This window comes from Chanos chanos, chromosome 2, assembly GCF_902362185.1.
Source record: "Chanos chanos chromosome 2, fChaCha1.1, whole genome shotgun sequence".
NCBI classification, from domain to species: Eukaryota; Metazoa; Chordata; class Actinopteri; order Gonorynchiformes; family Chanidae; genus Chanos; species Chanos chanos.
The window spans coordinates 46,356,353-46,428,441 of NC_044496.1; the positions used below are offsets into that span (position 1 = coordinate 46,356,353).

Here is a 72,089-nt window from a genome sequence, read left to right on the forward strand (position 1 = left end):
GACCCTTATCCACTGTAGAGTGGTTAAAAATGACAGAAATGAGTGTAATCACAGGTGTAATTGTGTTTCTTTCAACTGAATGAAAGCTCATTTTCCTCTCAGGATCATTATTACATAAACAGACACACCCTCACACATACATGAGGCCAGACACATGTTCTGTGAGACTGGGATGACCAAAGCCCCTGTGTAATTTTATATATGACTGCTAAATCACAATCTGTTCCTTTTCATCTTTTTTTTAAAAATGTAGATAGAAAAGAAACATCGCCAGTGTTAAAAGAGTGTTTATGTAAGAGAGGCTGCCCACATATGAGTGTGTGTGTGTGTGTGTGTGTGTGTGTGTGTGTGTGTGTGTGTGTGGACTTGGGTGTGCGTCTGTGTTTTTGCGTACAAGTGGATTTGTGTACTTGTGTATAACTGTACATTTGTGAATGTATATGTACCTTAGACTAACAGAGAAAGAGGGAGAGAGAGAGAGAGAGAGAGAGAGAGTGAGACAGCAGCTGTGTACTGTCTTTAACCCCTGCCTAGAACACCCTGTCTTCGTTTTACAGCCTGTGTTTAGTTCCACACTAGCATAGACTGAATTTCAAAACAAAAGATTGGCTTTCAGAAAGATGATTTCTTTTCAGGTCATTCTGTGATCTGGAAAGAATCACATTCTATCCAGAATCACTGTCTACTTTATTGTATTTTATTATATTGCATTATATTATTTTATTCTATTGTTGTGTTTGATTTGTGCTGAAGGGTGCTGTTGTGGCACTCAAACTTCCCTCGGAATTAATAAAGTATTCCGTTGTCATATTTGTATTCGTATTCTTATTCGTATTCTTATGCTCTCTGTGACCTAATTTGTGTCACTTATAAAATATACTTTGAAAATAACAGCCAGCTAATTCATTTTCTGCAAAGTTTGGTATTGAATATAAGTTTTGAAGACATTGCATGACAACATCTCAGTGTTTTCAACCTTAGAACCATTACAAGTAGAAAGCAGTCGTTTGTCAAGGAAAGCTATTTGAGCTTTTAAGTGATGTAATCAGAGTGGACTGTCAGGTATTTGAATGGCCACTGGCTGTCTCTGTTTGTATGTGTGTTATGTGCAGACAGCTGTCCAGGTAAATCTAGCTTTGACTTGTGTGTCTGTCTCCTTAGATCCATGGCTCAGCTACTTCAACAAAACACACTACTCCTGATAGAGTGACACAAATAGAATGTTCCAGAACCCAACACCTGCACAGCACAGATTGCTCTCTGAGAGAAATAGTGCATGGTTGTCATGGCAATAAGATGTCAACTATCCCAATGAGCACACAGTGAGGGAACAAGACAGCACAGGAGTGCTGCACATCTTTCATTCTCCTGTTCTCTCTCAGTCACTCTCTGATTGAATGATTTTTCTCAGTCTCCCTTTTACACACACACACACACACACACACACATGCGCGCCATGCTGTGATGTGACAGGAGTAGGTGAGCGTGACTCAGGATTTGGGGAGCTGTGTGTGGAGCACTGCTCTGTTGCTGACTGCTGTGGAAATCTCATCTTCATAGCAGTTGGGGACCATCGGTAATGCTTGAGAAAGAGATTTAAAGTGTCAGTCTTCAATACTCCTGAGCAGAATACACCACGCACTTACAACAGACCAAACCCAATAGGGTTAGGGAGATATATTTTCAAAAATATTTAACTTTGCAAAACATTTCTTGTAAGTAATAGGATGAACCGAGTGTGCTCAAACCTCAGCTTAGATATCTTCTCTGACCCTGAATATTGAAGTGAAACCTGGTCTGTGAACCAGGTTCAACACCACCAATGACTTTGGTTTATTTCTTACAAGAGCTACACATAATTCAACATGTTGCATTATGTTGTTCTATCATTAAGCTATAGGAAAACATGCAGTTGTTGCAATGCTTAATTTAGAGTCAACTCACAATCAACAGATTAAAAAAAAAAAAAAGTATTTATGAATTCTTTTGACAGAAAGAAATCTCATCTAAGTGAAGTGCTGAGTTTGTAATAATTGCACAAACATGTGCTGATGTGATTCAGTGCGTGTACACTTTAATTCTTAACCTGAATGTGTTGAACTGTTTTACAACAGCATGAAAGAACTGAGCCTCTTGGATGAACAGAACTTCTGTACATACAGCAAACGGCAGATGTCTAGTGTTTTTTGTTGTTGTTGTTTTCTTTTCTTTTCTTTTTTGAGAATCCTAAAGTCTTATTAAAAGAATCTGATACTCATGACTTCTGTGATAATCAAATATTTGGATTTGGTACTTGCATAAAACAAGTGTTGTTATCAGCACTCTCTTGTCATTTGTCAACAACTGTGCTGGCTTTTGTTTCTTAGTTCCAGTTTCACACATGTTTGTTGGAAAAGTCATTGGAGAAGGAATGTTTTCTTGTATCAAACATTCCTTAATACTTAAAACACAGCCGAAGAGCTTGGTAAAATCAGGGGTGGACAGTAAGGAAGTACATTTACTTGAGTACTGTACTTAAGTACATTTTTCGAGTATCTGTACTTTACTTGACTGTTTTTGTTCTTTTTTTGCTTGTTTGTTTTGTTTTGTTTTTTACTTATGACTTTTACTCCACCACCTTTGAAAGACAAATATTGTACTTTTCACACCACTACGTTTCTATGTAGGTTCTCGTTACTCATTACTTTGAAGCACAACCTTGAAGTCAGGGGATAAATTTTCTTTTCTAAAATGCGATAGGCCATATTGAGTTCGTCAACAGGAGAAAAACCAATCACACTTAACTACTCCAACGTCAGGCCAGTGCGTGCTTTTACTTTTTTTTAAACTTGGCTGTTTTATTGATGGCTGCTACTACGGCAGATAAAGATGATAAAGATAAAGGTCCCTCACCAGAGCACCGATGGCCATATCTTAAGTCCATTTTTGAGATGAATAGCTTTTCAAGCGCAGTGGGTAACGCTGTCGCCTCACAGCAAGAAGGTCGGGTTCGATTCCAGGGTCCTTTCTGTGTGGAGTTGGCGTGTTCTCCCCGTGTCTGGCCGGGAGCTCCGGTTCCCTCCCACAGTCCAGACATGCAGGTTAGGCGAATTGGAGATACTAAATTGCCCCTAGTTATGAATATGTGTGCGAGTGTGTTTGCCCTGCGATGGACTGGCGACCTGTCGAGGGTGTTTACCCGCCTTTCGCCCTATGAGCACTGGGATAGGCTCCAGCAACCCCCCGCGACCCTAATTAGGATAAGCGGCTTAGATAGTGATTGAGTGGTTTTTAAGCTAACTGCTTCCCGTACGCGTGCTGTGTTCGCCTAACTTTTTTCGTAGGTGGCTGTGATGCAGTGCTCACTGCCCACTCACAGTCATATTTGCCGCAGTATATATGAAATGCGACTTGAAAATCGCGATTAATATGTTTGTGAATGTGTGACGAATCTGGTGACAGAGGCAGACCACAACTGCTACTGAACACACATCGTGTGAACACGTACAGAAGCCACTTAGCTTGGAAAACATCTGGGACATAACAGCGGGTCCTGTGTGAATCCACTGCTGACGCATACTAATGGTTAGCTAGCGATAATGCCGAGTTAACGTTGCTGACAAAAGTCCTTTCAGAAATATATGTTTTAATCTTGTCAGATAAACACAGTAATATTAGTAAGGTGGTCACGTGAAGGCAGTGGATTGACGTAGGACCCGGTCCCAGTAAGACGAGGGGGGCAGGAATCAAGTGGTGATGATGGTCATCCAGCTGCTTCACATTTCAGGCAATGCTATGTAGTAAAAGTAAAATTAACCTAGCCTACAACATGATGGCCCATTTAACTGAAGCTATACACTGTCTTTTATAGAGGAAGCATTCGATTCAACTGCTTTTCTATAGGCTTTGTTGTATATTCCATAAGCTTTTTATTCTACAGGTTCTACAAGCAAGTCAGTGCATTAAGTAGGTTGTTTCAGTCATTAGTCTCTGTAAATGCATTGCGGCAACAATACAACAATGTGTTGACATTAATAAGAAAATGTACTTTTGAATGCTTAAGTATTTGTAAAAGCAAGTACTCCAATACTTTAACTCAAGTAAAAATTTAACTGAACAACTTTTACTTGTATTGGAGTGATATTTGACCAGGAATATCTATAGTTTTACTCAAGTAATGGGGTTGTGTACTTTGTCCACCTCTGGGTAAAAACACTCTCTCTCTCACGCACACACACACACACTGTAACCTCACCCAGCCTCCATCCATCCACCCCTTTCCAAAAACACACAGGTTCCTCTCACAGCATGATCACACACTGTGTAAAGCTACAGTAACAACATAGGAGAATGGTACACACACATGCCCAGTTGCACACACAAATATACGGGCACGCATGCGCACCACACACACCAGTACACACACTACACACACATACACATGCACATAGACATACACGTACACACAACACACACACATACACACACACACACATACACACCATCAGGATGACTCAGGTGCTGGTTGACCCATTGTTCCTCAGTAGACGAGTGTGTTTACATTACGGCAGCTGATTTGTGTGCCGCCTGGGCAACGACATGGGTCACTCACTGTCTGTGTTTGTTGTCACAGCAGAACCCCCTCCCTCTAACCACCCACTGAATCCCACATACACACACCCATGGCTTTTCTTTTCATCTGGGTGGGCTTCAGACCACAGGGCTGTCACATTTTAGTCACACTATTTTTGTTCTTTCTCTTGCTTTCTCCTCCTTTCTCTTCATCCTTTTGAAGAGACTAGGCCTTTTGCTTCCAAGTTCAGAACTTCTCTGGAATGAAAGAGCTGTGAGACACCCCACCCCCAACCCGTCATTTTCACACATGTACACAAACTAAAACAGTGCCCAACAATGCACTTACACATGCATATGGCTGATCACAAGCTCACACAAACATACACAGGGGCATCCTCAGATACAAATGACTCATATTTATTGAAGAACCAGTATACAAACCTGCTTGTCAAAAATGCTGTACTTGTTGAAATATCTTAAAGAGGGCATCTTTAAGTTTCAGGGATTCTGAAAACTGGTCTTTTTAGATGTAAATAGTGCTATAATGTATTACATGCTCTTAGATGAACTTAAGATCAGATCTATGGACAAATTAATTATGAAATTATGCAGCTCCTCACTAGACACAGCAATGGGATTTGAAGGGCAACTATAGATTGTTTTTGCTCAAAATTGAATAGAACAAACTAAGCAACAAGAATTAGAGAAGAGTATGTCTGAGTAACTTACTCTTCAGACTCGCATGTGTATACCAAAGAATATCTGATAGTGTTCAAGTTATCAGTGACTGCATTAACTCTCTGTGAAAAAAAAAAGTGTAAAGTTGTCTTATAACGTCAGGCAACCTCTTATTTAGCTTTTTTTAAATTCAGGTTGTTTTGTTCAACGAATCAAATTATACCATTTATTTTATTTATTTATTTAGTTAGTTATTTATTTATTTATTGACAGATCATGTGAGGCTTTGTAATATTTCTGTCTCTTCACCAGTCCAATTTGCTTCTACACCCACTTTAAGCATTGTTAAAAAGTGTTTGTGCTCTCATAGATGTGTTTGTAAATGATAACTCAGTTATCAGGCATGCTTGGCGTGCTTGTGTGATGTAGCACGTAGATGGAGAGGATGGGCTTGATTTGTTTGGCTTGAATACTCAAGCCACGCTGCACTGGTCATCCAGTCCACCATGACCTCTGACCTGTCTCTTTACTGCATGCATGTAGCACATTGTTGGCAACTGGTCATGACGTAAGTTGATATGTAATTTGGTGTTTGTGTGTGTGTGTGTGTGTGTGTCTTTTGATGTGGGGATGGGGGAGCATGAGATGTCAAGAGAAAAAGTTCTTTGTTTCAAACTTTAGCCAACTTTTTGCTGGAAAGAGAGAGAGACAGAGAGAGCGAAAGAGAGAGAGAATAAATGAATAAACTGTTTGTGTATGCGTTAGCCTCTGTGGACTCAACTGTACTGTGTGTATGGTCTCTGTGGCCCTACAGTAGATGAAAGAGAAGTATTGTAAGTATGGTGATGGGGGGCTGCTGGAGAAGAATGTAAATGAGTTTATATCTGCCGCAATGCAAATCAACACCTGGATTAACAACTGAATGAGGCCATAGGAAAACACATTTAAAGACACAGGAATGTAGCTCAGACAAAACATTTTAATACAAATAAATTCGCATTAATTTTGTCCAACTGTAAACAGTGATTGAAAGTTGTTTGTTTTCTGTCAGTGACTAAATTTTGAAACTATTTCCGCATAGCTTGGCTAACATACAATTGCTTCTTACAGTAAACTACTTCATTAAATTAAACACCCCCCACCCAGCACCATCGCCCAAATTACAGGGGTTTAGAGTTTAGTTTTGTGTTTTTTGTTTGTATTATTGACTTTTGTTTGACAGAGATGCAGCACAGGCAGCAGCTGTTAGAATATAAACTGTCGCACAGGCCCAGTTGGGAAGCTGAAAGAAATGACATCCCCAGGATGTGAAAATAACAATCTAACTTACATGTGATGTAGTCGTTCTTCTTTTAAGCAATGCGTTAGCTATGAAGGTTGTCTGTGAAGATGGTGAGAATACTTACTATATTGCTAAACCAGCCTTCATAGTCATACAACAAAGCATTTACATGATAGTAATACTTTAAATACAATGTGGTTTATGCATATTTTTGTATGCACTGCATGTTTATTAAGGCCTATTGTTTATTGTACATGAGGTGTATTGTATATAATGTTTACACCTGTTTATATATTCATATACATACCTCTTCTCATCAAACAACTCACTGTTATGTTAGAGCAGATATCTCATCTAAATGACCTGTGGAATTATATAGGCCAACGTGAAGGCTGCATAATATAAAAGTGGTACTGCAGGGCAAAGAAATCGGTGTAAATAGTGTGTGATTAGCAATAAAACAATAAGAGTGGGAATAACAAAAGTGTTTGTTTGTTTGTTTGTTCTCAATTTCCCCTACCACTGACCAACCAGTTTCTTCCTATAACTTTGACCTGTGCTTCCTCCAGCAGTAGTCATTAAAACATTCCATATTCTCTCTCTCTCTCTCTCTCTCTCTCTCTCTCTCTCTCTCTCTCTTTGTGTGTGTGTGTGTGTGTGTGTGTTTATGTATAGGGGTTAATTTGAGAATGCATGAGGGTTGGTTGGCAGGCACGAGCCTAGTGTTTTATATAATAGAGTCATTTGTGAACACAAGGATCAGTGTGACACATTCATTACAGATAGAGTCCATCAGCTAGAGACTTGGCATGAGACTATGCAACAAATAAATCCAATCAAAACCACACACCACCCCCAAAACTACCAACAACCACACACATACACACACTCTACTTGCAAAGATCCTAGCATCAGCATAAGGTATTAGGATGTCACCAGACTTGGTCAGTCCCGGAGAATGCTCTGAGAGTATCTATTAGCGTGAACCATGTCTAATGGACTTTACAACCAGGGTAAAACAGAGAGACAGAAGCCCATATTAAACACTTCAGCTGCAGAGAGGAGTGTGTCACGTCATCGCCATGTGGACATCATCACGAGGTCCCTCAGAGAAGGGAGGAGGAGGAGGCGGAGGAGGAGGGAGAACCATGATGGTGGAAGCCTTTTTTCTGGTTTAAAAATGGAAAGGGGGGAGGGTATTCATTTTTTTCATTGATATTGTTTTTCAACCAGTATTCAATTTCTAGTCCTCAAACTATCCCTGCATAATCCTTTCCTTTTACCTCTTTTATTTCTTTGTGTACTTTTACTCCTCTTTTCCCTCTTTTTTGTATTCATCTCTTGCTCCTCTTCCCAGAGCTACCTCTTTCTTTTGTCTCTGTACTGCATCATCATCTTAATGATCATTACTTTCAGTCTTATGCCCAGCTTTCATCTCACTGAGAGCCTGTTGACTGTGCCATTTAGATAACTGAGAGTTTGTACAAGCACACCCTTGGACCCTGGCCCATGTTCCACTAGCACTGGATAACCGGACATAACAGCATGTAATAGTCCAACATTTAATACATCAACTCTAGTCACAAACTTCAGCCCCTCCCCAGAGTTGGACAGACCAGCATTACTATCCACAAACAATAGTGACATGGTACAGCAAGGCAGCACAAACAGAGAACATCACTACCTGCTGTGTCAAGATTTATACTTCTTTGACAATGGTTCAGTTTTTGCACAACACATCTTTCATTGTCATATAAGCTATAGTGAACAGGGGCTTAAAACAAAGTTTATTTTTTGCAGACATACACTTTTAACATAATACAATGTTGGTAGTTCAGTTTCAAGTGATCCAAACGGTTTAAATAGAGGGGTGGTAGGTGACTGCTGTAGATTTTTATTATGTTAAGAAAGGCTGTAATATGCTCTTTTGGTGCAACACTTAGTGTTGTTCTTGTGATTATTCCTTTCTGCCTTATTGTATATTTTAAATTATAAATATAAATTCTAAAAATTATTTAGAAATTATCTTAATTTTTGGAAATGTCCCTGCAACTGCCTAGTCCTCTACATTTTTTTTTCAATGGTCTCGAAATTTCTTAGTAAGGGGGAAAAAATAATATATTTCTTGTAATATTGAAGTGTTTGGTTTCTCAAATTCACTGCTGAATTGTTTAAACCATGACAGAATATACACCGAAAGTTATTTGAGGATTCACGCTTTACTTGTTTGTCAGAATGTCTAACAACACTGGATGTTTCATCAGTTCAGCTGCCATACCTGTTGAGTTGTTCAAGCATTTTCTCTCAAATATATGAATGGGGAAAGTCTGATAAAAAGCCATCCAGACTGAATTTGCCAGCTATGGGTGACATAGTTATATAAGCTTTTGAAATTGGTGGTTGTTCATAAAAGCAAATCTTCCAAGAGGAGCACAGTCAGACATCAGAAAATCCCCTTAGAGTTCTGAGAAGTCAGGGGGCCCATCAGTAGCTCTTTGATTTGACAGAGACCTACTGAATAATTTAAAACTGAATTGTTTTACAATACCCAGGGTTCCTCTCTCATGTCCCAGATATCACTGGAAGACACGTTATCATTTGATACTTTCCTCTGTTATTTTAGAATTAATTATTTACTTTTGCAGGCTTATAAATATACAATAGGTGTAGCACAGACCTATAGGCTTTGAAACACTTCTTTTTTTTTTAACTTGAATCTCAAAACAACTGAAAATAGCATATTTTTCATTAGCAGCTCAACTGTTCCCATTAAAACATTATCTGTGTTTTAGTTTATTGTGCTATGTATCCTTAAACAACTTAAGTAATGTTAACCATGGTGAAATTCTGTAAAATATTTGCACTGATTTGTTTCCACTGAACAGGTGAAATTAACATTACAGAATCTTCAAGATCACTTAATGTAATAGCCCCAAATGTATCACACACTCACCGAGAGAGTGTGTCCGAATTCTTGGAGATACATTTAACAGTATTGCTCACTTGATTTGAAAAGTCCCAGAAGCATGTACTGCATATATAGATTTATTTTAAAGATCATAAAGAAAAAACAAACAAAAAAATTTTTACATTTGTAACATTTACACTCATGTTGTCAAAATCATGAATCAGGCATTAAAATGTGTTTTGTCTTTGTGGTCCACGAATTTTCAACAAATCCTCCAACTTACAAGGCACAGTTACTCAGCATATTTTTTTTTTTGAACATTGAAAGTTACAGATAGCAATGAGAGAGCTCACAGACAATCTCCAGACATCAGTATCACAGCAGTGCGGTTGGAGATTAAGTTCTGTGCTGTGGTGATGTGGTTGGAGATGAATCGAAGGCCTTTGACAGTGGAGGAAGAGACCAAGTATTTCTGTCAGTCTCCAAAAAAATCACACATGTTCATCCTGATCACGGCTCCAGCTCTCCACCGTGCCAGACGACACCCTTTTGCTGTCCCATTGTATGAATATTTCAGAGGTGAGCAGTTAGTCATGGTCTACCAGACATCACTGACTCCTAGAACTCACTTCACTTATCCATGTGACTGAACACAGGGTGGGAGTCCGGGTAATAAAACCCCAATTTCATCTAATAAAACCAAACCTTAATGGAGTGATGGGCTTTCGTCTTGCTGTGCTGTTCATTTGAGATGCCATTTAGATCATCCGAAAAATGACAGGGTAAAACGTCCCCTCTAAAAGGATTGACTGATAACTCCACTTTTGCAATACTTATGCTGCTCTCCCCTTAAATGACATTCAGTTTGATAAACGAGTGGAAGAACTATTTGTTGTTTTTTTTATTCTGAGAAAAATATGTCTGTGAGGGGTTTGTAATGCATCATTCAGAGTTCATATACATCTCCTGGAGCAGCTCACAGAAGAGTGAAATGGACAAGATGACTATTGTCTGATTCATGGTATGCTTGTTTTTTTTTTGTGTTGTTCCAGACTTTTCTTTAAAGACATCCTGATGTTTTTGCTGGCTTCACTGAAAAGGAAATCAATCATTTTATTCTCATTCTCCCATTCTTCATCTCCATCTGTTGCCCATGACCTCTCATGTCAACAAACTGTATTACGTCATTCATATGTGGGCATTCAATGCTTATTAACAGCACTTGTTTGTGAAGTAGGGTTGGGTCAGTGCAGATGATAATGTTTGATTGGTCCTGTTTGCTGGTGTGTACCAGAGAGGGCAATGCTGTAGCAGTCACACTAGCTGAGAAACGCCGGACACATGGCAGCATGCCAGCACCTACTCAATGCATAGTAAAAACACTAGAAAGTGAGTCATTTATTAATATGAAAATGACGTGTTGAAAACATTGGTAGTAGGATGAATTTGGTAAAAACAAAAAAAAAAGCAAAGTTGAGAAAAGAAAGAAACAAACAATAACAACAACAAAAACTTCATCTGTCCCACTGACCTGGTTTGTTAAAATGTCAGCCACTATGTCCTTATATTTGACTTAATATTCTTTGCCTATCTGAGAAACTGAAAGGACAAACCATGTTCCCTAGACCGACCAGCCACTGGGCTTAGCTGTGCTTAGCTTCACTCAGGAGTCTGCCACATCTTTGCCAACAAGTTCTGCTCAATTATTATACATTAACAAATTGGAATGTTATTATCAGATTCTCTATAATTGCATCAAAACTCACTTTTAGCTTTATCAGAAAAATATCCTCTTCAGAAAACCTGATATACCTCATTGTAGCATCTCCATCTCCAAAACAAACTTCTGACGTTTCACTTTTGAGACAGATGTCCAGCATCAGTGAATCCTCTAAACCCTGTTCCAGTCTCTCCACTAGAAACAGCACAGTCAGTGCCCAATCTAATCAGCATAATCACGCATCCTAAACTAGTGATTGCATGCTATTGCTCAGCCTCAGCCACTAAAGGGCTGCTTGATTGGCAATTATTGCTCATTCAGACACTGTTTGCTCAAAAATTCAAGAGCTGTAGAGTAGAATTCGCACACAATAGGCTGAGCCATTCTTCTCCCTACTCTTACTGCATTATTGTTTCACTCTCTGACATCTTCATTTATTTGGGAGGCTTTGTGAGGATACCTAATGCTGTATTGTTTACAAAAATTCCCCTGTTATGATGCACAAAAACCAGTTGGAACAAAGTATATGAGGAACTGATAGCAGTTTAAAAGGAATATAAATAGTGCTCATTGCTGAAGTAAAACAAGGAAAAACTACCTTAGAGCCCAAATGCTAGCATTTTTGTTGCTTCTGCTGTCAGTATGCCAGGTACAATATTATCACAAGACAATGTGAAGGTTACCCTTATTTTTCCTCCTAAATTCAAACCCAACAAACTGGGGAGTATGATTCAGTGCCAGTAGCTGCCTATTAACACACATAGTTAACCCCTGGGGTGGTAGTACCGTGTATTTTTCTAGACACCCACATGTGCGACCTCATTCTTTGGAGAAGCAATCAGAAAGTGCATTTAAAAATACCTCACAGACAAATGGTAAAATTTGCTTAAAGCCTGGAAAATCTTTTTTTTTTTTATTCCTTTTTTTCTTTTCAAAAGCTAAAAACAAGCAAGACCAGAACATTTGTTTAATACAGTATTTGTGAGGATGCCAGCTTAGGCTTGCTGACATTGCACATGATAATGGTATTGACCAATAGCCACTAAGGATATTACAATGGACAACAAAAAAACAAACAAACAAACAAAATAACATCAACATCAGAACTTGGTGATTGCATTTCAGCTGCCAAAATTGGACTCACAGACATTTTACATACCTACAAAGCCACACGATTACCAATTCTCAAACTGATTTTATGGGGGCAGATCTTTTGGCTGAATTTTTTGGCAGTTGGGATTTAACAGGCACACAGAGGGAAAATTGCTGCGATTATCCAAATTCCCTTGATTTGTTTGGCTGGCAGGATATGTGTTGAATAGGTTTTTTACATGCTCCCAACAGCATAGTGCTTTAAAGAGAAGCCGAAAGAGATTAGGACATAGTTGATGGCAGAATGACAGTAATATGTCATGGCATTCATTTTTATTTTGTTACAAATATTTCAAGAGTTCAAGACAAGTCTTCTTTGTTCTAATACCAAAAGAGTCCAGAAATACAGAAAAGTACCCAAAGTGTCATAGAAAATAAAACAGTATATATGAAAAATGTCAATATTTTTGTTCAGACTGAACAAATGAAAGATATAGTAATGATACAGTAATAAACTTTGTGTCTTTAATGCTGTTCATATTGACATTTGCAACTTAAAATAATGCCTTGACAAAGATGAGGAAATAGATAAAAATCTGTGCAGTAAAACAAGATTAAACAAAGTACTTAAAATGTTTAAAAAGCTTATGGATCATTACCCCATGCTCTCACATATATAGCTAAGAGATGTCAAGAGATGCCAAAATTCATACCCACAACAGCCCCACAGAGGTACACTGAGTTCTGAAAATACAGAACTCATAAAGACTATCGAATATTGTCATGGAAACAGTTGCGATTGCTATCAGTAATTACCTTAGAACAGCCAGACTCAGTAAACGAATGTTGTTGATCTCTCTTAAGTATCCAACAAGGATATCTTATTTTGTTTGCTCTGCCAAAGACCTGAAAGGCAAGTGCAAAGCAAAATGCATTTCCCTCAGGGACACCACATAATAAGGCTTTTAATTCAATAAATTGTTAATTATTTTAATCAGCAACTATTTTTGTAATGATTTCAAAGGAGTAAGACATTCAGTCATTTCACCAGAGCGGTTTGTGGTAAAATGAATGATCAGGATTATTATGTTATTTGCTGTATTTTACATAACTGGCTAGGTGTCCTTACACTATTGTGGTGCAGAAAAAAATGGTAATGTTCCTTGTTGTTTATTTTATGAAGACAGTTTCAGTCTGTTGCTAAATAAAGGGCTCTAATCAGTTCAGAAATCTCATACAATGAAACAAGAATCCTAACCTTTTTGAGTCCCTTGTACTGTTACAATAGACCCGCAACTCGTAATCAGATATAATGACTCATAATCAAATATGTCCTTCGTGTAGCCAGAATGCAACATAACTGTGCTTTTTTTTTGCTCTAAACCCATTACTTCCACAAATAAATTCCATTAAAAGTGAGACATTGCCATATATGATTCATGCCTATTTGCATTTAATATTTCAGTAAAACAGTATCGTTCAAAAACTGTCAAATCCGAATATATTCTGATGTTTAGCCTACATATGGATTACGTCGGCGTCAGTGGTGACTGCGGGGTTGACAGAACGCCAATTCCCAGCACACTTTGCGCCCTTCTCTGTGCGAGCGTGTTCAGTATGCGAGGGGTAGAGTTTTAGAGTGTTTGGAGGCGGAGTAAGCACCCCAGTGCTGGGCTACGTTGGATGGCTGGAGGAGCACTATTGCTGTTTAAAGAAAGAAATGTAAAGACTGAGATGAATCGAGTTGAAAATGTAAGGCGATATCGGACTCCGGAGTAACTAGGTGGAGCAATTACAGTATTGCATGAAGACTGAGCCGAACGATCACGAAATTAAAGCCTTAGTTTCACGAAGGTACTGAAAAGGAGACCGTCAAAGGTGAGAGAAACCATATGCGATAGCCTATATTTGAGTCGCTTAAAAGCAGTGGAAAATAGTTTACTTCCAAATGTGGCCTTTCAACTCTTTTCTGCATGTGTATGATGGATCTACTCGTAGTGCATTGCTTGATTGTAAGATATTCCGCTTTAATTTGAGTCAAACTTAAGTCTTCATCATGTCCTAAGCCGCTTTGGGTGAGGTTATTGTCCTGCATTAAAAACTGGGATCGATTTGATGGTATTATGACTGTAAGCGCGTAATATTTTAGTAAAGGTTAAACGTTTAAACTGTGCAGCTGATTTACACGGATCTGAGCTTTCAAGGTTTATCACCAAGGTAAGAAGCTCAAATGATCCCGAAAGTCAGCCCTTTTGTCATATTTTTCACCCAGCGCTGGTGAAGGGTGTTTCGTTAAGCGTGGTTTAAATTAACATATTATGGTCAGTTGCATATGCGAGCAGAAAAAAGCGTTTTTGTATTATTCAGTTAGTGATCTTTACGTCCAACTACAGGCCACCCTTTCCACCCGTTCAACGCCTCCCTCTGAGAATGTTTTTTTTTTTTTTTGTAGTTTTTGCTTTCATTCATAATTGCTCAGTAAGGAAAGAGCACATCAATTACGCAGTAGCTAGAGGATGACAAGGATCTTCTTATTTTGAGGTTTGCATTTTCACCGGACGGATGAGAATTGTTTGCGATTTAAAGCCACATTGGACGGAAGGGGACTAGGGCTGAGAAACTGGGCGAAGCCATGACAAGAATCAAAGAATGCGGTGACTAACTAGTCGGGAATATCTGTTAGAAGTAGCCTAAACAAATAATTACTATTCTTAATGCGAGTAAATAGTTTTGTTAATTTCAACGATTATTTCTAATGCACGTTGTTTGGTTTTCTGGAACTCTTCGTCGCAATTCTTATTTTTCACGTCAAGTCTTTGTCTCTTCCAGGGAAGTGGCTAACAAAAGTGCTCAGTGTTGTCGGGTGAAGGAACGCAACACTGGTGGAGCTTCAAACATTAATTCTGCTAATATAATGGAAACGACACCAGTGTGTCAACAGAAGCAAACGACGAGGCTTTTGAGGTTGTTCGATGTAGTCTTGGCCATTTAACTGCAGCATTGCGTTGTGGATAGGCTAAACGCAACGCTTCCTGTCGCGCACGGCGCTATGTCCCATCCACTGACTTGGAATATCAGCGAAAGCGAGTATCAATACAGCCACGACGAAAACCATGGAAAAAAGTTGGCTGAAGATTCACGGATTAGGCTATAGTGAAGACGATTTAATTCTCTAGATTCAAACACCTAATCAGACTTAATTTCGCTGTCCTTGGTTTAACCACATTTTCTTGTGAGAGGAGCTACATCATTAAGACGCATCTGACGAACCCTTACACTGCTGTGATCTAGCCTCGTAGTATATGTGGACCCGTCAAGATGGATAACCATGGTCACAGCTGGCTAGTCTGGCTTCTGTGATGAGTTGGGCATACGGAGCCCTATGAGAACCAGCCCGTAAACTCAAAATTTCCAAAATGGCTCAAACCAGTTTGCTGCAGGGGAAGCGTTTTTACTGCCGTGAATGGGTCTTCCACAAGATCCAGCACTGCCTTCAGGAGAAGACTAACAACATCAGCAATGCAACCGGCACCCCCAGCAAACAGGCAGGCCCCATGGCCGGGGCACCTGCCCCAGGCAGCGGCCCCGCATCCGTTCAGGGGAAAGGGACCTCCTGGGGGGTGTTGTTGGTGGGGGGTCCTGGAAGTGGGAAGACAGCATTGTGTACGGAGCTGCTTTGGCCCAGTTCTCCTCAGGGTGTTCACAGAGGTCTGCACCAGCAAAGCCTTGCCTTCCATTTCTGCCGGGCAGAAGACTCAGACACATTGTGTGTGAGTGGGTTTATACGTGGGTTGGTGGCACAAATTTGCCGTGGGGGGCTAGTGCCCGGGTATGAGGAGAAGGTGAGAGAACCTGCTGTGCAGAGTGCCCTGCAGCCAGGGGAGTGTGAGAGAAACCCCACAGAGGCTTTTAAGAGGTAAGACACACACATGCACATGCACATACCTAATTACAGCATCATGCACACCCATACCTTTTATAGAGGCATAAATATACATCCACATATACATCCACATATGCACTGACACAAATTCAATTTTACTGCTCACACATGCTGCTTTCTCTCACCTTGCCGTGCTTCTGTTTTTGTTGTTATTTTCCCTCTGTGTTGCGTACTGGGAGCTCTCCACAGTAGGTCCTCTGATGGGCTAAAGGTCAGTTATTTTAAGTGGCATTCATATTCAGGTGTTCTAAGGGAGGCCTCTCTTCTGTATCTGACTGCTCTCTGTACTTACACAAGCTGTCCTGTTATTTGATTCAGAATTCAGACAGTTGTGTTCAATTTTTTAAAGGGCTTTAACCTAGTTTTGGTGGCATAATCTTACGTGTATAGCTTACTAACATGACTTTTTTGGGCTTTTGGGTCAGTTGGCCTGCATTGGCAGGAATGCAGAGCTGAAACACACTTTGCCTCTGTTTCACCATCTGGTGTCGCTTAACACACCATTTCAACATTACACACACGCACAGACACACAAATGCACAAGGAGGGAGGGGGAAGTAGGTCAAATGTTCATTAAGGTAAATCTTTCTATCAAATGGTCAGTAGAGTTATTAATTTCCTTGCTATTTTTTCCTAAAGTGATGTTTAGGGATTTGACCAAGTGTCAATTAGCAATGATGCCTCCAGTCGTGAAAAGAACTTATTTGTGAATTTTTGAAGGTGTGTAATCACAGATGGTGTCTGCCACAAAGGAGCCTGATTTGACTCATGTAACATGAACAATTCACTCATGTCTCACAGATAACATCTTCTCATCAACTTTGCTAAACAAACAAAGTTTGAACCTCGTAGCAGGCTCTCAGACAGTTTCAGCAGAACAGACAAAATGAGTATCTTCCACAGATCTTTGTCTTTTTTTTTTTCACCGGGGGAAAAGCATGCACCATGAAAGAATGCCTTATCAGCATCTAAGGTGTAAAGATATCTGATACATTGTAGTCTACAAATAATCTCATAACTCTTTGATATTCGGCGATGGTATCAAATTTTTAAAGCTGTGGAATTTAGAAGGTTTGTGTTCCAACCGACACGTTTCATTGTGCTTTGGAGTCCAGAATAAAAAAAAAAGCTTTCATCTGGTCTTCATATGTTTGTTTCATAAGCAGTGTGTGTTCGCTCCTCAGTCTATGTTAATATTCTTGGTAGCCATAGATATAGAAGCTAGTCAGTCTCACTGAAAGCATCCTACATTGCTTGCATGTTAAGCATTCTTCAATCAGGCTACCCTGTCAGGTATTTATGGCTGTATAGGTTAGTGCTATGCTTAAGGGCAGCTGACCTTATGGAGAACTATGTCACCAAAGGCCTTTCCTGAATATGAAAACACTGCAAAACTTTGTCTTCAAAAATGCATTGAAAAAATATGGAAATGAAAATCAAATTATTTATAAAGGGAATGAATCACTGATAAAACAGAGGTAATTTCTGGCTCACAAGCTTTCTTTGTAACTGTAAAAAAAAAAAGGCTGAGAGATGTCTTTCCAGGCTAAAGTGTGTTTGATTTGGGTTATCATCAGTGATGTGCTAGTTTGTTGAATGTTGCTCTCTAGATGTTTGGTGTAGAAGTCCTTCAGATGTGGTGAGTGGGTTGACACTGCTACCTCTCTGTTTTATTGTGTATTTGTTTGTTTTTCCTTTTTCCTCAGGTCTGTTCAGAAGTACTCAAAGTACTTTTAGGCTTCAAAAACGATTCTGTTGAAAACCAGAAAACAGTGTTGTTGTGTGGAATTAGAGTTACAGCGCTGTGCTTTGTCATGCTGCTCCATTTAGAAATGTTTCAACTGTTGTGCTGATGGTGCAGAATGAGTCTTAATTTGGCCTTGGCATGTTAAGTTAGTCTGTTACCTTAGGACAAATATGTGCACACTCGCTTAACAAACACAGGGAGAAAGGTTTGTCCTGTGGGTTGTCTGAGGGGAGTGGGCGAGGGGATAGTGGGGGAGTGTTCTGTTATGTTTAGGTGAGTGTTTTAAGTATTCAGCTCCTTTAGAAATAGCTTTGAAGTAGAATATTTTCATTTATAGCACAATGTTCCATTTCTCTGGCAAAACTGACCAATGCTTCCAAAGACCTAATTATTTTTCTTGCCTTTTTTGTGTAATGCGTAATCTCTTATTCAGCTGTCATGCCGTTACATCTTTTCAAAAAAGAAAATTTGTACTCTGTGGAGCCCTATCTTTGTACTGTGACTCATTCATAGAGAGACGACAACACAAAGACTGTACAGCCCGTGTTTTCTGCTGTTGTCAGATTGGGACAATGCCACTATCCATTAAACCAGCTGTGACTACTGGAGCCTTTGTTGAACTGAGAGAGACACAGGTTGAAGCTGGGAAAGCCTAACTCAGTAAAACAGTCCAGGGCACTGTTGTTGGAATGAATATGCTCCAGCGTGTTTGTGTCTGTCTGCGCGTCTCTCTTCTGTGTGTGTGTGTGTGTGTGTGTGTGTGTGTCTGTGTCTGTGTCTGCTTATGTGTGTTTTTAAGCTTGGTTGGACCTGTGAGCTTACGGCCAGTGCCGTAACCTAATGAAGCATTAACATGATCAGAGGCAGGGTGGAAGAATGTGTCTGGCATCTGGAGAATGCTTGGGTCTATGACCTATTAAGATCACAACCCTACCAACTTCACACAGACGCAAAGATCTGCTTAAATCAGTCTCAAATGCTATTTTAAAGAACACAAGCATCTGCTATGTTAGTTAAAAAGAGGAAAAATGAGTTTTGCTTGATTCAGATCAGGGCAAAAAGGACAGAGGTGGAGGAGGTGGGCTCATGGAGGATGGAGTGAAGTCTCAGTCTCAGTCTCAGTCTCTCTCTCTCTCTCTCTCTCTCTCGCTCTCGCTCTCGCTCTCGCTCTCTCTCTCTCTCTCTCACTTCTTGAAACGCGAGGGAGCAGGTACAGAATGCTTGGCCGGTCTGTCTGTATTTTTTAGCAATGCCGTTGTGTTATGCTTGATGGGGAGGCAGCTAAGCAAATCATGATTCAGCAGTGAGGAGCATCTGCCTGTGTGGCTCTGTGTAGGCCTGAACACAGCCTGCCAGTGACGGAGGAGGTTCTGTGCAGGCCTGAAGTAACACAGGCCGTCAGTGAGGCTGGGAAGTTCTGTGTAGCCCTGCACAGAACTTGTTAGCGACTGAGAAGGCTCTGTAAGTTTGAACGCAGGTTGTTAGTGAGCCACGAGGGGAAAGGGCACAAGGGGCCCACAGAGCTAAAATAACTTCTATCTATGTAACAGAACCATTCCTATAGTATACATTAGTGAGATATTAGTGACGTATTAGTGATGAGAGGGCGAATTTGATGATAAAGCTGTCCTAATGAAATAAAACATGGGCCGTGGGGGTGGGGGGAACATGTGTGGCGGGGTCAGGGCACAGAGAATGAGAGAGCAAGCTGCTCTGGTTTAAGTGAGAGATGAGAGAAGCAGGGACAGAGTTGTAATGGGAGGAAAATAAGCAGAGGGGAGTGAAGGAGAGAGCAAGAGCGTGTTCTAAAATAAGACGAGATGAGGAAAGAGTGCGAACGGGCGTGAGACGGTAAGAGCGGTAGAGAGCAAGAGGATGAGAATGTAAAGTAATGATTTTACATTCAATGAAAGGGGAGATGGGACTAAAGAGAGAAAAGGTCATTCTAACAAAAGAAAAAGAGAGCGTCGGCTCTGGAACTAACAAAAAAAGGAACGAGTGAACGTATGGGGGGGAAAAAAAAGGGAAATTGAAGGAGGTAAGTAGGAATGAGAGAGGCTGTTAGGAGAAAAAGATTGGAACAGGCTGACTTTAATGTGAGAAAAGAGAGAATGAGGAGAGCGAGAGAGAGAGAGAGAAGAGGCTAGTGGTTATTATTAATGTAAGTAAAGGAGAAATGAGAAAAGCATAAATATTTACTGAAAGCAGAAGTGAGAATTAGTGTTAGTAACGACAGTAGCTGTTGATGGATTTAAAAACAAGAGAAAGAATGAGATTATACATTTGTGTGTACTCGTGTGTGTGTGTGTGTGTGTGAGGGAGTGAGCGTTTAGGAGATATCTAACTGTGCTGTGCTAATATGCCATTCTAAAGTGCCATGCTGTGCCCATTTTCTTCGATCTCCAGTTGCCATGGTGAAGGACTTTGCCATCCTTCTGACACAGCTGTGTGTTCTAAAGGGTTTTCCATGCTTCCACCACCGCATCTATTTCCTGCACTAAATGGAAACTCCAGTCAGAATTGAGACAGCGAGAGAATGTGAGTGAGTTGTGAGTGAGGGAGAGAGAGATAAAGATGGAGAGGGAGTCAGACTTAGTAAGGTGGAGTTGAGTTAGTTGGAATTTCAGAACTCAGTGACAGTACAATCTATTAGAGCAGGAATGCAGTCTGGCTGTGGGACTTTGTGCTGTGAGCAGAAGACTCAGCCAGACTCCACACTAAGATAGCCGTGTGTGTGTGTGTGTGTGTGTGTGTGTTTGTGTGTGTGTAAGCATTCGTGACGTGTACTCCAAATGGATAAATCTATCCTATTTCCTACAGGAATTTATCTGTGCCTTACATGCAGTACATCATTATTGAGTAGTGATTAGATCTTTAAATCTGAATGAGTTCAGCATATTTTTGCTTTCTTCAATGATTTCATTCATCACAAAAAAAAAAAAAAAATTGGACTGTTCAGCACACATCTCTGGTCATTAAAGTGTTCTTTGTTCCACTTGTTCATTTACACACTGAACTTGAACTGATTCATTCTAACCATTCTGTTCAACATTCGCTGCACTGATTGTGCAAACAATGCTTTACTCCGTCAGCCTTCACCGTTACACAAAGGACAACACAACAGAACAAACAACTCAAGATGTCAAACACGGGCCAAATAGTTTGATGCTAAAAGAGAGAGAAAAACAACAAAGAATGTGTGAGATCTTGATGAAATACAGAGTTTAAGGGAGAAGTGTCAGAGGCACTTGCGGAGGCTTGCGGCTTTGAGATTTAGTGATTTGAAGCTTTTCAAAATGTCTGGCTTTGTTCAGCAGAGTAGTGGTTGACATTGTTTTGTAACATACCCGAGAGCGATGTCTCTTTTGATGTTCTGGGTCTTTTCTCTGTTTGAAATGGCGTGGATGTTTGTTTTTGCCATGTTGGCCTGTGTCCAGGTCACCTATCTGTGTTTGGGCCCTGGCTTTACCCCTCATTCAAACAGAATGTCATCCTCATTGCTCTGAATAGCACTTTGATTAGGATACAATATTATCTGTCACAGCATTACAATAACAATAGCTTTAAAAGGAAAACACACACGTGTTTGTCTTTATATCATAGCATGGAGTTACCAGTGACTTCCATGTTACTGTAACCAAAGATAATAAAAGCCTAACCCTAACCACAGTGAAAGAAATGTTTTTGTAAGATATCTTTGAACAGCTTTTTATATATATATATATATATATATATGCATGTATGCCCACATTAGTTTATCCATTTACTCATGTACTTCTCTTCGTATATACTTATGCTAATTTTAATATCCTTTCTGTGACATTTGTTCCACATGGTGCCACAAGCACCTAAGACACACACAGTGATGGTACCTACACCTCTACAGGAACTGTTTTTGGTGATGGGTATAACAGAGGTAGGGCTCGAAATCAAGTGAACTTTTTGCGGTTAGTTCAGATCAGTAGCTGAATGAACATTTACATTCAAGTGATACTAGATAAGAGAGAGCGACCATATCAGTCATTACATGAAGCATCATTATAGTGACTGTTCTCTTACCTGACTTCAGTACCTATTTCCTTTATTAGTGAATATTATAGAGGTGTTGCCAATACATTAAAATCTAATGGAACTACTAGGAATGAAAATGAGTGAGATTTGTTTTGCAGAATTATATTGCCCCGCCCCGCCCCGCCCTGCCCTGCCCATTCTTAAGTGACAATTTTCAAAGTGTGTCTTTCCCAGGCTGTTGTTTTTTTGACAGCTTGTATTAAGGCATTTGTAAGGCAGCCAATGCCAAATTATCTTTCGTAATCAGGCAAAGGTGTGTGTATGTGTTTGTGGCTTTGTCGGTTTCTCGGTGATTGTTTCTGAAAGTCTGTTTCTGCAGACAGTAGCATTGTTGCCTCTACTCCCCTGCTCTAATAGACTACTACAGTCGAAACGCTCTGGCTCTCCGCCAAGGCCCTGCAGTACTGAAGCATGATGGGAAATCTCAGGCTGTGTGCCCGCAGTGGGAGTGCGGCTCAGTAAATTTGTAAGATGTGGGCATAGTGCCCAGCCGTGCCCGCCGGCTTCAACGTCTTCACTACCAATCCCGCTCCGTGCCCATTTCGCACAGCCCTGAAAGACGGAGAAGCAGGGATAACAGATGGCCTGTGTGCCGGACACGTTTCTCTCTCATTATTTCTTTCTGTGCCTCCTCGCAAGCACAGTTTTACTCTTAACTGGGTGCTTTTATCGGGCATTTGCAGGGGCAACTGGACAGTCAGGGTTGAGATCTGAGGTGCCAGGTTATGGCATGTGCCTTCTTGCCAAACTTCTGTGCTGTTATTGGATGGTGCTTAGGAGTAGCACCGGGACATAACTAATCATTTGCCATCTGTTTTTAGGTTCCAGCCTCTCTCGACACTATTCGTCAATGGTATCTGATTTACTTGAACTGATCGTTGATGATCTAAAACTAGTTGAATTTGGGTTGATTTTTCAAAGCAGAATCGTTCAGCGTGATTCATCTCAAGATGTGAGACGTAAGGTTTTTCTGTTGTAATGTGCTCTCGAAATAAGCGTTAGCGTGTAAGATTAGGGCTGAAAACAAAAAGTCACATGTTGTAAATAGTTTATAGTGTATTCTACAGCTGGGTTGGGATAATGATTCAACATGCAGGTCACACCTCTCTCACTGCAGTCCAGGAAAGGAAGAAGATTTAGAGATAATTCTGTCAATACTCAAACCGTGACTCAGCATAGTTCTCCCCAGAGCTGCAGCTGGACTAAACCCTCTGGTTTAAATGTGTTAATGGCATGCACAACCAGAGACTACTCTCCCATGCTATGGGAATATACAGCTGTAAGTATGCTTGAGGAGCTCTGGCGTGGAACAGCAGACTGCAGGCCTTGAAAAAAAAAAAAAAAAAAAAACAGGCTCTGAAGTTCTGCCAGCACAATCATGCGTCTGGGAGTAATAGAGCAAATTCTGTAGAGTCGCTCCTCTCTGAGGACTTAAGCCTGGGCATAGCCCCTTGTGCTAGCAGGCCACACAGGCTCCCTTGTGACCGGCACACTTAAGCAGTTCGTGGACTGTTTTGTTAGGGAAGCCCTTGGCTTCTGTAGGCCGACGGAGAGATATTTCCATAGTACTTCAGTGGGTTAATTCGTAGAACCATGTCTGCTCTGCGTCTGACTAGATATTCAGTCAATTATAGATGCATTTACTGAGCAAATCGTTTTTAAAAGATATTTGGAGAATTGAGGTTGGTTCTAAATGCAGACGATGTGCTGTTGCATATTCATCTAGATCCAGACTGTACTGGTTTGGATCAACCTATGTTTTATGCCTCTGAAAATGTCTCTTCAATAAGCACTTACGTATAACTCTCTTAGATGTTACATCTGTAGTTTGAAAACAGAAACAGTTCTGTTGTGCTTGTCACTTTCTCCCTCACAAGGTCTCAGCAAGTGAGTATCGGACATAGTGAAAAATTTGGACACCTCTGAAAGGAAAGGTTTGCATGGATTTGAATCTGTATGATCCAGAATTCTAAAGCCTCTCTTTCTCTCTCCTCTCCTTTCCGTCAGGTGTGTTCTCTTGCCTCTCTTGAGCTGTAAACCTCCATCCCAGTCTGTGTTCCTGCTGGTGGACTCCGTTGATGAAGGAGCTCAGCTGGCTGAAGGAGACCTGAGGTCTTCTTCCTCCAGCCCACGAACCATTGCAGAACTGCTGGCCAGCCACCATGAGTTCCTCCCACCTTGGCTCCTCCTCATCTGCTCTGCACGCAGACAGAACAAAACCATCACCAAACTGTTCACAGGTGAGTGTCAATCTACCATCCCTCCATTCCGCTCTCTCACCATCTGTCCGTTCCTCCACCTGTCCGTCTGTCCGTCTGCCTTTGTTTGTGGTAAATATAGCTTCCTCAGATGTAACGCTGTGCAGGTGAGCCTTGTTTATGTGAGGCGAAGTTTGAATTAAGTCAACAAAGATTTTCAAATCCCTACAAAAGATGTACGGAGTGTGTCAGCAAAATATAGGATTAGTCACAGGTGCTGTAAAAATATATTAAAATTGCTGTACAGTTTACAATAATGAACATTTATTTTACACCATGTAGAACTGTTTTTCATACCAGAGTGTAAAAGGTTGGTTTGGCTAATGTGAATATGGGTATTCTGACACAAAATGACCCTGGGATTTATTACCGGATTTTTAAAAAGAAGGCTGTGGACTGCCTGACGGAAAGCTTGATCTTTGTGTAGACATTTCTTTCATAAATTATGATTTTTCTTAATTTCTTAGCTATTCTATGAATAAATGAACACTGGAGATGTAATTTGGAGATGATGGCTTGCCTGTCTGGTTCATTGTTTGAGAGAGTTATCATTGTTTCAGGATAAACAAGTAGTTCCTGACCTTCAGCAAGATATATCAGAATAGCTGACTGTCTCCTGAGAACTAAAGCAAGTCTCTTTATCAGCTTTGTTTTAATACCAGCCTTTTCTGCAGAAATGTTTGTCTCTCCCAAGGTTGATAATGGATTTATGGCTTGCTTTTTTTTTTTTTTGTATACTCTCAGCAAATAAACTTCTTGGTCTTTCAGGGACTGAGGAGTTTGTGTGTGTTATTTATGCCTTTCTCTTTTTTTATTTTTTTTTTATTTTTCTGTGCCGTCGTCTGGGGCGTTATTTTTGTATCATTGTGATAAATGCCAGCCGGATTTGCCACAGTTACACAAAGTGCATGTCAAACTGTGCTGGAAGCCATGTCATTTTGCTGAATGCCAATTTGGGGAGATGTTTTAGCACTGTGAAAGACCTGGATTTTGCTTAAATACCACGATACCTGAGGAAAAGCAATAGCGGCTTTGTGGGCTATGATAAGCTGAACCCAGAGTCCTTATCAGGTTGTCAGAGGCAACGCTTGCGCGCGTGTGTTTGTGTGTTTGTGTGTGTGTGTGTGTGTTTGTGTGTGTGTGAGTGTGAGTGTGTGGCTGGCATGACATTAATCAGACTGTAGGAGTAGCACCTTTTGCTAACCTGCACCCACCCATAATCCCACTCTCCATCTCTCTAAACAACTCTCCTTTCACTACTTTTGTTCATGCTCTCTTATGTAACTAACACTGCTATTTAAACTGAGGGAAAGCATCAGCTTAAAATATATGCAATTTCACAGTGATGAAACTGGATTCGTATTTGTCATTGCTTTTGTTTTACAGGGAACTGATGCTCTCATTGATGTGCCATTTAGTTTGAAAAGGATGTGTTGGTGTTGAGTTTTTAGGGAAAGAATTTTGTCATGTTTGTTTTGATTAGGAGTATGATGTACGGGTCCTTTGGTTGACCTAAAATCCCAAGACATCAAATTCTTTTATTTTATTCTTTCAAAGCAAGCGTCACTGTTGCATTTCGTTGTTCTCTGAGCCTAATTTTACTTATTCAACTCAAGATCTTTTGCTGTCATCTTACTGCATGACTTTAGACAGCAAATATATGCTATGAGTGATGAGACAACTGTAAATCTTATAGATGGCTATAAAGGTGCTGTACTGAGATTAGTGACTGTATGACTTAGGTTAGCAGTCTCCTTTTTCTGGGTCCCTCAAGTATCCAGTGAATCAGTGTTCAGTCATTTTTATTGTTCTAAGGGGCAGTTCTGTCCTTCTGTTTGTCTGTGTGTGTGAGTTACAGAGTGTTAGGCCAAAAGATTGAGTGTTGAAAGTTAACTTAAGTTTGCTAACCATAATTGCATAGGTGCTTGGGTTTTTTGTCTTTGGCACGTGGGAGCACATAGCTGTTTTAAGGGCAGCTAATGAATTAGTTGCACAAAATTTCTTTCCCTCTCTCTCTCTCTCTCTCTCTCTCTCTCTCTCTCTCTCTCTCTCTGGTGTGCATTGCTTTTAATAAAGAAGGTTATCGTAACTACTGGAAATTGAATAAAGGGCCAACCTTTTGTTGCTGCAGCATAATCTTTTGTGAAATTGGTTTATATACACAGTATACAAATTACAATAGCTGAAAATGACTCTGAACAATGCGATCAAAGCTTGGCAGTTGACTCTGCCATTTTGTGAATGAATGATTACAGTGACTAATGCGGTCAGTGTTGACCAAAGTCACGGCTGTTAGAGAGGAAATATCGCCATGCTGATTTGATTGAATAACAAATAACCATGGAATCACTTGGCCAGTACTGAGCTTAACTCTCTTGAGAGAGATCTCTATTTTGTGACCCTTTGAAAAATTTAGGCTGTATGAGTTTGTGTTTCATGTTTTAGTTTAGGACAGTAATTTCCTCATTTAGTGTTATTTGTTGCTGACCCAGGCCACACACACATACACTTTCACACTTCTCTGTCTGACTAATTATATGCGTTCTGTGAATGGTTATAATTTTACATCTCTGTTCAGAAATAGACAGCAGAGTATGAAATTGAGGTCAAGTGTTACCAAAAATACTCTTTACATTCGGCCAGTTTGTCTTGGCACTGAAGGCAAGAACCTTCGTGGAGGATGGAAAGAATATTTTGTGTGTGTGTGTGTGTGTGTGTGTGTGTGTGTAGCGTTGGGAACTTCCTGTGGTCTGAGAGGGATACGGTCAAGTGCACCGTGTGGTCAGGCAACCGGACCTCTTACCAGAAAGTCATCAGGAAAGCCAGAGCTCTAGCCTAGTCCTTTGAACTAGACACAACAAGAAACAGGGATTTACTAGTTTTATTCTTTTTTTTTTTTTCCCTCACCAAATTTTCAAAGTATACAACATAAATCTCAAGATTCATTGTAAAGGCAAAACTCAGTCATCAGATTTTTTTTTGTTTTGTTTTCTTTTCCCTCTCCGGCCACAGCTACTAACATCAGTGGAATTTCTGTCTCACTCTCTGTGTTTCATCTGAGGGGATAAATTTGGAATCAAGTCTCTGAGGTCTCTGCTGTTTTTCCTCTGCTCTATTTCTGTGTGGGGAATGTGCTTGGGGAACTGGGAACACCTCGGAGACCGTGCAGGAAAATGATCCACTTCGACGTTTCTCAAACCCCACATCCACCCTGCTCAGCTCCTGGAAATAAAGAGCCTGTTGTTGCAGCGAAAGAGGCTTACATTTGAAAAATACATGTCTGAGATAGAAAAGTTTATACAAATTGTTTCACTGTTTAATCAAAGAGCAATTAACGTCCGTCTAGTGTAGTGGAAGATCTGTGCCCTCTTCCTAGAAATCACTTGGTTTTAGAGTGATTTCTAGGTTCTGTTTTTACCAGGAATTCTTTCTCTGGTTGTGGTGAAAAGGCTTCATTTTGTGTAGTGTACTCTGACTCTGGAAACGGTGTCATAGAAAGAGTGATTTGAGACTGGGAGTCATGTGGAAACTGGGCCAAAACACTGGGCCGCTACAACTTTTGGAACTGGGGTGGCTGGGTGGAGCCACGGAGCCACGCAAGCTTTTAACCCAAGATGGCTACTCAGTTATGTTCCTGACGGAAATGGTTTGACCTGCTGTCTCCATATCCAGTTGCTGGATGAATGAATGTCCCCTGTACAACCTATGCAAATTTCAGAGATAGAGTAGATATTGTCAGTAATCAGTATGTAATTGATGAGGATTTTCTATAATAGAATAGTTCAAATTGTTTTCTGTCTCTGTAATCTGTTTGCAGAACACCCACGGACTCTGTTTCTTTCTTTCTCTCTCTCTCTCTCTCTCTCTCTCTCTCTCTCTCTCTCTCTGTCTCTCTCTCGTAACAGACTCTGTCGATTGTTGTTTAAAAAATGCTTCATGATTGTGTGTTGTAAAATTACGATAATCAGTTTGAAATGCTCAAAGACATTTTCCCCCCATGTAAAGCATATGGATAGCTGTGAGTTGTAATGGGCCCCATCTGCCTGTTAAATTGGTTTAACTGGAGTCTCCCCAGTGGGCACACACACAGAGAGAGAATGCACCTCTTGGCAAAGCACAAACACTGTAATTAAGTCAAAAATATTTCATTTTCTGGCAGGAATGGCATCGTAAAATCTAAATGCGGGTAGAAAATGCATTCAGATGCTTTATACCCCATGTTCCCACCAGTGTATATCACAATAATTTAAAACAGTGACGATCTTCCCTAATCAATATTCCCCTCCTCTATATCTATAAAGCAAATAACTTCATAATTCACTCGCAGTGAGTCATAACTCCACGGGTTGTTGTGTTTTTTCCCTCTCGTAGTCTCGTTGAAGATGCTCCTTTAGCAACTTAAAGTAGGGGGTGGCATGGAGCAAGGGTGGGATGCTTTTGTTTCCTTTTTAGGATCTCCCTTTTTCTTTCTCTTTCTCTCTCTCCCTCTCTGATATGAACGCGCCTTTTAGTCTTAAGTGTCAGTGGACAGGTCTGATTTACATCGCTGATCAATAATGAACCCACCAGTTCCTGTTTGAAATGAAAGTTCCCACATTCTTAACACACACACACACACACACACACACACACACACACACACAGATGTAGTTTAATGGCAGACCTTGCCATAGAGGTTCAGCAAACTCCTCACATTTCTTTCTTTATTTCCTTTTCTCTCTCTTTCATTCTGTCTCTCCTTCTCATCTTCAGTTAACTTCATGGGGCAAATGGATGAACTAGGCTAGAATTACTGGCTCGCTGACAACACAAATACTACAGTAAAACGGCCAGAACTGTTTGTGTCTCTTGGACCAGCTGTGTGTGTGTGTGTGTGTGTGTGTGTGTGCACCCATTTGTTCTACTGAGACTGCTGGAAGAAAAGGCTCCAGAGCTTTCATGTGCCATCATGTGAAGGGATCCTGAATTGATGGCACTGATGGAGGAGACTGTGACATGCAATGAGAGATTCACTGCCAGCTTAAATGAGCTCACTGAGTTTAATTTTCCAAGACAGGGATAAGTCTGTCACTTTGAAGAGTCTACAGTACATTTTATGTTTTGGTAAGAGGGGTGCTAACCTCTTAATATCTTTTAAGGGAAGACTTATACATGCTTGAAAGACGTATGGTGTTCTCATGTCAGCTTGCTTCAGATATGAAAATAACATCCTGGCAACCCAGCACTGCTGTCAGCCAATTTCAACGCATGGTTTGTTAATTAAATGAATAATGAGGGTTTAAGTAGGAGGACAAGGCTAGATACCATATTGCACATATTTAACAGTAAAAACACACACACACACACACACACACACACAAACCCAAATACCTGTGCGTTAACAGTGAGCATATAGAGGTTTAACAATGACTTTGTTGAGCACAACTGTAATCCCCCTGGTGATTTTCTAAGAGCTGCCAGAGCACCAAGCAAATTACAGCTCCCAGGTGTCTGCACAGGTTACGCACATACACACTTACACACAAACTAAATTCAACTCCCTCTCTTCTCTCTTTGAGAGACGGGCCATTTGAAATACAACACCTCATAGTCAGTAATGAAAGTTCGACGGTTGAGACTGGAGAGTATTTTTAGCATTGGAACTTCTACCAAACATGTTAGCTCTGGTCTTAATTGGCAGTTCTTAATTATGTCTTAATTTGATTAGAGGGAGAAGCTAAGAACTTTCCCTGAAGTCAGTTGTGGTGTAGCCTAACCCAAAGTTCACTCTGGTAATGAAGGGGCTATGAATCTCTTAAGGACTGGGCGGCATCCCAGACTGCCTCAAACTCTCCCCTGTGCATGCCAAGAAAAACTGCACACACCTGATTTAAAAACAATGTTGCCTGTATTATTTTGGTCCTAGCCCAGTAACCTGTCCCATGGAGTCACTCAGTTAATGGTATTAGGATCTCTTGCCACCTTGTATTACCAGCAGAGTGTTTATTCAGAGTCCCTCTAATGCTTAATAAGGTTGATTTGTCATGAAGTAGTTTACAGTACTTTTCTAGTACCCTGTTGCTTGAACATTCTTCTTACTTTAAGCAGTAGAGAATGGTAAGGTTTGTGCCAAAGGAGGTCATCAAGAGGTCAGAGGGTCTAGCACAACACAAACTCAACGATTTACCAAAGTCAGCGCTTCCCCGAAGAGCCTCCAAATCCGGTGTAGTGTTTAAGATAAACTTGTGAGCTCAACAAGGAAGATGTATTAGCTTATATTCAAGAGATCGTTCCGGAAAATTCCTGCGTTTGCGAAATTGCTTGTTAACTGGGTATGCATACTCTGTATGCATAAACAATTTGACTTCTTCTGTATGTGACTTCTACGTATAGTTTTTGATGAGTACTCACTTGGTGTCATTTGTGAAGTTTCATCTCAGTGCTTCAATGCAGATGTGAGCTTATTACTTTTGGACAAAAAGAGCCCTCTTACCATCCATCAGTGCAGCTGGGCAATATTATGAAGAGACCTCACAAGACAAATAGACACACTCATCTGACTACAGGGTGGGATTGTTACCATCGCCGATAGTCTCCTGTCACTAACGCGCCCAGGTGTGCAGTCGGTGAATCAGATGCATCCCTCATGCACAGCTTTTCGGCACTAACACTGTGTCATCAATAGCTGGAAAACACAAGGCCCCAAGTCTACAGCCTGGGCTCTGCAGTGTTTCCCATAAATCATGGATGTTTCTGCGCTCTCATGCAGGTGGTGTGATTGCTGTGGAGGATGGTGGATCCAGACAGGAACAATAGGCAGACCAGAGGCAGAAAGGGATGGATTTTTGAAAAAAAAAAAAAGGTTTTGAAAAATCACACCATGTGTTAGCACAAACAGATCAAGATGATATTTTTGTGTCTGGAACGTCCTCCTGTTCAGTTACACTATACTATCATCAGCAAAGAAGAGGGAAGGAAAAAAAAATACTTAGTTACCGGTTCTTTCTCCCTCTTTCTTCCTTCCTCCCCTCCCTTATTCACTCTCTCTTTCTCTTTCTCTTTTTTTCACACAGCTGTGGAAATCGAGGACAGGGCAAGTCTAAACATGACTTTCCCTGTGTTGACTGTAATGGACTCTTTGTATTAAATGATTAAAAAAACATCTGTAGGCAAAGTCTAACTGTGGCCTTCCCCTTTGGCTGCATGAACACAAAACATTACAACATTCTTATGCGTATGACTGATGATTTGATTACAAAGTCAATTCAGAAACTTGCGTGCATTCATCTAAGCTCCCTACACATTGAATATCACTTAAAAGCCAGGTTTCTAATATCAAAGAGTATACTTATGTCTTTAATTTTTAGTGTTTTCATTGGAGAAGATACAGAAATGAGTTTGTTTATTTATAGAGCATTTCACTCTCTTTGGTAAAAGCCAATCCCATATAATTGTAAACAGACTACTGTAACCCACACACTCCATGATTAACTGGAGAAGCTATGCATCGTCTCTCTCCCTCCTACCAAAAGCCCTCCAGACATAATAAAAAGGGAGCTTCATATTATTAACTGCTACATTCAAACGACACTCTCAGTGTATTCGTAAAGAGTTTATGTCTGTTTTCAAGGAACTGAATCTACTGTGTTTATCCCCGTTGCTTTGCTCCATGAATACTTGCTCTCTGCATGTTTTTGGAGCCTGGAGTTTGGCAGCTGTTGGACAGACGTGTGCGTCTGTGTGTGTTGTGCGGAGTGGGGGTTTATTGGAGACCAAAGCAGAGGAGTTAGGGTTTCTGTTTTCTTTTTGGATCTGATGACTTTAGATGGAGGCTTGCGAAGAACGTGCTGAATTTGAGACGTTCGTGGTCCGAACCTGATGCTGGCCAGAGCCCTGCCAGCAGCCTCCCTGTCCATCCGTCTGTCATCTGAAAAATTCATCTGGGAAGGGCAGTGGAGCTGAACAGTTCTCCTTTGTGCCCGTTGGTCCAGATCCAGTTCTGAAACTGGCGGCAGCTGCTGGGGAGGGAGTCATGATCACTGAGGTGTATCTGGCCGTATGAATGTGACAGTTGTTGGTTGTTCAGTTGCTTCCTCCTCATACTATCCAAATAGCTATTATTTCATCTATCGGGGTAAGCATTAATGAACATTATAAGGACTTTTGAAGGTGCAATGTAGCTCCTATGTTGAAAAAGGCACAAGGTCCTCATTCAAAATGTTTATAAGGGACTCAAAGACTTTATTTGTTCCCTGTAGGGATGCACAGTTGCTATCTCTGGATGTTTTCATGAAGGGAGTCAAGTGTTTTGGTGACAGTATATTATTGAGTCATTTCAAGCTTTTTTGCTCAGTTCTGGCTCCAGGTATATAGGTTTGTTCAAGCCCTTGTACTTGTGTGATGAACATGACAGACATTATACTCCTAACCACATGTCAGACTCAGATACACCCCAGTGAAGTAGAGCTGCAGATGACTCAAGTGGAAATTGTAGGTCAGCTTCTTCCATTTACCGTAATCAAATGAAACTTTGTACTTTAGCTTGTGCAGACCAGTGGTTTTTGCTCAGTTGAAATTGAAGTAATTTTTCTTCTGTCTTTATTTTTATTTCTCCTTTGTATCCTTTTTCTTTTATTTGTCCCCTGATAATAAAAATGAAATTGCCGTTCACTATATCAAGGCATTCATTTCAAACAGTGCCTGCTGTTGCTATTGATAACTCTGAAACACAGTTTAGTTACAAAATACGAGATGACTGAAGTTCACATCAAGAAAATCTATTGAGTCTGGGATCTCATTAGAAGTGCTTTTCAAATTTAGTACAACATAGCTAAGAACTGTAGTTCCAAGCACTATTCCAAAAATGCCTTTGAAAAAAATTAACATCTGATTCATTTGTAATATTTATACCATGACCATTACTGTGTATTCCTTCATGGAAAACTCTCTGAACCCTTCTTACTAATGGCTTCCTTCCAAACCAAACTTTCAGACAATTTACTTAAACACATTACACTCAGACAGAGTCTCCCCCTGGCTAAACTGGATTTTTGGGTCATCTGTCCTAGAATCCCTCTGTTTTTCCCTTACAAGGCCTCTTCCTTTTCTCAGCCAATGGACTTCCTGTCTCATCTGGAGCTTTCCCAAATGTTTGCTGAGCTCTTCGGCCGAGGTGGAGGGCTAGGTCACACAGCCTGGAAATGAGCTTGTGCCTGTGGGATAAGTCATGGAAAATACCCTCTAATGATAAAAACAACTGCAAACCAAGGAGGGGAATAACCAAATGGAAGTCTGAAGTCCTCACCAAGCTTTAAAAAAAACACAATCCAGTAGATGGTACTGATATTGTCCTAAAACATTTATTTGTGAAACTTTTTTTTTGTTGTTGTTGTTGTTGTTGTTTTATCTTACAGAAACACAAAGGTTGTAATGTCAACAGGAGAAAGCTCTTCCTGTACAGGTGTGTCCCTTGCTTGCCAAGATATCAGATTTCACACTATCTGTTGACAAAAGAAAAGAAAAGAAAGAACATCCACTGTAGGATGTCCTAAACTTGGTTCACCCTAGAGAAAAATGCTTTGTATTCAGTATGCGTAAATAAACAACTGTTATGTAACCACATAAACAATGTTGTCTTCAGTTGTGACATTCTGTGGTGGCCATTGAAAACCTCTGATCTGTACTGCTTATTTGCATTTCCAACTGAAATGAAATCACTGTTTTAAGGTCACCTCTATTTTGTTTTTATTGTGTTTACCCTGTTTATTACTTTGGGGGAGGAGTTGAAAGGAGCTGTTTCATTTAAAATGTAAATCTCTGCTTCCTTAGCCATATCCTGACAGGAAATGGACCTAATTTTTTCCAGGAAATTACTTTGTAGGCAAATTGTTTTTTGATCAAGTATGCAATTAAAGAAAATGGAGAAATGTTGTGCCTCTGTCCCACAGAGTGAAGATGAAGTGAGTGAAAAATGTATTAACACTGTTATAGAAATGTATGAAGACTCTTTCTCCCTCACCCACACCCACACACACACACAATCAACAAGCTGCAAACGGTGTAAAGAAAATCAATGTGTTAATGCTCCCTCAGCCTTTTGAGTTCTTATTAATAGAGAAACTGGTAGTATGGGGAATACCTTTACCTTTTACCTGTTCCTATTAGCTATGCAGACCATAGATTATAACTCTGTTGGATTTGTGCTTATCAAAGAAGAATACCTCTAGCTTGCAGTTTACTGATGATAGTAAGTGATGACCGTTATGCTTATGATGACTGTTTTACTCTGATTTTGCCTTTATATTTTCACAGTGCTCGAAGTATGTGATAATGTATTTTTTGAATACAGAGGATATAGTGCCATATGTGTGCAAATTGACTATGTGGAGTGTTATTTCTCTTAAGTTGTGTATTCTGTTGCAAGTATGGAAGAAAAAACACTTATCTGACCCGGAAAAGTAAATCAGCTTGCATCATTTGCGGATAGAATAGAAGGTTGTTTTATTTATCCTGCATGACCAAGTAGTGTGTACTTAGAGGCCCTTGATCTAGTGCTTCCCTAGATAGGTTCGAGTATATGGTTTCTACTTGCGCCTAATTTGTTCTGCTTTCATGAATTTACATTTGTGGCTATAATATAGTGTTTACTCTTACGTTGAACCTGTCACTGACCATACTGCTCTCTGGGACTAGGTGTCCTTATACAATTGATGAAGACATTTATCATGAAGTATTTGCCTCATGTTATCTAAGTTTTACTGTTTTGACCTCACGAACATTTTGAAATTTGTTTACAAAGACAGTCAGGCACTCTGAGTTTCACTAAGATTTTTATTACGAACAAACATCGATGGCTTTAGTCTCTGAGAACAGAGCTTTAATATCAGTCCTGGCACTAGACTTGCTACCTAAGTTCACTCATGTTGAGCATCCAAAATTTGGTTTCCACCATACATTTGGATCGTCTGCATGATTTTTTTTTGGTCTTAATAATTTGAGGGAAATGAACCATTGAGAGGATTGTACACAGGGATGCCAAAGCGGCATTGACTCTGCTGTCCAGTCCAGATAAATTATTTCAGCATTGCATTTATTAACCTTGCATCTATTTGACATTTACATAACCCAAAACTAATTAATGCTCTTTTTTTTCCCCAACAGGATTTCGCAAGATCAGTTTGGATGACCTCCGTAAGGCGTACATTGTAAAGGATGTCCAGCAGTACATCTTGCATCGACTGGACCAGGAGGAGGCCCTAAGGCAGCACCTCACCAAGGAGACAGCAGAGATGCTGAACCAGCTTCACATCAAAAGCAGCGGCTGCTTCCTGTACCTGGAACGGGTGCTGGACGGGGTAGTAGAGAACTTCATCATGCTCCGTGAGATTCGTGACATCCCCGGCACCCTGAACGGACTCTACTTGTGGTTGTGCCAGAGACTCTTTGTCAGGAAGCAATTTGCCAAAGTCCAGCCCATTTTGAATGTCATTCTGGCTGCCTGCAGGCCTCTAACAGTCAAAGAGCTCTACCATGCTGTCTGGACCAAAAACATGACTCTGACCATGGAGGAGTTTCAGAAAAAGATGGATATTCTCTCCAAGTTGCTGGTTGATGGGCTTGGCAGTACTAAGATCCTTTTCCATTACAGTTTTGCAGAGTGGCTTCTAGATGTTAAGCACTGCACCCAGAAGTACCTGTGCAACGCAGCAGAGGGACACAGAATGATGGCAATGAGTTATACATGCAGAGCGAAACAGCTCAAGCCTTTAGAGGTTCAAGAGTTTGCCTTTCATCTCATTAACTCCAACCTACAAATTGAGCCGTACAATCTGGCCCTCTGGATGGTGTGGAATGGAACCCCAGCTAAAGACTCCCTGTCAACCTCCATTCCAAAAGAGCAGGAGGTCCTGCAGCTGTTGGTCAAAGCTGGTGCCCATGTCAACAATGAAGATGACCATGCATCTTGCATTGTTCAACAAGCGTTGGAGCGAGAAGATTCTATTCGCACTCTGCTTGACAATGGTGCCTCTGTGAACCAAAGTGACTCTAGTGGTAGAACCCTGTTGGCCAATGCTGCATACAGTGGTAATCTGGATGTGGTGAACCTTCTCATTTCAAGAGGAGCTAACATGGAACTGGAAGACAACCATGGCCAGACAGCACTTACACTGGCAGCCAGACAGGGCCACACCAAAGTGGTAAACTGTCTCATTGGCTGTGAGGCCAACATCAATCACACAGATCACGATGGATGGACTGCCCTTAGGTCTGCAGCCTGGGGAGGGCATTCAGAAGTTGTGTCCGCCCTCCTCTATGCTGGTGCTAAAGTAGATTGTGCTGATGCAGACAGCAGGACAGCTCTCAGAGCTGCGGCATGGGGTGGGCATGAGGACATTGTCCTCAACCTTCTACAGCATGGAGCAGAGGTCAATAAGGCTGACAATGAAGGAAGGACTGCACTGATTGCAGCGGCTTATATGGGGCACAGAGAGATAGTAGAGCATCTCCTGGACCATGGAGCTGAGGTGAATCACGAAGATGTAGATGGAAGGACAGCGCTATCTGTTGCAGCACTTTGTGTGCCTGCAAGTAAAGGTCATGCATCGGTTGTCAGCCTACTCATTGACCGTGGAGCTGAGGTTGACCACTGTGACAAAGACTGCATGACCCCTCTCCTTGTTGCCGCCTATGAAGGACATGTAGATGTTGTGGACCTGCTTCTGGAAGGAGGTGCAGATGTAGATCACACAGATAACAATGGGAGGACTCCCCTTCTTGCTGCAGCATCTATGGGGCATGCTTCGGTTGTCAACACACTGCTTTTCTGGGGTGCTGCTGTGGATAGTATCGATAGTGAAGGAAGAACAGTGTTGAGCATTGCTTCTGCCCAAGGTAATGTTGAGGTCGTTCGAACTCTGCTGGACAGAGGATTGGACGAGAATCATAGAGATGATGCTGGCTGGACGCCATTGCACATGGCAGCCTTTGAGGGTCACAGACAAGTTTGTGATGCCCTCATTGAACAAGGTGCTCGGTGCTCAGAAGTTGACAATGATGGGCGGATTCCCTTGATACTGGCTGCTCAGGAGGGCCATTATGACTGTGTGCAAATACTGCTTGAAAATAAGTCGAGCATTGACCAGAAAGGTTATGATGGGAGAAATGCTCTCAGAGTTGCAGCCCTAGAGGGCCACAGAGACATTGTTGAGCTTCTGCTCAGTCATGGTGCTGATATAGATTATAAAGATGCGGATGGACGCCCTACCTTATACATTTTGGCACTTGAAAACCAGTTAGCTATGGCAGAGTACTTCTTGGAGAATGGGGCAAATGTGGAAGTCAGTGATACAGAAGGAAGAACAGCCCTTCATGTTTCATGCTGGCAGGGCCATGTTGAGATGGTTAGAATGCTGATCAACTATCAAGCTGATGTTAACTCTTGTGACAATGAGAAGAGATCTGCTCTGCAGTCAGCTGCTTGGCAGGGCCATACAAAAGTTGTCCAGTTTCTAATAGATAATGGCTGTCATGTTGATCACACATGTAATCAGGGTGCCACTGCACTTGGCATTGCTGCTCAAGAGGGACATATTGATGTGGTCCAGATACTTCTAGAGCATGGGGCGGACCCCAACCATGCTGACCAATTTGGGCGTACAGCTATGAGAGTTGCTGCAAAAGGGGGCCACTCCATGATCATCAAACTCTTGGAGAAATATGGAGCCACAAGTCTGAACGGCTGCAACCCTTCACCTATACACACAATGGAGCAGAAAACCCCTCTCTCTGTAACAGGAAAGATGCAGTCACTCACAATCAAATCAAGCAGCTCTGGCAGCACAGGAGCTGGGGATGTGCAGTGTGCAGGGCGTGGTCTACCCAACGGTCCAGTTCATGCATTTAGCTCCCCATCTGAATCTCCAGATTCAACTGTGGACAGACAGAAGTCGTCGCTCTCCAACAACTCCCTGAAAAGCTCAAAGAACTCCTCATTGAGGACTACTTCATCCACTGCAACTGCACAGACAGTACCCATAGATAGCTTTCATGGGTTGACCTTCACAGAACAAATCCAACAGCACTCGCTACCGCGCAGCCGCAGCAGACAGTCTATCGTGTCTCCGTCATCCACAACCAAGTCAGTTGGCCTGCAGCCTAGCTCTCCACCTAGTGAGTTTGACTGGAGCCAGGTGAAGCCTGGCCTCAAATCCACAAAAGGAGGTAAAACTGGTAACAGCACTTCCAACTGTTCAAACAAAGGGGGATCTGGAGATAAGAAAAAGCCCAAGAACAGCCCAGCATCCCAAGGCCAGGTGCTGGAGTATGAAATGACACAGTTTGATAAAAGGATTGCGCTTAATAAGCCAGTATCCAACATTGCGGTGAAAGATCCTCATTGTAAAATCGTGGTAGGAGGCTCAAATGCCTTTGACTCGGGGCAGTCACAGCAGTTTTTCATTCAGCAGCATGGTTGTGCAGAAAAGAAGAGGAATGGTATCATGACCAACCCTAATTATCACCTACAGGGCAATCAGGTTTTTCTTGGGAGAGTGTCAGTCCCCAGGACTGTTCAAAACAGGGGACATCAGGATGTCCTGGACAACTACCCCATAGGGGAAACGGAATTAAGCCTTAAACAAGCCCTAAAACTGCAGATTGAAGGATCCGATCCTGGGTTTAATTACAAGAAGGAAACACCGTTATAACTGGTAAGCAGTTTGTCTCGATGTCTGTTGTTTAAGCCATACCACATTTAAAGTGGTTAAAGAAACATCTTGGATGCTTTGGTAGATTTATGTTTCATTAGCATATTGTTTTCTACTTTTTACTATAAAAGTTTTAAATGTATCAACATGCCTTTGCATGGACCTATACTTTTGCTCTTTATATAGGTTTTTTTTAAATACCAGCCGTGGCTTTATTCCAACATATATTCAACATTAATCTTGTAACGGTGTTTTAGTTTTATTGGTGTCCTATTATCATCATCAATTAGCCTGTCATTAACATAACCAAAAAAACATTATTCATAAATTCCATGAAAAGAATGAAGTGCTGAGGCCAGGAAATTACCATCCAACCGAATACTAACCCAAATTGTTCCGTTACTGTTTCAGATGTCTTGAACTGAATCCATCATACAGACGTTAGAGAGAATGTGCCAAAGCAACTGCTCATCCACGGAAGAATCGTACTCATTTTTCCACTCACCATTGGTAGAACACACCAAGAAAAATAATAATGAAAAAAACCCAAGGGAAGAATGTTGATCGCTGCACAAGGCTTAAACAAATTGATACTTCTACGTGCCTGCATTTGTTACAGCCTCCTCTGTGTAACCATGCACACTATCATTTAATTTAATGTATTGATATTTAATATGCAGTGTATGCACTTTTTGAAAAGAGAAAGAAATGTATGTTCATTTTCCTTTTGACGCTTGTCCATTTCCTATCCAAGTAATTGTTGAAAGAAGAATTTCATTTTTGCTTTATGTTCTTATCTGTGTTTGTTTTATCTGCCTGTAGAAGTACATATTGACAGCAATGTACCACTGAGTACATTGTCACCATGTCTTGGCAAATAACAAAAAATATCAGATTGTGTTCCATGCACCGGAACTCTGTCGTTTTTAATATCCCAAATTCTCTGTGTTGGCATTGTTCAAAGTACTAAACATATGTTGTGTGTAATATGTTAATAGCAATTGCAGTTTACTCTACAAATGTAATCAATCATATTTATTTTGGAAAAAGCCACTTTCATTTGTGCTGTGTGCTAAACCATGGTGCTGTGTTCAGAAGTTGCCTGCAATCTTTTTTTTTTTTTTTTTTTAATTGTCCTCCATCCTTGTAGTCTTATTATGATTACTTTGTTATGTGTTTTGTAGTAATATAGATGCCGAATGGGGAAGAGGATAATTTAAACTTAAACCCCGATTTCATTTCGTCCCTGTGGGACTTCTTTTTTGTTGTTTTCCGTTTAATTATGTATACATTTACATGGGTATTTAATCAACCAACAGTATAACATTTAACTTCAGAGTTTGGTGCTAAATGCAAGTTCTCAACATAATACAGTAATATGTGGATTCTTCAACACAAAATGACTCTGTGCTCAGCGATGCAAAGAGGCTGTTCCCCCCAATCATTGTACAAATGCTTTCCATTACAGCAACATATTTTGTGGCAGTGGGGAAAAAAAATGAGCAAGGTTTGCAAAAGGCTGACTCAACAGGACCTCAACAGGCATTAGACTTCAGTAATATTTTGGTTTTAGGGCATTGTTTGAAATGTATACGTGTCAAGCCAAAGTTGAAACACAGTGCGGGTTTGAAATAAATTGCATTGGTTTGTGAGGGAGCATATCTTGTCCTTCAAGCTTTGATGAGTCAGAGAGAGAGAGAGAGAGAGAGAGAAGGGGGATGGGGGGATTGGATGTGAAGCTGTTGAGGGATTTGAAACATCTGGTTCTTTTGGGCTCCAAAATCTGTGTTAGCATATTGTGTGTAATGTCATATTTGTGCCTGCTTCTAGCATTGTTAGCAGTAAGAAGCTGCTCTTCAAATGAACAGAGGAAAGATAGCCAACTGAAAAACAGAAATTCACAATGCAGAGACTGGTCAAAGCTCTAGACTTATTGGAAAAGCCTTCACTTTGAAAAAAAAAAAGAGAGAGAAAAAGAGACTGTGGCTCTCTGAAGATCAACCCTGGACAGTATTCAGAAATGTCAAGCCATCTGTTGATCTTTTTTTTTCTTTTTCTTTTTTTTTCCCACAATAAGCATTTGCCATGTTTGTGCTCTTGGTTTAAAGGAATCTGTTTGTAAATAGCTTAACATGTACATTGAACTCTTCATTTTGACTTTTTTTTTTCTTGTATTATATTAAGCTGAATTTTCCAACATATATTAAAATGCTTAATAAACATATTTGCTTTACTGCAGGAACGATGATTAAAGCATTGTGATTCTTTTGCCTCTTGTGGAATAATACAGCTCTCTGCTGAATTCATGCTGTGTGTTTTTCATTAAAAAGCAAACAAACAAAAAAACCTAATAGTTCAGAAGGTAAAGAAAGTTAGTTCAGAAGGTTACTATTCTGAAGGTAACGAACATGTTCATGAATGTTGGAGGGTGTTGTGTTTGCTTAGGTGAATGTAAGAACTAGTAAGTGCTAGTAATTGCTCAGCAAATTCATATACTGTCCCACTCCCAAGCGGGAATACATTTTTTACATTTTAAGATTTACACTCACCCGGACAGTTTTTCCAGACATCACACTTATAACACTGAGAGCTCCTCATAAATGTAAAACTCTAACAAGACAATCTTGTTACAAATTGAGCCACACTTTCAAGCTTAAGCTCTTCTCTTAGAGAGTGTGTAGTGATCCTGGCCTGTAGCTTGAGTGATAATATATTACTGCTCTGATCCTATTGTACTAATTCATGTCCATGTACTAAATCTGGCAGAGCGACACTATCTTAATGATAAGCTCATGAGTTGGCATTTATAATTCCTTCCAGTCTTGCATCGGTACACTCTGCTCTCCATTTCATCTAATGCTAAAACATGCAGTCTTCTTCCAAGCTTAGCCCAGTGCAAGGACATGTAATTACAGCTGTCACCACAGCCCAGTGGGGAGAGCAGAGAAAAGTGGAAAGGAAAAAAAGAGAGGAGGAGTTGAGGCCTAGGGGCATCCGCACAGAACGTATTAGTATAGGTGCTGTAGCATGCGTATAGAGCCTTACGTGAGCTGTACCCACTGAATCAGAGAGGGGTAGAAACTCAAGGGTAATGCATTTCCATTCCAACCAAACTGTCATGATATATGTGCCATCTTGGCTCGGCCATCTGCCTTGTGTGTGTGTGTGTGTGTGTGTGTGTGTGTGTGTGTGTGTGTGCCTGCACGTGTCTGGAGCGCTAATACGTCAGACAAAATTGTCTCAATTTGGCCAGATTCTACATCTAGCGATGCATCCTTTTGTCACAGGAAAGCCTATTATCAGCACTTTACTGGACAAATTCTTCCTCAGTAGATGAAACTATATACCAAACATTGCCATAAATCACATACCTTATCACACAATACCTAAAGTATACACTGACTTGGGGGGGGGGGGGGGGGGGGGGGTAATTTTCTCAGTAGAAGAAGTAACAGAAATGAAATTTAAAATTAAATAAATACAAAAGGCTTACAAAATACAATAAATGACAAAGGCAACAGATAATACCTCAAATTACACTGAACAAGCCTTGGAGTGAAAAAGAAATCACAAAGCCACACAACAACAGTAATGAAAGACGATACCCAAGGGGTATTTTATTACTTTCTTTATTAACCAAAACAATCAGTAGTTACAAAAGCAGGAACAGTAGCCAATGCTATGAAGTAATGGGCACAGGAAATCTAATTAACACAAGGTGCTACTCCTCGCCCTGATCTCCAGCTCATTGTTGACTGACCTATTCATTCGGGGCACTGCAGGTCCCCAGATAATGCAATTTACACAGTTTACTACCCTGATATCTCTAGTCTTTATTTGACTCCAGAACACAGAGCAATCAAGTTCCCAAGCTGCAACAGGAGGATTCCTTTTGAATCAATATGTTTGGAAGCAGTGATAGAGAACAGTGAAATTCAGATGTCACTGTGTCACACAGATACAGTTAAACTGGGTCAGCAGTCGCTAGGGGTTCAGAGCTCTGTGTCCTTGATAGGCCTCTAGAGTCAAAGAGAGGGCCCCCTGAGGGAAGACGCATTAGATAGGAGAAATAGAGTCCGCTTTGTTTAAATATCTGTGTTTTCACCTGGGCACAGACTAAACTGCCCAAAGAGATAGATTAAAATTCACTTCACGAAATGGAAATATCTCCAAAGCTATGCAATGAGTGTTGGACTATTGGGGCTCTGGGGTCTCTGTGTGTGCATTTTTGTGTTTTGTGTACCTTTACTATAGTTGTATAAGGCAAATATCTCCTCATGGATAGGAAAACGTGGGGGAAAAAATGGTTAGGGTTAGGATGTGTGTGTGTGTGTGTGTCTGTGTGTGTGTCTGTGTGTGTTGGTCTGTGTGTATGTCTTTCTGTGTCTGCCTTGGTTGTTTGGGTGGGTGGGTGTGTTAATGGTTTATGTGTGGTAATGTTTTAAACACCTTGTCATTGTGTTCAATCACTGTGTTAAAGAGAACTTTGTAATTTATTCTCGTTCAGCAGCCTGCCAACATTCACATCTGTTTCTTCAAGAGCAGATCAACAGGACTAAATATCACCGTAAGGGAAAGGGAAATTCTTTCCTTGTATGTTGGTACAGCTGAACTATGTAAACTGCATTAGGCCTCATTTGAAATTAGCAGCTGCTCTGTATTTTAACATAACCATAACTGGTTTGTCTAGTTAAAGTGACTGAAGCTCATGCTTCCCCCTCTAAAATGAAACTTCAACCATAAAGACAGAAATGGAAAACAGTGTTTCTTAGCAGCCGTGAGGAGCAAATTGCAGCAACACTGAAACACTGAGGACAGTTTTTTCCCCTGGTATAGAGTGTATGCCTACACTACTGAACAAGAGTGATATCACTCCTTAGAGATTTTAGCCTCCCTCTGAATCTTAATTACAGTTTAATAAAACTGTTAATCACACAAGCATGCCTAAGTGTTCCATCAAATAAAATCAAACAGCCAGAGACAGCACTAGTGAATGGGCAGTGAAGTATCTATTGTAAAGAAATGTTATCAGTTTTTCATATTTTTTTTCTTTATTATTTATCTTTAATGCCATCACAGTGACTGGTTAGAGTATTTTATTTGGGTCTCAGATTAAAGCTGCAGAGGTAGCCAGTGCTTTGGTTGTTTGCAATATCAGAATTCTACCTTAGAAAACAAGTATGGTATCTCAAAGATGTAAGGATAAAAATGTATTCCAAAAACTGAAAATGAAAATAGAACATTTAACAGTGTTGCACATAATTATTCATTTTTCTTTAATAAAATGTTTTAACTGAAAACATCCAAGCCAAAACATTAACCTCGGCTTTATGGTTTGGCTGAATAAATAAGTCAAACCAGAGAAACGTGAAATATCAGCACATGTTTCTCATTTTAAATGACATTTACTAATCAGTAACCTTTCACCATAAAATAAGATCTAATCAAACTACCCCTGACACCGTGTGGAAAGAGTAACATCGGTTGTTTTGTTTATGCACGTGCTTGAAGCAGTCACAGTCTCTCCAGATTTGTAAAGGTATAGAACCTCATCACAGCATTTTCACTGCTTCTGTGCTCAGATGCTATATGTTATCAATTAACACCCCTGTCTCACCTTTTGGTTCACACACCGTTTATTCCAGCACCTCTGCGGTGTGACAAAAATGGCATTTTAACTGAAGCTGGGTGCGTGGGAATAGGGCTTTCTGATCACTGAACATCATAACACTCCAGCTGGTAAGAGACCAAAAAACACAGGGCCAGACTTAGAGAACTGTTGATCAATCTCACATTTAATGTACACACACACACATACACACACACACACACACACACACACAAACACACTCACACACACACACACACTATCACTCTATTACTCTATCACACTACGAAGCCAGTTGGGACTGATCTTAGATATATTTCTGTCTTTCTGTCTCACTGTCTCTCACTCTCTCTCCCTCTTTATCTCTCTCTCTCTCTCTCTCTCTCTCTCTCAGTAGGTCACATTACATGGTGAGTTTCTTTGTTGAATGCATCACAGGCCATGAAATGAGGGAATTGAGGAGTGCCTGGGAATCACACTGGTATTGAACAGCTGCACAGTGCACTCAGTATGTGTGTGTGTGTGTGTGTGTAAGAGTGCATGTGTAGTGTGGGGAATGTGGGAGGCTTGGCAGGGTTGTGTGTGCTCAGTCTCGCTGCAGTAGGGTTCAGCTCAGGACATCGCTACCCCTCTCTCTCTCTCTCTCGCTCTCTCTCGCTCTCTCTGTGCTGACTGATGGAACTCGCTGAGTGGAAAAGAGTCCAGAGACAAGCGGAACATTCCAGAACTAGAGCACAATAACGCTGCCACACAGCCACATAGGCACTGTCAGACAACAGCTTAAATAAATAATCGTATATGTTACCTACATTAGGATACTTCAGAAGGCACTAGGACTGAACCAGTTAACCATTATATCTTATACCTTTACTCAGCCTGCAGTTACTGTGTTGCTAATTTTGGCATGCACAAGCCTATACTGTCTTCTCTACATGCACAAGCTAATTACTTTGTTTTAGTTACTCCAAGTATGCAAATACACAGATTCAGTAAGTGATTTTAGTAGTTCATACTTGTTAAGAGACATCAGTGTTTTGGGTTGTTTGATTCCTGGAAAGACTGACAAGACTCCTTCTTACATTGCCAATGGTGTTAAGTCATTCTGTTTTATAAAACAGTTTTCCTCTTGCATGTATGACTCTCTCTTATTTTAGATTTATAGATAAGAGAGAAAAAGCATGACAAAAGGAAAGACTATAAGAGAAAGAGGCTGAGAGAGAGAGAGAGAGAGACAGGGAGAGTGGTGAGACAGAGAGAGAGAGGGAGAGAGAGAAAGAGAGAGCACAGAGACAGAGAGAGAGAGAAAGAGAGGGAGAGAGAGAGAGAGAAAGAGAGAGAGAGAGAGAGAGGACAAGAGAATGCATGAGTGGGCAAAGAGCAGAGCCCCTCGCTCGGCTAACAGCTCGTTTCTGTCTCGCTCTCTCTTTTTCTCTTTCTCCCCTCGCACGACTGCACATTAACCTGTTGTCTGAATTATTGACTGACCCTTTGTGTCCGCCTGACCCTGTTGACCCTACAGCGACCCACCATTCAACGCAATCAGGGCATGACCTTCCGATTCAGTGCTCCTGAGACCTGTGGCTGACCGGCCGGATCTCCCACCTCACAGCATATACTCCCAGTGTCAGGCCTCCCGTTAGGCTCTCCTCATTATCATCCAGAACTGCAGGTTATAATTACCTTTGGGTTCTCACAGAGAAGCATAGCTCGGAGTGCTAGAGTATGAATCACAAGCTCATTAGCCTGAACCAGGGCAGAGCTGAACACCTGACTGAATACGGGGAGAGCTTAAACACAGCATGGAGTCAATACGGCTCTGATGTCAGGTTTACAATTACTACACTCATATGGATCTTTACATTTAAGTGGGAGAATTTAATCAGTAGATGTTAATCTGCATGAAATAGATTTTTCATGTGTGGCACAGCTGGTTTGTGGTTCGCTTCATGCTTTGTTATTTTGGAAGGCAACACAATACAGATAAAATGACAAAAACATAGCTCATAAAATATGCTTTTAAAAAAATCATGGAAATTCTTTCACTGCATGTCGCTGCTTTACATTTAGAGTGTGAGCTCATTCAGCTCTGACCTCAATAAAGGATATGAGAGTGTCAATAATATGAATGAGTTTAATCTAGGAAATACACCCCTTCGTGTGTATATATGCTCCACGGAATTGCTCTTATCAGCTTATTTAGCTGTCTCTACAGGAAGGAGCATAGATATTCTACTATTGTATAATTTAAAGGCACACTTTCCTAGCACAGAAGGTCAGTAGTGGGAGTTAAAGTGTGCGCGCGTGTGTGTGTGTGTGTGTGTGTGTGTGTGTGTGTGTGCATGTGCATGAATGTATGAGGATGCATAGGCCCTTGCTCCAGCACCACAACAAGACTGGCTGAATTTATGGCTCTGCGTTAAATGGAGAATCATTCAGCCCTGAGCAGAGCCGTCCTGCACATTACCATATAAATGGGAACGAAGGCAACATCCCACCAATCAAATGCCACTGAACTTTTCCTACAGCATCATGGGATACATCACAGATGCTGCATTAGAATGAATGGATCATGGGTAACAAATCACACTTACCTGCTGGCTCGTCTAATATTACTTTCAATTTGCAATGCATATCATACTTACCCTCAGATAATAGATAGTTTTGAAATTGAGACTTAAAAATGACAAAGTAGATGAGTTTAGATCGCAGGATACAAGAAATTGGGCATAGACTTTGTTTTAAATCACAGTTATGTGCTAACATAAAAGCTACATATTATATTTAAAATATTTGAAATATTGTGATGTTTTAAAAGAAAAGTAATTCTACAATTCTACAAGTGCTTTGATTTTTTTTTTTTTTGGGGGGGGGGGGGGTTTCAGGATTTAGGATTATACCCTACAAAACTGTATACAATACTAAGTAATTATACAACAGATTTTAAAAATGACTGCTTCACTACTATTATCTCCCCATGACAGGACAATTATATCTCATATGACTATATCTTCAAGCACTAACTGTGACTCTGCCAGTCTAAAGAAATCAACAAGGTGTATTCAGCTGTCTTCATTCTGACTGGCTGGCCTGCGTTTTGGTGTTATGTGCCTCTGCCTTCTATGTAAATGCAGAACTGTCACACTAAAGTTTGCATAGCCTTTCTAAAGAACTTTTTTTCCATAATAATCCATACAAAGCAAATGATTGTGTTGGCACTGTCTTTTGTTCCTACGGTACAGGTCTAAACATTACCGCATAACTGTCACCGCATTGCTTATCATTTGTGTACACAGTAGCCCACACTAAACCAAACTGGCAAATAAGACAGGTGCAACAAAATTAAATTTTCCATAAACCCTGCTTTTCCATGCTGTGCAGCTGTGTTGTTGAGTGTATCACGCATTTTTGTTTTGTTTTGGGTTTTTTGGAGGGGGGTGGGGGGGGGGGGTGGGGGGGGGAGGGAGGGTGTTGAAAATTAGCCTTTTATATAGACCTATTTCATCATTATCTAAATTCCAGTTGTAAAGGCCAGGGATGTTTATAAATTCTCAGTTTGGCATTTCAAATGAGTAAGAATGATGATATAATAGCCCAGTGTACTTATCTGGATGGAACTAACATTCTGATAGCAGCTGGTTTGAGATTTGGTTTCCCTTAATGAGCAGCTAAAGACCTTCATCAGTAGCTGTGGACTTGCAGCTTCAGTGTTGGCTGTTCTTGCCTGGAACAGTTGACCCTGGGACAATGCTGTTGTGTTATGATGGTTCCAGTTGGGGTTAGTGCAGAGAAAGCCAAGGACAACCCAGTTGGCAAAAAAGAGAGGATCCTTCAGGATAACCAAAATGCAATCAAAAAAAGAGTTATTGATGTATTAAGAAAATCTTAATTCTGCTGAAAAAAGTATGTAAACTGTTAGGGCAGACCAGTTAGCAAAGCCATGTATACTAGAGCCCAGAAACTACTAGCATTAGCTTCTTTTTAGGACTCCTGGGTTTTATGCAGAAGCATGTGGTGAATTATGGCCTATACTGTTCTTTTGGTATAATAACTGTGTCATTTCAGAGATGTCTTCCTATGAAAGCATTTCATGATTTCCTGCCCTATCTAATGAATCTAGCATGTGATCAGTAGGAACCTTAAGGTCAGACTCTATGGACTGAAATACAGAGTATTTGATCTGACCACTTTAACCTGATCATTCCTTTTTTCATACACTATCTATACTATATTATCTCACACCACAAGAGCTTTCATGCCGATGTGTGATTGATCAAACCTTAGGCAACTTCCCTTTGCAAGTTAAGCACTAACTGTTTATGGGACACACCTGTGTATTCAGGACATTTATGTTGAAATCGTGCCAACATTTGAAAATAGAACTTCTCAAGCAACATTGCAGGGAATGTAAGAATAACAGACTGGACTGGTTTCAACAGTATTACAAAGGTGGGTGCCTTATTTAATATTGTAGCTCCTGTTTGCTGTAACACTGTTCAAAGCAGCAGTGTACACATGCTATTTAAGTCAGGTGTGTCAAGAGGAGCTGGTCTCAACATGTCCTCACCTCAATCCACTCAATGTTTTTTTTTTCCTTTTTTCTTTTTTTTTTTTTATCATGGGAAAGTAGCGAACATAGAGTCCTTTGTACACTTTGAGAGACAGAGTTCACTGGACATTGTGGAGACAATGGGAAGTCAGGTCTGCATTCTGTCACATGGCTGTTTTGAAAAACACCAGATTGCCTCTTCACAAATCAGCCTTTTTTGTCATGCTTCTGCCTTCATGGTCTGCACAATGTAGTGCTTTGGCTTTGCAGTGTACACTGTAGGGTGAAGAGATAAAGAGAGAGAAAAGGGCTCTTTTATCAAGAAGAGCGAATCAGCGATGTAAAACGATAACACTCAAATTGCACACACAAACTACTTCCACACTTTTGACGTGCTGTTGTTGTTATCCTCTGTTACCAAAACCTGATATAGCACTGCCCATTAAACATTTGACTCAAAAAAAGCTCACTTCATCCTGTTAATCAAGGGCTTGATGAATTATTTACAGTCAAATCAGACTCAGGCGTGAACAGAACAAACACAAGTAAATTGTCTTGGAGAACAGACTGGGAAACAGTGTTGGAAGTCTGAATGTTGTCAAAATGACAATAAATGTACAAGCTCCTTATCTTTTCCTCGTGTTTTTGGTTAAACTCTCATAGATAAGCACTCTCCATATGAATAATCCCTCCATGTTACATTATGCGAGTCTATAATTGGTAATCAGCAATGAACTGATGACATCTAAAAAGTCTTAGGGATTCAGTTGTTAAGGCTTTTGGGTCTTCAAAAACATGACCTCTCCCAGCAGCTGGCAAAGTATACATATTACTATACAGATATAACTATAAACAGCGGAGCAGTCTTCCAAAAAAAAAAAAAAAAAACCACTCTGACCTCCATTTAACAAGCTGTCTTGGGTGTATAGGGCATGAAGAGGACATTTACATGGATTTTCAAATTGGTATTATGCTCCTGTCATGTTAAGATATTTCTCCCACAGGATTGTCAGTTGATTCACCGGTGACAAAATTTGGGTTCTAAATGCTCAACAGAGTTTGATCAGTGCAAATCAGAGGAGTCTGTAAACCGATGGTGATCCCAGGCTTTGCCATGACACGTTCCTTTTGGGCTCAACGGGCTGCATATTTCATTACCTTTCCTCGTGTCACTTTCCTCTAAGCTTTTGTCAAAGTGAGACAAAGGAGGCCGGATGTATCTGAGGGTGGGATGTGAGTGTGTGTCTTATAGAGTACAAGGGAACAAAAAGCCTTCCACTTCCTCTGAGAATTGCCAAAGAAATGCCATTTAGTACAGCGCAGCCTCCTTCATGCTAAAAGCTGTGATTATGAGCCTTGTGGCCTTGGAGCCTTTTGGAATGCCACATCTTTGTATAAATAGCTGATCAAATGTCTCACCCTCCCACTCTAAGTCATTTTCTCTCTGTGTCTTTGGTTTGTTACATAACGCAGGTGAAGCTTTATAAAGTTTCTCTCTTAATATTTTAAAACTCTGTATTTTCTCTCTTTTGCTCCACATGCACATTCAGAAGCTCTTAATCAGGTGTGTTTGCACAGGACTTGAGGCTTGGAACAGAGGAACATCTAATTTCCAAATATCCCTTTTTAATTATTTGCAATTGAAGATATGTCAAACATAAAAAGTCAAGAAAGTGAACAGATACAAAATACAAACATAAAATCGTCATCTTCCATTTATACACTTGTCAAAGCTCCTGTTATGCTGTAGATGCTAGTTGCTTTTTTCCCACTCACATCTCAGTTAGCCGTAACCCTTCTAACATGTTTGATTCAATGTGAAGGTGATCAATACTTTTTCCTTGGTGACCAGTAAGTGTTCAACTTATTGATTATGGAAGAGAAGTTGCATGAGGGGAAATTCCATCCCATTATGATGTCGCTCCAGATTATCATCATGTCGGTACAATTGCACTCTGACCTTCCTCAGTTCGCCCTGGTGATTATGATTCTATTGATGGTGGTGATGAAGTCATTTAGCAACCTCCCACCATTATGCATGCGGACCACACTTGAAATTCATTAAGGGTAGTGTCATCCCCTGCCTCATTTCTGTGTGTGTGTGTGTGTGTGTGTGTGTGGTGTGTGTGTTTGTGTTGAGGGAGGCTGATGAAATGATAATTGTAATTTTCAGGTTGTTGATCACTTGATGACTACAGCACACTCCCACAGAAATGATTTCTTATTTTATTTTAAGTTACATCCAAGTTACCATTTGACAGAATTAATACAAGTGGTATATTAGGGGCTATTAATAAAAAATATATATATCATTTTTCAGACATTCAGTATTTTCTCTTGGTTATTTTTTTAATGTCAAAGACTACAGTTTCCCCCAGTCTAAGCACACAATGTATCCATAATCTATAAACTTTATCAGAAGAGTGACACATGCAGGATACCCTTCATTCTGTCTTTAGAATGGAGCTTTGTTCACAAGGTGGATCTTATTGACTGTAGCTCTCACTCCTATGCTGTGCCCATCATGTCCCGCTGTGGAGCAGGGCCTGGGTGTGGTGTGGTGTGGTGTGGTGTGGTGTGTGGTTGGAAAGGTTGGATCACTGCAATGAGGTAATGGACTGAAAAGGCCCACAGGTGCAGCCCAGTTGGCTTCTTTCAATATAAAAGCATTCCCTGATCAATTTGGGCTGGGCACAGAACTGCTCACATACATATTTCATAGCAGTCTGTAGGCGTGATGAGCGAGGGCGATCCTCCCCCTTTCTCTCTCTGTCTCTCTTTCTTTCTTCCTTTCTTTTTTTCATTCAGTCTCCAAACCCGTTTCTACCTTCTCCACCCCACTGTCTTTCCATCCCCCTCTCTCTTGCCCTCCCCCACAATCTCTCTTCCTTGCCACCTCTCCTCTCTTCTCTTCGCTCTCTCTCCTTCCCCCTCCAGACCATCTTTCTTCTCTGTTGACAGACAGAAGGGATGAAAGGAGAGCTTGACTTGTTAGCGTTTGGTGTAAATTAGCACCACTGTGGGAGGGGCTACTTTCAGCAGGGTGCTGGCGATCCCTCAGGCCCTGTCTCTTATGTACTGTCTTCTAATTCTTACATTTGTGAGAAAGGGACTGCTGGTATGAGAGATGTTTTATTGTTTGTTTTATCACACAGATGTTTACGTCTACAAACCTTTAAAACAATGTCAATTTTCTACCGTATCCTTTGTATCCCTCCCTTACACCTTCAGAGCTATACTTGTAAAGCATTTTTGGCACTGAATGTATATGAATGTTAACACCAAAGGTCATAGACTAAAAAAATGATCTTGTGCAATTATTTGTGTCTGCTTTGCTGTTTGTCTAATACATTTGTTTCACTCCATTCACACTCTGTGTTCCATAACTAGTGCATGTAATTGCACTATGTTCAGCCCATTCCCATTCTGCCCAAAGCAGCACAGAGCAGTCGCCCATGTGAGCATTGCAGTCTGCTCTGACGAGCTGGTGGAGTATAAAGGTTGGAGGTCAACCCATTCATGTATACACACACACACACACACACACACACACACGATTCTCCTTTGAGCCAAGCCCACTAGATTTTGTACAATGGACCAGATTCATATGGTCTCTATTGGGCTGACTGCAGAGACGACATTTCCCCTGCAGAGCACGCTGACTCTGTGATTAGGGTGGGGGTTGGTGGCAGTAGTATTGTATCTCCACAGTTGGAGTCAACACATATTTAAGGGCCTGGGGGAAGGTGGAGTAGAAGAAGAAGTGGCAGACCTCAACCTCCACCCATCTACCCTAATCACAGGGCTGATATCTGTAATTACGTAAGATGGAGTGCAGCAGTAGCCAAAACTACTGACCATGAATAACTGAACATTGAACAGACACAAAAAGACTATCCCAAAATCCTGGATGTGGCAGTAAGGGAAACCACAATGACAAAGTCTGTGTAATACATTCAGTTAATATTTGGTTGGTATTGCTTCAACACATTTTATGTTATTAGAGCTTAAGTTCCAGCAAAAGGCACAATGACAACAAGTCAAATTTGATCATTTAGTTGATTCTGGTTTGACTCAGGCTGTCACGCTGGTGGAGTGGTACAGGACCCAAGCGCAAGACACGAAGGTTGTGGTGACAAAAAGGAGGACTTTACTTGCAAAAATGAAGATAAAAATACAGGTGCAAACTGGAACAAAACCGATAACAAAAAAAAAAAAAAAAAAAAAAAAAAAAAAAAAAAAAAAAAAAAAAAAAAAGGGGTGCAGCCTAACAGTGCATACACACACAAACAACAATAGACAAAGGATAGGTGAAACACAAGGGCTTAAATACAATAGGAAAACTAAACAGGGCTAACATGATTGGATGAAATTAACAAGGGGGGAACGAGGTTAATAAATGCAACAAACAGGATCAGGTGAGGGGTGGAAACACACAAGGAACAGGAGCACAAGACATTTCAAACTAAAAGTCCAAAGATGAGGTGCAGGCTGTGACACAGGCCTGTCATATGCTTAGGTTCGGTCTAAAATAAAAAATGTTACTACGATAAGAACTGACCAGCATAAATGTTCACTGATGTACTAATATTTGTAGTTTATTTCTCCACATTGAAACAATGTATGGGATTGCTTTCAAGCAGGTTTTACAGAGGCTACTTTTGATTTATTCACTGAAACACTGACATTTAAAAGAGACACTGCCTGTCACGGCCCTGAATTAGACAGCTTTGAAAATGTAGAGGAAACCTTTTTAAAAAGGTCATCAAGATTGCAGTGCGTTTTGACACAGCATCTCTGGCACAATCAGATTGTCTGACTAAGTGACAATTGCTTGTTAATGTATTTCTTGGCTTCCGTCCAAGACCACGCTCTCCAAACTCTAATAAAATGTTTTGGTCCCTTAGTGAACAGGTCATATTTCTCAGCAGTGTCCCTCACGATACTTTATCTTCTCAGTGTGTGTACAGTACGTACTTCAGAAAAAAAAAAGGAGAAAAAAAATCTCTTTCAAGTCAATGCCTGTGTTGTATTAATGGATTTTTAAATAAGGGTTTTGTAGATAATACTAAAATTTTAACTATGCATAAAAATGATCTAAAGGGGGTTTAAGATAAGGCAGAAAAGGTCAGGGTCAGATTTTTTTTTTTTTTTTTTTAAAGCCAAGCCCTGTTCTGTAGCTTTATTCCAAGGTGTATCTCACATGCTTCTTTTTTAATTCTTTTGATCCTGATGTGTGATGCAGAATTTTGAATGATGAACAACATCTTATGATGCACAAGAAAGTGTGAGGAAATAAGACGCAGAATCAACAAGCCACGAGGAGTTCTGTACGTGTAGCTGAGGAATGGAGGTGAAAACACTTCGGAGCTTGTTCATTTTCATAAATGTATATATTAGTATACCTAAAATTGTAAATTTTCAGAAATTATTAATGGTCACCAAAACTTTGCTGTATTTCACCATTTTCATCAACTTTTTCTGTAAGCCCCTGACACAAAATTATTTTACAAATTGATATCACATTTTCTTTAAAAATATTTAAAAGTTAAATTAAATTTAAATGTTAATTGATTGTTAAGGACTGATCATATTCATTGTAAAAGTAGAAACCCTTTTCAACATGTCATCACATATATTTCACATATCTGTAGAAGTTATACTTCAATTAATATTTTGACATGCCAGCATTTTTGCCTCACAAACCTGTAGAAAGTTGTAATATATTCAAATACTAATAAAAATATATCATATTATTAATATAATGACTTGATGCTCTTTTGCTAAATACTTCGAAAATAAACGAACTGAGGCTTCATAGAGCACTTTTATCTCCTGTTCTACTAGCGTCAATCCAGAGATCATAACGTCACATGACAGGAGACAAGGCTATATACCTTTAGAAATTAATTTATTTTGTCCTACTTTCTCTAGGAATGTGTTCTCCTGGTTGCTGTCATCTTGATTATCCCCTCATGATACCTCTGTCTTTTTTGCTTATGCTAATGAAAAATTTCAAATAGATTTCATTGACAGCATACCTGCAAAATATACATCAGTCAATTAAAAAAAAGGAAATATGAAGCCTCACTAATAAAGAATATAATCAAAATAAAACAATTGTAGCCACATCATAGAGCAACTATGGTCTTTCAAAAGCATTTCATTGAGCTCAGTCATGTCACACCACAGGACAGTGCCATCACACAAAAGGACATTTACAGCTTTGTGGCCATTGTTATCTTGTTCCTAAAAGTTATTTATTCATCGGTAGCTGGTAAGATATATATGATATTTTCTATATGATTGATTTCTATTAAGTTGTTTCGCACTTCTTTTACACATTGATTTACACGAATGTAGATGTGTTACACTACAGTATAGAAAACAATGGCGATATTAGGGGTTTACCTGAAAGTATGGCATTTTCAAATTAATAGCACATGAGGACTCATCCTTTGACCTTAACGTCCACTTTTCAAATGTCTTACAGACTTCCTGGTGATGGTCTGATGAAAAAGACCCCACAAGTGTCTGTGAAATTGATTGTTTGTGAAATAGATATTTTGCATCACACTGCAGGACTAGATTTTGATTACAGAATATAATAAATCATGTTTAGTTTTATGCAACTTCCGTGATATCAAAGACTATCATTCAGGAAAACAGACCCTTGTGAAATAATATGAAAGGCCTTTAAATCCACTTTCATGCATAATTGTTTTTTTTATGTTTACATTTCCTGGATAATGCCTATTACAGTCACACCTCAGGACATTTTGCATGTTTAAGTTAAAAATAATTTTAGAAAAAAAAGCATATTGTCCTTGAAAGTAGGGTAAAACACTGTTCATTATTAAACTGAACTTTTGTTGAAGTGAAAACACATTGTGTATTTTCACTCGATTGTTGTTAAATGAGTTGTCATGTCAACTACTCATTAACATTTCTAATGGATGTTATATTGGTATCCCCAACCCAGAGAGTTACACTGTAAAACATCAGTTAACTAGTGAATACCTTCAGAGCATTCTACATGTAGCTGTGAGATGTCACACTCCTTTCTCTCTTTCTCTTTCTTATTCTGTTTTCCCCTCTCTGAGGACATGGACTCTGACACTAATGTCTAATCTTTGGGAAACTGTTGCTGAGGCTTCAGGGGCAGAGGTCAAAAGTTGAATCAGATTTTTCCTGTACATTCTTCAGAAATCTAACATACCACACAGTTATTTAGGCTTTCCACAAATTTTTGACATATCTGTTGTAATGAATAAGAAGGCTTTAAAATTTGATATTTTGGATGAAATGCCACACGAGTGACATCCAGCTTGCATTCACTCATTTCATCCTACAGCCGGTAAAGGTTTTTGGCCAAAACACGCTAAGAGAATAATGTCAGCTTGTGCTGACAAACTCGCGCTTTCATTCATAAGTTTGAACATCGACTTGGGTTCTTTAGAAAATCCACTGCCAGAAGCTTTGAAACATTAATAGACCACTGTACACTGGGCTGCATATACCATGCTAACATAACATACATGCTGGAGTTTCATTCCACTCATTCCAGCCAGACATCAAATCACCAGAAAAAAAATGTTTATCAGACTGATATAGCACTGCACAACTCATTCTTGTTCTTACACAATACAGACACTTGACATGGTAACACAGATGGATTTCTTACCAGATGTATGCAACAGAGTGGGAGTATGAGCCAGACCACAAACAGTGAGATCTTGGCTCGCGATTTAGCTTTGAGGATATGGAAGGTGCTTTTCAAGACATGTGGCAAATAGCCAAATTGTTGAGCTTTGTGTGTAAACTGAGATATTTAAGCTCTGAAGTATTAAGCAGAAAACAGTACAATTCAGGATCAGCATACTTATACACTTACAATTTTAATGATTTGACTTACTTGTATTGCAATTGGATTTCGACTGTACAAAACTGTATTCAGAGCATCTTTTGATGTAACATGTAGCCACCTTTCAAAAAAGTAGTAATTTAGAATGTATCTTGGCAACACAGCGTTGAGAACAGGTAGGGTAATTACCTGCTAGTTTCATACACGAAATTTGTCAACAATTCGTCAAAACCCAGTGTCATAATCATGATCTGATGTTTCATTATGAAATGAGAGAGAAAGAGAGACAGAGAGGAAGAGAGAGAGAGAGAGAGAGGGAGAGAGAGAGAGAGAGAGAGAGAGAGAGAGAGAGAGAGAGATATCACCTGGGAAAGAAGGTGAAACTATTTATAAGTAACTTCTATCACTCTAAATTTGAATTTTGGCATCTTGCTGAGATATGTCACAGAAATAGTTCTGGAGCTGTAACAGTACCCAATGGACAGACGTAGCAATAAAAAAAAAAACTTACAGAATGTCCCACTACATACACATATACATTATTGACTGTTAAATACCTGGCGGAGGGATGGAGTGGGTCAACATTTCCAACAGATTATGATTCAATTTTGTACCATATTAGAGCTCTGTGATTTAAAAACATGCTAATTTAAAAGCATATACATGCACAAACATGACTTGGAAAGTATTGTTACTGTCATGCCTCTGTCTCTCCCTCCCGTGCTTCCGACCAATGCGTAGCATCGCTCACCCACTGATCACTAGTTAACTCTGTCAGTTATTCAGTCAGTCTTGTCACCCATTTTGTCATGCATATGTACTCCTGCTGTGAAGTCTAAGGATATAAGGATATTTTCTTGTGAGTTACTGAGCCTATTTCCTGTTATTAGTTTCTTTTTCCCTAAGTGTATTTATTTTTTTTTGTGAAATTTAATTAATTTTATTTCAATTTTAGATACTTTATTAATCCCTCGAGGGGATTAGGAATCTGCAGTTAGGAATTAGGAATCTGCAGTTCACCCATCCGGCAGTGAACACACACACACATACACACAAGGTGAGCAGCGATCACACACACACACACACACACCCGGAGCAGTGGACAGGGACACAGCTGCAGTCCCCAGGGAGCAGTTGGGGGTTAGGTGCCTTGCTCAAGGGCACTTCAGCCATGGCCCCACTGATGGCCCATGGACGTTGAGGGAGGGGAAAGCACTGTTCATTAACTCCCCTTGCCCACAGTTTTTCCTGCCGGTCCAGGGGATGAAACCAGTGACCTTTCGGTCCCAAGCCCGCTTCTCTAACCTTTAGGCCACGACTGCCCCCACTTTTTTTTTTTTTAGTCAAGTTTAATCCCATCTTGTGTTCCTTGTGAATCCTGCCTGTTATTTTGGGAGCCCTGTCCATCTTGTTTATATTTTGTCATCCTCGTTTATTAAAGACATACTCGCACTTGCATCTGGCCTCTTGTGAAATTCATGAAAGTTACCATCTTTGATCCTATGTGTGGAAATAATGATAGATTGGCAGTCCAGTCTTTGTGAAGACTTCTTATTCCTTTATTAAGTACTGACTTTTCTGCGGTTTCTCATTTATTTGCCATTTATTTTGCGTATGACTTACATTTTACCCACAAATTCATAAGCAATGCAAGAACATGCTAAAACAACTTTAACAATTTTCTTATTAATCCAATCTCTAATCAGTTAATTCATATTACTAACATTCACTGAGTCAACTGAGCATTTACAAAAGATGTTTCCATAATGGTGGAAACTTCAATAAAGAAAGAAAGAAAGAAAGAAAGAAAGAAAGAAAGAAAAAGGAAAAAAGCCCCATGACTGACAAAGAAATGCAGTTTCATATTACTAAACTGATTGAAAGATTTACATGTCCTGTCACTCAAAATAATCATTAATTCCTTAATTATTGTTCTTCCTTCCATTTTCAGTCTTTTGGCAGCTCTGGGATGTGAGTCTTAGTTGGAAGTTTGATTATATCTAAGTCCTGCTTTGTCCTATTTTTAAGGAAATTAAGGCAACTCCAGAGAAATGCCCCCAGAGCTGGTCCATGGGAAATGAGTTTTTTTGCTGAATAATCACAAACTGTGAACTCACAAGAGATCCCGGCCTTCTTGAACATTCTCTCACCCGCTGGAGCTGAATTGTGCATTACAATGGAAGTCAATGGAGGGTCTGTAGAATCTAGCATAAAAAGTGTGTGTGTGTGTGTGTGTCTATGTGTCTGTGTGCACGTGTGTGTGTGAGTGCAGGTGTGAGTGTGAGTGTGTCTGTGTGCTCTGCAGCCATGCACTATCATGCTCATATTACATTATATTCACATAACAAAAGATATTTTCAGACTGGCTAAAAGGCGTGTCATTTCTATACAATGCACAGCAAATCCAAGTCTCCTAGTTCAGACTGCTCACTGCAATTCAGTCTATTAGAATATTTACATTGAATAAATCCTCAATATTTGTCAAAGGCATCTTTTTGTTTTGTCACATTTGTTGATTGCAGAACGCCATTGAACATAAATACATAGATATATTATGTTCATATGTCTGATAGTACTTGTAATCTGCTATTATAACTGAAAAATGTATGTGGTCTGACTTTCATAGAGTACAAATTAACTCCTCTTCTGTCAGGACTTTTCCTCAGTTGCTCTCTCCTTATTCTGGGCCTCCTTGAAAACTGTTCCTACAGTGTGCAGTCTAGTGTGGTACCTCACTGCAGTTGTAGTCACTGAGCTGTCCCTGTAGAACCTATATGGAGACAGACTGGATTTGTCTGTCTGATTTCTCCTTATCACTATACAGTTAAGCTCTCTACTGATGCTGGCTTAAACAAGAAGCTCTCATGCACAAACAGCAAGAAAGCAACAAAGAGAAAGAAGGAAAAAGGAGACAGACAGAGATAGAGAGAGAGAGAGAGAGAGAGAGAGGTATAAGTGAGAAGACAAGGTAGATGAAGCAAGAAAAGGGGACAGAGAGAGAGAGAGAGAGAGAGAGAGATAGTACAGAGTCAGAGTGAGGGTGAGAGAGATTACATACCTCTGCTGGTGTGTGTGTTGACGCAGGGGCAGATGAGTGCTGGGACAGGTCTTTAGGAATGATACACTGCATAGAGTCAAAGGAGCTTCACACACAATAGATTAGAGTGACACCATCCTGCCTCACCCCATCAATACTGTCAGCAGGACAGAGTGGAGAAGAGGACTGTTACTCCAACATCCAGTCTGCGTCTGCTGAGACTGAGGGCCAGAGGCCCATTTCATACTTTAGAGCCCTTGAAATGGCAGGTAACAAAATCCAAACTAAATAGTGCCATCACACACCCTACTGGCTTATTGGAAAAACAATTTCATTTATTTATATATTTAGGTAGTTATTGGTGTGCCGTGACATTACTGAGTTCCCATTTGTCTGCTTCATAAATCAAAACAAGGTTTTTTTGGGGTTTTTTTTGTTTTTTTACTGGGGGATGGGGGGGGGGGGGGGGGCGGGTGTTAAAAGATAAACACAGAAATGAATGAGCATATCTCTACTCGCACTTTCTAACTGGTTGTAAACGTTGGTTCCCAGCATATTTGGTCCTAGGTTGAAACCACTGACATTCTAAGGTATTTAAACTCTTAATGTACATCCCTATGGTGTGGATAAAACATGTGTTCTCGCTGCTGGTGACCTGGCTCTCTGCTCAACTCACACATGGTCCTTCTTTATGTGGAGCCAAACAGATACAGGCCATAAACAGCCTCTCCTGTCTCTGCTCACTACTGTGGCCAACCTGTCAAATGGTATAGACTGGCTTTACCCTGTACAACACTTTACACTCGTTTACAAATAAAACAACCCATGGGAAACATTTAGTCACTCTTACCTTTCTTTTTATTTTCCTATCTCTCAATCTTTCCTCTTTTCACTTAAACAGACATGCTTCTCAGTTTGTTCCAGAGACAAAGACAAATAAAAAGGATTCTATTTTATTCATCTATCAACTTTTTAATGCATTGAATGTATGCATGTATTCAACGAATGGATACATGTATCTCTATATATGTACATGTACAATGTGTTTCAAAATAAGTTACATTCAATTCCATTTACTTTACTATGCATTGCATTAAAGGGGGGAAAAAACTTTCACAGAAATATTGTACTTTCTTTTTGATGAATTTCTCTTTCCAGTAGTTGAAGGCTTTGATATTGCATAGTCTAATAGTTAGCGATGGTACAATACAATAACAGACTCGTGAGACATCCATGTTTCTGTGGACTTAATTAAATCGGGATGAATCTGTGTGGGTGTGGAGAACAGATTTCACAAATTCCTCCAGGAAAGCAATTCATCTGTTACCCACAGTGCTCCTTGTGTTACACCACAACTACCACCAACAAAGAGAGGTTTTGTGACATAACATCATGGATTGGTGAAAAAGAGCTTTCCAGTATGATATCCAATCTGAAAAAAGCAATAAAACTTGTGAGAAAGTGTGTCATGAATATGCTGGACTCCTTTGGGTTATATTTGCTCTGTAAAGTGACTCTTTCCAGGGATGAAGTTAGCCCAGGGCTGCTGTGTGAGTAGGTTTATGCATGTATGTGTGTGTGTGTGTGTGTATGTAACATGTGTACTTGTTTTAGCTAACTCAGGTACGTTGATGCTTCTTTGAAATAAAAGACATTGTTGTCACTGGTGAGACTGAAGTGTGAAAGTGTTTTTTTGGTTTGGGTTAGGGTTAAGGTGGGGATTAGGATTGAATTGTTATTCTTCACTTCTGTTGTAAAGGAAGTCAGTGGAGGGTCCCCAGAATCTGGTATACAAACTGCATGTGTGTGTGTGTGTGTGTGTGTGTGTGTGTGTGTGTGTGTGTGTGTGTGTGCGCGCGTGAGTGTGTGCGTGCGTGTGCGCGCGTGTCTGTGTATGCGTGTGTATGCACGTGTGTGATTTGATGAAAGCTCACAGAGAGTCTGCACACTGAGCTGCGTGAGGAGACCTTTGATCCACCGTGATCGTAAAAAGAACCTTTGCTGTCTACAACGCCAGCGGCTCACAAACTCAGCAATGGCAAATCCAGATGTAGCCTAGCCAACCCCCCCTCATCCCTCAGCACCACCATCATACACGCACACATAGACACATGCAACCCCCCCACCCCCCCACAGAGCCATGGCAGATTCAGGGGAGAAACTCAAGAACACTGACCTAGAGGAAGCCTGTAAATTCAGCTGAAAGGTCATTAGACCACAGATCAGACCCCTTCAATCACAGAACAGATTGTGTACGCTGGGTTGGAGTTTACTGAAGGCAAAAGTTCTGTAATCTGGATCAAATTTAACATTGGAATCATTCTCATAGAGTGAGTTCAACACTCATTGACCACACAACCCACTTTCACTCTTTCTTTCATAATTTAAAGTTGTTGATAGCTTTTGACTGCAAATAAGTAAAATCTCAAAACGGCAGAAAAAAAAGTTCCATTTTTTTTTTAATGGTTGCAAAAGTACGCTACGGTCTCATAGCAGCTTTGTAGCACGGCTTTTATCGACCTGTACAGATTTTGATCAGGTGGCAGTTACATATCTGTCCCTCAATTTTCATTCTGTCTCATTTGGGCCATTTTGTTATACATTCCAATCTTGAGGTGGCAGTCCAAAGATTTCCATCAGGACAAAAATTTGCAGAAGTCATTGTCTAGCACACGGAAAAGAATTAGTCAAAGATTTGTGGATCACGCCACCCCCCCAAACCCCCCCCCCCCCCCCCCCCCCCCCCCCCCCCCCCGACTCCCTCCCCACCTTGCCCACATTCACACATAAACACACACGCATACACAAAGAGAGCTCTGCTCTCTAAGCTCTACATGCGGTTTACTGTTCTTGTCTTTCAAAGGTGTAGCTAGCCCCAATAGCACTACCTCATTATAGCATGGGAGTAAACAGGACAAACCTGACAGCAAGTTCAATGCCTGTTTGACACTTTTCCACGGGTGTATAATTGCATTTCCTGTTCTCAAATCTTTTTTTTTTTTTTTTTTTTTTTTTATTCCAGCACTTTTACCAATTAAACACCAGGTGACATTTATTGTGCTGTTCAACCTCTATACAGCTTCCCTTTTGCAGAGCATTGTAAGACAGTACAAAAAGCCTGTTTTAGATTCCAAGTTCAAACATTCAGGACTAGATTGTGTTCAAGATGTTTTGCATAGCCCTACTGTCAGCCAGTGAAATATTTGTCTGTAGAAAGTTTTCCAGGACTCTGCATACTTGACCCTCTTTGTTTTCCCCTCATGCTGTTTGAGCTTTTGGCAGAGTTTTTGCTTTTGGACCGGCCCAGCAGATAATTTGCTCCAAGTTGTGTGGAGCTTCTGTCCCTCCTGGTTTACTGTCAGTCCAGCTAATGTCCTTGTTCGCATATACAGCACGTTTTAACATGATTTATTTTCAGGTATTGTTTACTTGACCGTGAAGCTTACCATTCAACACTCACTGGTATTTTCTTTCTGGATGATAAAAGACAAAAACCTGTCTTTCAAATGGCAAAATACAAACAAAAACTGGTTTCAGGAAAACGTTGCTTTAAACAAAAATGTACTTTGTTTAGCATACTTGCCTCAGTATTTGGTTGCTTAAAGACAAACCTTTACAACACAGTTGAATTAAGGGATTTGGCTGAGAGGATATAGCATAAATAATATAAAAAGATATGTTAAAAGGAAGGTGGCTGCCATTGTGCCTGAAAATGTCCTAGAGAACATGGACATTTAATGATCTTGAAGTCCATGTGCCTGTGCACTCTATCAGAGGACTGCAATATCCTGACTGAAGTACTAATTTCAGTCAGATGAGACAGCGCAAAGTTTCCATCATTGCTTTGCTGGCTGAAAGCGCGATACAGAGACCAAGCAGCTAACGGTCAGAGCCAGCAGCCAGTGACCTACATACGAGTCCCATTAAACAGCGAAAGCTTACTAGATTTGGGCTGTGTTTATTAGCTGAGAAGTGGTGCTCTATTCACAGCTTTTAATACTTCTTTTTTCCCTCATTCATGGAGGGGCATTCTGCTGGAACGCTGCACAGCGCAAAGACTCTTGCCTATTCTGCTGCTAATTATCATGCACAAAGACACCCACAGTCTTCGTTGTGTAGTTATGAAGAAGTTTGGCACTTGGGATGCATGATAAAAGGCATTCCATTGAGGGAGCGCTATAGTTCTCTGCTGTAGATTTGCACTCTGGCTAAAAACAGAGGCAGGACACTTGCCTGAGTGAAGTTTTTATCTCCATTATAGAGTGAAAGGAGAGAACTGAGGACAGTTGGCCTTTAAATGAGGTGTTTTGACCATCATACTCTTGGGTGCAGACATCTGTCACTGGGTCTAAAGAAATCAAGACTGAATAACTGAATACATAAATAATTTAATTCCGTTGTGGTGCAAGCTGTCATGTTTCAGTCTTTGAGTGAGAAACTGATGTGTAAAATAACAGAAAGGGTTGCACTGATTTGGTTCCTAGTGAACTGATCTGTGCTTTAGTGCTCAAGACTCAAAAGTTTATAGATTTTACACTTCTGAACCTGTAAACAACTACTATTACAGTGGGTTTGTTTTGCCTGTGGATGATCAACAAAATTCCCAATGCACAACCCAATGGTCTATTCAAGCACTGGTTCTACAGACATTTTTACCTTAATAGTTAAACCTCCATAGTATTTGCATTGTTCATATTTTGTAATGACACATTTGTATCATTACACACAAACATACATTTTGTATACAAACATACATTATGTTTTTAATAATACATTTTAGATTTTAATGGGCTAGAAAAGCCCCTTTTCATGATTACACATAATTTGTACCATCATTTACCTCACAAGGGCAGTTGGGTTGGAAAATGAGTGCCACGCCGCAACACACCTCATTCTCCCAAAGTGGCCAGTGACAGGCCTTTGACAGAGAGCTATCAGTATTTATGAAGGGAGGTCAACACGAGGCCCTCGAGCTGCTGAAATGATTACAGCCAGCAGCCGCTGTCATTGGCTTTCATTTGCTGACAAAGGCAGGAACAAAGGCTCCGCAGCCAGCCAATGCTCTCTTTGACTTCCCTCCTCCATTACTGCATGGCACTGGGCCAGTCCTCAAGGCTGCTCAAGCCTGGGAGAGGAGCTCTTTGTTTACCAGGCCTGAAGAGAGAGAACGCATACTTCTAAATGAGCCCATGTCCAAAAATAAAGCTGGAAAGCTATGGATAAGTGGCAACAGACAGAGAGTGTGATTACATCGTTACTTTCCATAAGTTCAAACCGTATAATACACTCAGTTGGGTGGGTGTAATACATTGCCCTTTTTTTTACATCATGGAAAAGGAAATTGGTTCTTGACCCAGCGGAGTAGAGCACCGTGAATGTAAAAAGGAACAGTCTCAGAAGGTTTGAGATTAAAGCATTAAAGTGGACAGGAATGTATTAAATGCTATGTCAGATGTATGATTGGGAGTTTGACAGAAAGCCAGTGTATCAAATTTCAATATGGATCCCTGAGACTGGACATATGTTTTGGTCTCCACGTGTGAACCTAATCTCTCATGTTTGGGTTAGGGTAATGTTTTTGCTCTCTCCATAGTGACAGCACTGCTGAGAAAAACGGTGGGCAAAACCAAACACGGATTTTGTTACAGGTACTATCTTACGGTCCGACGTTGATCTTTTATGTGAAAATTGACTATTTCACGAGCATGCTTACATGCTTACATTTACGCTTATGGTGTTTCAGGTTGACAGGAATGTTGTCTTAATTTAAGCCAGTCCTAAATCTATACTTACAATACTGAGGGTCTGATACTTCCTCCATAAGAAAGATAAATGAATGTCCAATGGATTGTGTCAAGGATTTTTAGAAGATAAACACACTATATACTTTAGCTTGTATTTAGTATATATCTCGATCAAAATATGGTGCATGATCTCATTAATTATGGTTATTTTAAAACAGAATAAAAATAAAGGCTTAAAATTGTCTGTGTTTTATTTTAAATGTGACGTTCAGAAATCAGAGGTACACAGTCGTGCAAACTTTGAATAGATAGATAGATAGATAGATAGATAGATAGATAGATAGATAGACAGATAGATAGATAGATAGATAGATAGATAGATAGATAGATAGATAGATAGATAGATAGATAGACTGTATTCCCTATGTGCCTGGTGTCCCTCCTGCATGTGGTTGCTGCCGAGGACATCAGAATGCATGCTGATGGTTTGAGGTTCTTTTGTCTTTGAACTCATATATTGGTTCACTCTGGGCATACTAATGAACTGTATTAGCATATTCAGATATTTAGAGCACATCAAACGCATTATTTTACATGCTAGCATGTCTTGGGGCCTAATTCAATGTGCAATACAACCATTGAAGTGACTATTAGCATACATCAAACATCGCTGTGGCCCGTGTGTTTTAATCCTGTGTATTATCTGTCCAATGGGTAACACATCTTTTCTAGAATGGTCATTTACTTGAAAACTGCAGTGCCTCTTGTCTGAATGGCAATGGTTCCCACTGGTTTGTGATTGCTAACAGAAACTGTAGCAGAATGTTTGGACTGAGTCAAAATATCTGACCGATATCAGAGAGTAGTCTCAGTAGCTAAAATGGTCCCAGAGGCAATGAATCCACCAACTGCTCTGGGGAGTTCATGCAGTATGTCCTTATATGCTAGCCTTTACATTTGAAACTGAGCAAACGTCTGTTGTCCATCTGTTTATCATAATGCTTTGATAGATCGTGTTAGCATTTCTACTGAGAACAACTCTAATTTCTACACTTTTCAGTGACTCTTTCTTCTAAACTTGTTAGCACCCACTGTAAATAATTCAGCTTCCCAATAGCAGCCACAGCCAAATATTTCTTGCTCAAACTGCTCTGACATTTAGTCTCCCATTTACTTTCTTCTGGGTTGGTCCTCTTACTGCTTCCAGTTAGGGAAAGATTCTAACACACAGTGACACTTGTGATGAATCTAGCCAGCAGCAAGCTATGCTAACACAGCTAGTGCCCAGACTGAAGATCAGTTGCTCTGCCCCAGGCTACCCTTCTACCAGCATGATGTTGTAAAGCCAACACAGTAAGAGACTCCAGTGGAGACAAGACAATACGCCTCATGGCGTGATTATAAGTTATGTGAATGTGATACCAGTGTCACATTGTATGATCAGGCTGGAGCCTGAGTGACACTGAGACAATCAACAGCTCTGAGAGTCTTTTTTGTTGTTGTTGTTTCTTATAATATAATTTCATTTAACACAATACCAACCCCAAATTGTAGTCTTTTTTTTTTTTTTCGATGATGATGATGATACCAAAATGCATTTGACTACCATAAATTCTCAAATAAAACCTGGGTCTCAAATAATGGCGGGGTTTCAAATTATAACCGGGGGTGCCACCCGTTTGGGCACATAAAGGCTGTTTCCAAAGACAGGCCAGGTAAAAAAAAAAAAGAAGAAAGAAAGAAAAGAAAGGAAAAAAACCCATAAATTACAGAAAGGCTCAGGTGGTAAATTCATCATATCTCCACAGCATTATCTACATCAGTACAACAACACTGTAATTATGCTCACCACTCTGTTGTTATTAGTTATTTCATATAACAGCACACATCTTAACAGTACTTGGAAAAAGCCACAGAAGGGAAGAAATGTCTGATTTTAGATGGCGTAGGTATGGTAGGGACATGTCAGGCAGTAAGCTGGAAACAGCGGAACAAATTTTACCTTTAAGCCTGTCCTTATTTCAACCTGTTCCCATTAATCCTCGATTAACAATAAAACAAATATTCACAGATTAATTCATCAACAGTAAATGATGTAAATATAGTAAATGATTACCAGTTTCATTTTGTGATAGAATTACTGTTCTTTGCAAACTATTGCATCATTTGTTTTATCCACAGATGGTTTTGATCTGTCGATAATTGTGCTCTTCGTTCTCTCTCCAAATTCAGGTAATATTGATACATTAAGATGATCTGCGAAAATGCTGCAGTTTGAAAGCTCATGAAACATCTGCTTTTGTGCAGTCTGTGTGCTAAATTTTATTGTGTATTGCTCGATTAAACAATCTCACGCTGTAGCTTTCACAATAGCACACAAACTTATAACAATCTGAGCTGTTTCATGTGCATTATGATCTTTCAGATCATAGTAGCCTAACACATTAAATAATGTGTCTGTAATAATAGCCTGTCTCAAATAAAGCCCTGGTTCTTTCTTCAGCTGAGGTAAATAAGGGTTAGGGTTAGGGTTACTATTTGACAATTCACTTTTTTCCATCGTTTACCATTTCTATTTGAGTCACTCTAAATGTTAACACTACAAAGCATTTACTGTGTTCACAATGGAATTATAGCTCTCTATATGTCATGCCTACTGCTACAGCACTGGTGCCTGCGCCTCCTCATTCCATGTGGCCTAAATTCTGAATACCTGTCCCCAGTTAATCCAGTTAATACTAGCACTTATACTTCTTTGGTTTGCCTTAGTTTTTGTGAAGTCTAGCAGACAGCTTAACTGATCCTTCCGTGTTATTTTAGCGGAACAATTTGTTCGCTGTTTAAGTGTTGTTCCAAATCCTACAGTTTTGTTCAGTTTTGTATTGGGTATTTTGTTTACTTATTAAACTCTTCGTCCAACTGCATCCAAACTATCCTTTGTCCACAGAGTCCTGTTCTGCACTGTGACATAAGTTCTTTCTCATTGTAATGTAATATTGCCTCCCATTCCAAAAGGCATTTGTAGAGAATTTGTCCAATGTGAAAGCAGTGCTTATCTTAAATTTAGCCTGTTTAGAAAACTGCTGAATAAAACTAGGCATGGATCAGTTTATCTTGTATCAATCAACAGAAATACAGAAGAGCCGGCAGGACTGCTGAGTCAGGCTTAGTCTGGAGTCTGAGAGTACATTAAGGTAATGAGGGAGATCGGCTCACTCTAGGACAAATCTAATATATCATTCTACCATTCCCCAACCGAATCATTGTGTACTTTTGATTCATCTAAACAGTGAAATTCTTCATTGAACTCCCATTTTCTCTGCTCTTCAATTCTAAATGATGCAGGTAATTTGTTAATTAAGGGGAAAAGTGGTTCACTCTTTAAATGCAAAGCATGTTTGTTAATAGGAAGGGGTAACATCATGGCTGAAGTGGAAAAAAAAAAAAAAAAAAAAAAAAAATATATATATATATATATATATATATATATATATATATATAATGACAGTTCTGGGCACATTGAATGCAAACACTGTAAGATGTACTTTTTATTTTTATTTATATTCATTGGAGGGGATTGATAGAGTGTCCAAAAACCAGATTTGAGTGACAGTACCCATGCTCTGTGGATTTGATGGTTATTCTGCACTACTCCATCTCTTTCTTGCACTCCTTGGTGTTCGCTCTCTCTCTCTCTCTCTCTCTCTCTCTCTCTCTGCCCCCCCCCCCCTCCCAGTTAATCAATACTGCATGAGACTCATCATAATGAACACATTAAGGCTGAGTTGGAGGAAAAGAAGGCAAGTTTCCCAGAGGATGCAACAAATTGAAGCCTGTTACTTGTCCTACCTCATTTTCCTACACTCCCATTTTCCGTTTACGCTGGGTAACCAAACCCTATCCCTTGCTCTTTTGAGATTACAGTTCCAGTCCTAACTGACAAAGCCAAATGCAGTCATTACTTTTCACATACATTATGTGTATCAGAGATGCTTTGAACCAAGTGTTATGAATTATTCAACATCTTGAAGTGTAGTTTAACGACCTCTTTAAGCTGAGTCAGAGTTTTCTAAAGCACACTGTGCCAGTACTGAGACACATTCAGCAGTGCAACACAGAGGTCAAAGGGGAGTCACAGTTTGGTTGACTGAGTGTGTGTGTGTGTGTGTGTGTGTGTGTGTGTGTGTGCACGTGTGAGACTCATTTTAGTGTGTGTGTGTGTGTGTGTGTGCATGTGTGTGTGTGTGTGTGTGTTTTGCAAACTGCTGTTGGCTTTTACACTGCATTGCCACAAACGGTCATAAAGCCCCCTTTAAACATGAGTCACATCAGTAGCTAATCCTGTCTACATTATCTGAGCTCCCTGTTAAAAAAAAAAGAAAAAAGAAAAAACACCGGGTTCGTATACAGCCCTGTAATCTCCAACAATGTGCAGTGCTGGCCTGCTTTAATGGCTTTCACCTGCAGTAAAAAAAAAGGGGGTTTGTGGAGAGGACTGGGTTCACATGGTCGTGGAGTCATTTCAGGGCCGTATAAAGCCTAGCTGACAGTGAGTAATAGTCAGAAAGCCAGAGAGAATATCTGTCCCTCAGTGCAATATTCCAGCCCCGAGGGTGAAAAGGTGAAGAGGGGATTTGAGCCCTTTCAGTCACAGTGTCTTTTACTGATTTGTGCATAAAGAACTACATTTAAGGAAATCGCTCTCAGAGTGGTCAGAGGTGTTGACAGTCATAGCAATTCTATAAGAGGTCATCATAACCTAGACGATAAAAGGTCCAAGGTCGACAGAGGAGAGGGATGATGGTAAAAAGATGTGGTTTGTGCATGAGGCAATGTTTTATCAGGGTCTGTCATGGAAAAAAGGCTGTGGGGTGTGTGTGCGATTGGGGTGGGGATACGAGGTGGGGGGGGGGGGGGGGGTGGCGGTGGGGGGAGGTTATATGTACACCGCTTCCAGAACTATCACTCCCTAATGCTGGAGGCACCCTAATACCCTATCACTAGCACCCTGTCTCTCTTGTCTGATAAAATATGTTCTCTGTTTCTGCCCCCTGCATCTTTATTGGATAATTCAGTAGCTGAAGAAAAAGATATAACACTGGGCTTTTCGGATTATGGAAAAATATCACAATATCCCACTGACATATGCAGTTCATCTCCCCACTTCCCTGTAATACCATAGTTCATGCAAGAGGGCGACCACAAAGGGATCATAAATCTGAGGCCAAATACCGACTAGCACAAGCTCCTCCTGATCCACGTGACCATAAAGGCTGCCATGAGTCTCAAAAAGATGATTTTGTAATAAATATGTAATTATATGATGTTGTTAATGGTGACGTTATTTCTAGTGAGTCGTATATGCTCTCTTAGTTGGCAACATGTTGTAAACCCAGTGACTTTGATTCCACAGTGTGACAACTAATACAGATGCTCTTGAGCGAACAGAATGTAATTTCTGTGTATTCTTTCTTTGTTTGTTTCTTTCTTTGTTTGTTTGTTTGTTTGTTTGTTTCTTTCTTTCTTTCTTTCTTTCTCTCCTAACCTCAGAAAGCACTGTATTATGTCCTCTGTCAGAGTGGTTAAATTTTGCAGTTTGAAGCATCAAATAATCACTCTATAGTTTTATCTCTTAAATACGATGCATGCGAGATTGTGTTACACTGACACCATGTAATGGATCTGACACAGGAATGTCAGAAACAGCTTGCTCGACAGGTCTCTGACTTAAAAAAAAAAAAAAAAATCCTTATATCTGAATGTATGTAAAAGTCCCGCCAAATATTGTCCCTCGAAGCACAGGGAGTCCATGTAGACATGAGTTCTAAACACACAATAACTGATTGTATTTGTCCTGAATTTCACTTTTATTTGTCCCTCACTGGATTCTTATTTGTACAATAATCCAGTGAATTATCACAAGTGGTAGGGATGGTTTTTCATACTTTTTCTTTTGCGCTCTTCTTTCTCTTACTCTGTCCCTCTTTCTTATTTTGTGAATTAGAAGATCTGCCTTATCGGTGATCCAACATATATTGCACAAGAGATAGAATTTGGAAAATGAACACTGTCTCTCTAAAAGGGAAAAAGACCCTGTCACTCTAATTAGAACATTCAGTAAAGATGCACATAATTAATTGACATGCAGGTATGGTGAAATAGTTCCTTAAAATGTGTGGTGTCAGTTTGTGTTGTATCTGTTGATACATATGTCAAGGCCTTGTGCATATTCCTACTGATTAATGATGTAATTGTTCTTTTTAGGGAAGATTGTTTGTCATTAGTGTATTCCCAGGCAGGAAGGAACTGTTGGGTTGTGTTAATTTTCAGCGGTGGCACTGTTTTCCCCTGCC

General features: G+C 40.2%; 1 protein-coding gene across 2 annotated transcripts; it reads left to right on the plus strand.

Annotated features, from left to right (window-relative positions):
- Window positions 1-13,943: 13,943 nt before the first annotated feature.
- Window positions 13,944-39,670, plus strand: ankrd50 (ankyrin repeat domain 50). 2 transcript variants are annotated; one of them, XM_030766165.1, is made up of 5 exons: window positions 13,944-14,112; window positions 15,064-16,150; window positions 24,003-24,235; window positions 35,393-38,940; window positions 39,349-39,670. In XM_030766165.1, the coding sequence occupies exons 2-4, from the start codon at window positions 15,651-15,653 to the stop codon at window positions 38,935-38,937; spliced, it is 4,278 nt and encodes a 1,425-aa protein (XP_030622025.1). In that variant the 5' UTR covers window positions 13,944-14,112; window positions 15,064-15,650; the 3' UTR covers window positions 38,938-38,940; window positions 39,349-39,670. The 2 variants fall into 2 exon arrangements, with proteins under 2 accessions (XP_030622025.1, XP_030622026.1); XM_030766166.1 differs by lacking the exons at window positions 13,944-14,112; window positions 15,064-16,150; window positions 24,003-24,235 and adding an exon at window positions 33,640-33,692.
- The last annotated feature ends 32,419 nt before the right edge of the window (window positions 39,671-72,089 follow it).

Excerpts from the sequence above, each read along its gene's own strand:
- ankrd50 (XM_030766165.1), top strand. The coding sequence starts at position 15,651 with ATGGCTCAAACCAGTTTGCTGCAGGGGAAGCGTTTTTACTGCCGTGAA. Across the intron at positions 16,151-24,002 it reads CCCACAGAGGCTTTTAAGAG|GTGTGTTCTCTTGCCTCTCT; the intron begins GTAAGACACACA and ends CCTTTCCGTCAG. Across the intron at positions 24,236-35,392 it reads CATCACCAAACTGTTCACAG|GATTTCGCAAGATCAGTTTG; the intron begins GTGAGTGTCAAT and ends TTTCCCCAACAG.